The sequence below is a fragment of the Apus apus genome, chromosome 2 (assembly GCF_020740795.1).
Source record: "Apus apus isolate bApuApu2 chromosome 2, bApuApu2.pri.cur, whole genome shotgun sequence".
In the NCBI taxonomy this organism is placed as follows: Eukaryota; Metazoa; Chordata; class Aves; order Apodiformes; family Apodidae; genus Apus; species Apus apus.
The window spans coordinates 16,165,833-16,237,190 of NC_067283.1; the positions used below are offsets into that span (position 1 = coordinate 16,165,833).

The 71,358-nt window shown below is 43.4% G+C and overlaps 2 protein-coding genes across 3 annotated transcripts; one reads left to right on the forward strand and one right to left on the reverse strand.

Annotated features, from left to right (window-relative positions):
• Window positions 1–14,934: 14,934 nt before the first annotated feature.
• MTPAP (mitochondrial poly(A) polymerase) lies at window positions 14,935–28,768 on the reverse strand. The gene is made up of 9 exons (XM_051612610.1): window positions 28,575–28,768; window positions 26,153–26,325; window positions 25,386–25,619; window positions 24,832–25,056; window positions 21,049–21,260; window positions 18,856–19,082; window positions 17,572–17,664; window positions 17,392–17,465; window positions 14,935–15,805 (listed from the first exon to the last, which is right to left on the reverse strand). The coding sequence occupies exons 1-9, from the start codon at window positions 28,741–28,743 to the stop codon at window positions 15,467–15,469; spliced, it is 1,746 nt and encodes a 581-aa protein (XP_051468570.1). The 5' UTR covers window positions 28,744–28,768; the 3' UTR covers window positions 14,935–15,466.
• A 2,244-nt stretch (window positions 28,769–31,012) lies between these two features.
• MAP3K8 (mitogen-activated protein kinase kinase kinase 8) lies at window positions 31,013–50,020 on the forward strand. Of its 2 annotated transcripts, none has more exons than XM_051612194.1 (9): window positions 31,013–31,066; window positions 33,738–33,860; window positions 34,684–35,044; window positions 37,810–37,974; window positions 39,448–39,709; window positions 41,963–42,069; window positions 46,158–46,310; window positions 46,947–47,193; window positions 48,605–50,020. In XM_051612194.1, the coding sequence occupies exons 2-9, from the start codon at window positions 33,826–33,828 to the stop codon at window positions 48,736–48,738; spliced, it is 1,464 nt and encodes a 487-aa protein (XP_051468154.1). In that variant the 5' UTR covers window positions 31,013–31,066; window positions 33,738–33,825; the 3' UTR covers window positions 48,739–50,020. The 2 variants fall into 2 exon arrangements, with proteins under 2 accessions (XP_051468154.1, XP_051468153.1); XM_051612193.1 differs by lacking the exon at window positions 31,013–31,066 and adding an exon at window positions 31,897–32,410.
• Window positions 50,021–71,358: the final 21,338 nt, after the last annotated feature.

Consider the following 71,358-nt stretch of genomic DNA (forward strand, 5'->3'; position numbering starts at 1 on the left):
CCCTGCACCTGCCTGAGGCTCATGAGCAGCATGATCACCTCGTGCTGGGCTCACAGTGGTGGGACAGGTGGGCTCCCATGTGTGCCATGCCATCCCAAGCATGGGGCAGCCAGGGCCAGGCTCCCCAGCCAGGGCAGGGAGCAGCAGGGCAGGGGAGCAGCTCAGCATCCCGTGCCACCCTCTGATGGCCACACAGCTAAAAGCTGCTCTCGCCTGCCGTTAGTACTTTTCAACCTCATTAATCTTTCAGGAAAATCCTGCAGTATCCTAAAGCACAGTCTGGGTAGCAAGTTAAATTTGTGCGTTTAAACAACAGCATTTCACCTTTTCACGTGAAGATGTGGCCATGGTAACCCTTGCTGGGGGTCTGATGATGTCAGTGCTGGGGCTGGGATGAGGTTAATGGAAAATCTTCACCAGAGCTCTCCTCCTCTGCAAAATCAAGCTGAAATTTCCAAGTACACACCACAGGGGTTCACGTGTGCAACCCGTGTCCCTCACAGAGGGAAACGTGAGCCCACAGACATGCCACAAAGTCCACCTCCTTCCCTGAGGAAGAAGGAGGATTTAGAAATAAGGCACTGGAGGTGAGAGGAAAATGGAGGAAAGTAAGGTAGATATATAGAGATTATAATTACATGGAAACATTACTGCTGAGGCCATTCTTTTCTGGAGAATACTATAGACCTGGAAAAGGGAGGGGAAACAGTGTGCTGTGAGCACTGCAGAGAATTAACAGAAAATTCCATCCCTGCTGTAGGACGCTGTAGAATCCCCTGAGACCAGGGGAAAAATGTGGAGCAAGGAAGACCTGCCCTCAGTGGAAGTGGATCATGTTAGGTAATATTTAAACAAGTTGGACACACATAGGCCCATGGGACCTCATGGGATGAACCCAAAAGTGCTGAGGGGCTGGCTGATGTCATTGCCAGGCCACTCTCTATAATCTTTGAAAGGTCAGAGCAACAAGGAGAGATTCCTCATCCCCCTCTGCTCAGCACTGGTGAGGCCACACCTGGAATGCTGTGTCCAGTTCTGGGCTTTCCAGTACAAGAGAGACATGGACATACCAAAAAGAGTCCAGCAAAGGGCCATGAAGATGATTATGGGACTGAAACATCTCTTAAAGAAGAGGAAGCTGAGAAGTTGCAACTGTTCAGCCTGGAGAAGAGAAGGCTCAGGGAGGATCTCACCACTATGTATCAATATGTGATGGGAGGGCTTAAATGAGATGGAAACAAGCTCATTTCAGTGGTGCCCAGTGTTAGTACAAGGGGCAATGGGAACAAGATTAAATGCAGAAAATTCTATTTAAACACAAGAAAAAAATTCCATACTGTGGGGGTGGTCAAACACTGGAGCAGGCTTCCCAGAGAGGTAGTGCAGAGGCTCCATCTTTGGAGACAGTCAACATCAACTGGACATGGTCCTGGGTAACCTGCTCTATCTGGTACCCTGCTTTCAGCAGGAGGTTGGACTGGAAGATCTCCAGAAGTCCTTGCCAACCTCATCCAGCCTTATCAGTCTGTGATTCCAATGTTACCCAGCCTCAAATTGTTTTGAGTTTTATCTCTTCATTCAATCATTGATAGAAGGACTTATTTGGTGAATGACAGATGAGTTTTTCTTGCTAAGAAGCATCTGATACATCACACTCTATTAGCTCGCAGCCCAAAGAAGTCCTTAGTTCTTCACAGGAATTAAAGAGTGTAGCTACTACATGTACCTAACAGGGCTTGAAAGAATTACCCTGGAATAATGCAAATTTTGTTGGAAAATGCCACAGAACCAAATGAAATAATTATTCTGGTTCATGCTTACAGGAGTGTGAGCAAAACTTTTGGGAAGTCTCTTTTTCAAATTCAGTTTTAGATAAATCTGTGAGGGGTGGGAAGGGTTTCCCAGCTTGTTTGGGGCTTCAGCAAAGCCCTTTTTAATCCATGGCCTCCTGCTCCAGCCTTGGGATAAAAGGTCAGGCAGGGTGGTTCAGAGCTTGCAAGGAGTGCTTTGGTGCCTTTGATGTGTGCTCCTGCAGAAGCAGCTATTCCATGTTAAAAATATGTATTGTTTGCACAGCAGCTCAGAGCCTCCCACTGAGAGCAAAAGGCTGAGCAGAGGGAGTGAGGGCAGATACTATGAGGTCCATGGGAAGCAGAACAGATGCATAATTTCATCCTGAAAGAAATCACCTCCTTACACAAGCTGCCTCTGTTACCCCTCCCTCTACTATTGGTGGCACTTTCTTTTAGGGAAAGTGAGTCCATTGCACAGAAAAAGTAATTTATCTCCTCTTTTTAGGAGATGTTTTTACTGGCAGAGCCAGACACCTTTGCTTTTCAAAGTTTCCCAAGCACTGTGGTGGAACCTTTTTAAACATTCTCCAGTAAATCCCATCAACACAGGCATTGCTTGGCTGGGAACACTCATCCTGCCATGGAGATGTGCTTGGCTTCATCAGCTGCCTACACCTTGGCTGGTGCATTGACCTCTGACAGCAGGACAACCTGCACCCTGTGTGTACCTTCATGGAGAAGTGATGAGGTGGCTCAGCTGAGGTTCATCTAAGCAGTAAATGTTTTTTGACAGGGAACAGCAGTGTGAAGTTCAGTTTTCTGTGCCATGCTAAAGTACTCCAAAATTATGATCTACAGCATCTCCCCACCCACTGAGTTGGTTCCTACGAGCAAACGACCCAATCTGTCCTTCTCAGAGTACTGCAGGCTACTGCAAGGCCAAGTCCATGTGTCATCCCTACACACCATGGGATGGAGAGCTTTCCAACCCATTACATTTGCCATTATCAAAGGACTGGTTATGATTAAACTCCATTTGGGTTATTAGGTTTTTGTTTTTTTTTCTATTAATGCTGAAGATAAACTCAAAATCAAGACAGGAGATGGTGTTTTACTTTCCTCTGACTGTCAGGATCTGCCCATTTTCTGGGAGGCACCTTCTGCAGAGAAGGTCATAGCAGGATGCTCTGGCCCTGGCTGCAGAGGAAGCCACGGCTGCATCCGACCATTCTGCAGATCCCTTCCTCCTGGCCGCACACAGGCTGCAGGCTGGAGCCCCTCTACAGGATGACAGAACCATCCATCTGCCTTTGCTCACTGGTTTATGAAATACAAACGAAATGTCTTCAAGCTGTGTAAATGCCTTAAAAGGAAGAAAACAGAATTAGCACACTTTTCACACTGTCTGTGTAGGAAGGGACTTCCCTTTCCAATGTTATATCAAGAGATAAAATGCTTTGTGTTGTATCCCCTAACATGGTTGAGCAGCCCAGAAACACTCTTTTTTTTGCAGAGCAGATGGGCAAGGGAGGGAATCAAGCTCTTTCCATGTTAACAGATTTATTCACTTCCCTGGGCCTGAACTTCCATTTCCAGGGAGAAATGGAGCACTTCAGCCTGAGGTTCTGGTGTTGGCACAAACCTTGGAAGTATCACAGCAATCAGAGTCTCCTTTCTCCCTTATTGGAAAGCTGGGCGTGATTTTTCACTGCCAACAGACAGCAGAGCAGGCAGCTCTCCCATCCCTTGAGACTTTGGGTGACTTGGGGAATGCTGCTTCTGTGGGGTTTCCCTGGGGAGGATGCTGAGAAGCTCTCTGTGAAGCGCAGCACGTACCCTAAACTGCCTGATAGAGCACCAGACATTTCAACATTCCCCAACCAGAGCTGCAGCTTGTTCGGGCACTGAAGCAGAACTGCTCCCAGCTCCAAAGTCATGTTGGATGAAGATACAGCTTTCCACGTCACCTCTGCTACAGCTAGAGAAGCAAAAGCTCTAAGGTCCACCCGATGGCACAAGAAGGACTGGCTTGGGCAGGGGGTTTCCCACCAAGGAGCACATGTTGCTGAGCCCAGCCCTGCCAGCAGCTCTTTGCCTCACAGGGTGCTGTGTGAGCACCAGCTGTGGTGGTGGTGGTTGCCTTGGGAATAAAGTCCATGGCAGCCTTTTTCTGATTAAAACATGGAGAGAACATAAGTTACTAAAAACTGGTCTGATATTTACCACTGACAGGCTGCAAGAGCTCAGAAATCAAAAGAAAGCCAAGCTTGTAGCTTCCTGTGCTCATTCAACAGAGGAGCAGGGGAGCTGCAGGCTTCGGATCACTTTTTTGGCCCCACTTCCAGGGGTGATCACTGGGTGTGCAAAAGCGTGTGCCCGCAGCAGAGGGCAATGCAGGAACAGGAACAAGGGGAAGGAAGGGCAGGTCCCTCGGTGGCAGCTGCAACTGAAAGGTGCGCAAAACTCAGCTGAAAAGTGTGCAAACCCAGCTGAAGGGAGTGCAAAATTCAGCCAAACGATGTGCAAAACCCACCTGAAGAGCATGCAAAACTCAGCTGAAAGGGTGTGCAAAGCTGCTGCCTTGGAGCAGCTGCAGTCAGAACTCAGGAAGGGGCTGCACAAGCTTCTTTCCTGTGACAGGGAAAAGTTTTCACCATTTTCTTACCCTAGTCTGTGCTGAGCCACCAGAGCACGTCGGTATTTTGCTGTTGACAAGTTTTCACTAGAGGTTGAAGTCATGTGGCCACAGCCACTCCCTGGTATTGCTAGAATTGCATGGGGTTACACTGCTGCAGAATTTAATCCAAGTATTTTTACCGATTATGGGAAAATTTCCCTACTCTACCTCCATTGATTTTCTATGCTTGAAAAACAGAAAATGAATTTACCTTCTATCAGCTAAGGAAAAACACTAAAAAAAGACTTTTGATCAATTTACAGGACTATTGTCACAGCTGATGCACAGCAATGGTTTAACAGCCTTCAGCTTGCTCTTGATTCAACATCTGACCTCGCTGGGGAGGAAAGCACACTCCCCCCGAGTTGCACAGCTGCAAACAAAATCTCAACAAAAATTGAGTTTTTGCAAATTTCGGTGCATTTGGTTCATTATAAACAGGAGCTCTTTTCTGAAAACGGTGCTAGTAGGACAGGCTGCTTCATCCCACAAAAAGCTTTCACATAGATGTGCATAAAATGCCCTAGAACTGTGCGGGAGGAACTAGAAAACTTCCATGAACAACTGAGAAATCCAGTCTTGAACTCTGGGCGGTTCTGAGCATCTTGTTGGCTGCATCCTTAGTGCTAATGGAGAAAATTAAGAGGGACTGCTTTTCTCTGAATTTTTCTAGGAATCAGACCAAACTCAATACTTTAAAAAGTAGCTTTATTCAAATTAATGCATTAAATAGACATACATAAAAATAGCTTAAAGCAACAGTAATTATTGCACCATCCAAGTCGAAATACAATCTGTAAGTCTGACAGTCAACGTATGTGTGGTGAGGTCTTACCAGAAAGTGGTTTTTTATCATATTATGTTACTCCTGCTTCTGGTGTTAAATGGGAAGACCAAGCCAGACTGTCTCTCTCATGACCTATATTCCTTTTTCCCCCACTTCTTTCAGCAACAAACAGTAGTGACAATGTTAAACAAGGTTATAAAATCTTTTTAATTAAAAACATCATCATAATTTGAACATTCAAAATAGTTAGCTATGCTTTTATCACAGCATCAATTGAGCTATTTGTTGGATCAGTTGGATCAAGTTTCCCATTCTTCCAGATATACACTGGCTCATTTACAGAAACAAAGACCTGACTGGAAGGGGTGATGGGCTCACCAGACCAACTGGCTGTTCATCACAGCGTGATGCTTCAACAGAAGACAGGCTCCATTTCTTCTTCCCAGCATAAACTTCTGTGTAATTGATTATTTTCAGTGATTTTTTCCAAGATCCTGAAAAGACTGGGGACATTGGAGCCCTTTGAAAATTCAAGTTGCGTTTACATAGAGGTGCTTCTCTGTGTCAGAACATGGTGTTCTGCTCTGTGTTTGCATGCATTTCATGTCAGCAGAAATCAAAATCCCCTTACTTCATTATTCTTTATGCCTTTATTCATAAAATAATCAAGAACAAGCGAGATCCTCAGTTAGTGACTTTTGTTGAAAGCCATTAAGCTACAGATATAGACACACACTATCTAGAGCTTCAGCCCTGCTAGAACAGAAATCTGACCTTTATGCAGGTAGTCAGAATTTCCCTGGCTTTTTCTAAATTAAGCCTCACCAGCAAAAAAACCAACAACTTATAAAAGTGAATTCTCATGATGAGGCTGAAATAAAAATATCAAGAGTTATAACCTGCATCCCATCTGAATTGTGTTGCAACTTAAAAACTTGCTCACACATGTTATTATTTGAAATTATCACCTAACTTGGTCTCTTCCCTGTATGAGATAGGTTTTCATAAGATAATTAACTGAACCTTGGAGAAAAGAATTGCTATAAATGGTTAGGCCTGATAGAGGGATGAGAATAGTATCATAAAAATACACATTTTGCTAATAAACATGCCAAGAAGAAGTATGATCATTTAGACAACATTATGTCCAGCCACCAGGATTTATTTCCTTCTTTCCAGAGTTTAAAAAAAAAGAAACACATGATCTGTTCTTGGAACACTGCCTCCAACTGCTTCAAAAATCCATTCAGCTCTCAAGGTATGGGACAAAGAGCATAAATGTTTCCTTGAATGTGTGTGATGTAGAACCTAAAAAAGTACGGGTTTGGCTGTGATGTTTTCCATAACATATAACTGATTATTTAAGGCATTGCACCTTTCTCCCACTGGCATGAGAAGAAACTGACAGTCAGTTTCAAAGATATTCATCATCTGGGAAAAAGTTATTCTCCTCCAAAATAGGAAGGCACAATATGTGCCTCAGCTTCTCGTAGCTCTAGAGCGGTATTAGCTGTAGTGCTGCTCTTCATGTAGGTAATGATAGTGGAGCACTAAAGGGACAAAACTGGAAACTACAGCCTGAGGTGCTTTCACAGGCACATGCAGAGACACATTACACTCCAAAGTGTGTATGATACCACCCACACCTACCAAATAAAAGCAGTCTCATAGCCCTCCCTTGGAGCACTCATGTAAGGAGAGAGATAAAAGCTTGGTTCTTCATCTTCAATAACTAGAGGCTTTCCTGAGATGAAGAGCCATCAGGGGAGAGCCGGTAGGCTCCCACACGAAGACAAGTTGTCATGATGTGCAATGGGCTGTCCAATAAAATGTTGTAACGTGTTACACAACTTTATGTCCCCAACAACTTAATCTCCTGCCAATTTGCAAAGCCCATGTTGACGGAGAAGACGAAACCCAAAGTGACAGGTGAACAAGTTTCTGAAGCACTGTTATAGACATTAAAAGGCACAGGGCTGCAAGAAAAGTCCTGAACTAACCAAGTTACCTGCCAATTTCCCCTGACTCTTAAGTACATGGAATATCTACATGAACATAAACTGCTGTCGGGAACTCCTGCTGCAACAGCATGATTGAGTATTTCTAAGGACCTTCTCCTTGACATAGACCCAGACTTTAATCGCAGAGCTTGGGTAAATAGTGAATGAGCTGTTTAATCTGCAAAATTAAACCTCCTCATACAGACAGCATCCAGCTATGCCAGCTAGACAGCAAGCATTTGACAGCAAACTTTTTATAGCCTACCTCTGCCAGGGGAACAATTTAAGTAGTATCAGAATAGGGTTTTTCCTGTCATGCTTCCCATTCCCAGACTTCTTTGTAAAGTCTGCAAACAGAGATGCCAACATACCCCATTCTGACCTACATAGCAAACAATTGGACTTGTGTTCCTGCTGCATTATCACCAAAATGAATCATTGTCGTGTCTCCTCGATGGCCTGGCAAGATGGAGAGTTTTCTGCTGGGAAGTGTCAGTTGAATCCTGCACCTACTGCTCTCATGACACCAGCTGCATATTTTGTGTTTATCACAGGAAAGAAAAACACCCAGCAGAAAAAGGCTCAGCTTTAAATTTTGCTCTTTGCCAGGACAAACATGGGAGCAAGTGAAGTACAACTCTGAAACCTCTAGCTTATTAAACTCCAGGGAAAAAAATTAAATTGCCTCATCAATCGTTTTTGAAAAACAGAGTAATGATGCTAGATAAAAACGTCCGCCCTGCACAACAACATAAATTGCACAAATCTTGGGAAGAGGAATGGCCATTATCCACTCTTTCTGTATCTGAGAAGAATTTTAGGGTTGTGTCCTACTCTTACTGGAGTTAGAAGGAAAAAAAAAGTTGCCAGGAATGGGGCATGGGGATGACAAACCATTCTTTGCCTTCTCAGGCTTCAGAAGTCCCTGGGTTGGCTTGGCAACGATAGGTCCCCACTGAATCAGAAAGATTAACTTTAGGGGAAGGCATCCCTACTGGGAGCAAGCAGCTGGCAGCAGTTAATATTTATAGTCTTCTGCTGCCATGGTGGATGGGGTCTAAACAAGTGTAGATTTGGACTTGGTGTCTTTGAATCAAGCCTGCATCAGCCTATGTGCTTTGAAGCTTCTCTCTTACCAGCATTTGGAGCATAAAATCCTATCACTTATGCCTAACTGCCACATACTGGTGACTCTATACATGTGGGATAAAATTAAATCAAGACAAGCTGAGATGTCTGGATTCCCTCTTTATAATATATAAGGATAAAAGACTATTTTTTTTTTGCCAGGGTAGGCTTCAGGAACTTTAGATATCCTACTAGAAAAAAATTCTTCTCTCCCATTAAGAGCTATCTTTTCAGAGTTTGTCAGACATCCAAAATATTATTTCTGCTCTCTCCATTAGAAACCATGTTTTGTAAGCAACAGAGATGCACTCTTCACAGACCACCATTTACTTCAACAAATTATTAATCATAATGTGATGCTGGAATGCAAGAAATGCTACATCTCCAACCATGACTCAACAGCAGTTGGTTTGACCTTTGTTTTGTTTGGAAGATCCCCAAAGTTAAAAACCCCTGTCGGGTGAATCGAAGCTGGCTGACTATCAGGTTGGCTTTCTCAGGGTTTTGTTTTCTTGCTTTTTTTGGTGAGCTCTTCAAACACAGTTCCCTGAACACTGACGGGTTCCGAGATCAGCAGTTCAGAACCATCACTCTACGAAATGCATCCTGGAAGAAGTATGAATCACCTAAAGATCCACAGAACAATTCTCTATATTGTTTTTCTGGAGTCACAAAATCTTTGAATCTCAGTTCATGATGAAGTCAGTAATGCTTCTTCTTTGTTTACTGCAGTGGCTAAATGTTCACCCTCCCCTGTACTGGATATTGTCATTTCCATTCAGTATGGTCCCCAAATGTTATCCTTTTATAAAAGTAGTGCAGCACTGGGAGGACTAGAGAAAATTAAGGAAGGAAAATTGGTTCAAAGAGATAAGGCAGATGTTCCTTGTTATTGCTGGATGGTTACACCTTGTACTTCCCACTATGTAATTATTTTTTTATAATTAATCTAATGACTTGAAATATGAAAGCTTTATGTGTTCTTCCAGTTTTCTCATCCTGGAGATCTCTAGCAATAGCTCCTAAAGTCAGACTTTAGAAAACCCAACTCAAGATGTAAATATTCAGAAAGAATTTAAAGAATGCTACTCTTCAACCTAGCAACCCAACTTCTAACATATGTACCTCTTCTCTGCAGAAAAGCAGAGTTTTTCCTGTCTCCAACATGAGAAAAAGCAATATAGAATTATGCGAATTGTTCCATTCCTTGGAGTCAGCAACACAAATGGAAGGCTATGCCTTAGTAATTTGTGGGGCTTTTATCTCCCCTGTCAGGCTGTGAGGATAATACCTAGAAGACATATTCTGGGAGTTGTTCCATGCAAGATTCCTGTAGAGGGCTGCACTGTTTACATTGACTACAAATCTGTATGCACAAGAGAACTCAGCATGGGAAGGAAAACCTATCTCTGAAGTCTTTCTGTGAAACAAATTGAACATAGTTTTCCCCATAACAACAGGGGAAAACAGAAATAATTTTGAAGGCTAAAGCATCTCTCAAAAAATATGCAGGGAACTTCTGCTTTCTAATACTACAGTTAAACAAGTCTGCTAAATGAACAACTTCCTACACATGCTGAGGCCCATCAAGTGCAGCTAAATTGATCTCTGCATGTGCCACGGAAAGTCAATATGGAGACTCCAATTAAGCAGTTGAAGAAAGTTACATTGCATTGTGAGAAAGACATTTTAAAACCCATCAATTTCTTGAATGCAGCTGTATTCACTATTGAGGGAGGTTCTCTTCCCCCTCTACTCAGCCCTGGTGAGACCTCACTTGGAGTACTGTGTCCAGTTCTGGGCTCCCCAGTTCAAGAGGGACAGGGATCTACTTGAGAGTCCAATGGAGGGCTACAAGCATAATTAAGGGACTGGAACACCTGCTTTACAAGGAAAGGCTATGAGACCTGGGGCTTTTCTGTCTGGAGAGGAGAAGACCGAGGGGGGATCTAATTAATGTCTATAAATACATGAGGGCTGGACATCAAGAAGGCAGGGACAACCTCTCTTCACTTGTGGCCTGTGATAGGACGAGGGGCAATGGACTCAAACTTGAGCACAGAAAGTTCCACCTTAACATGAGGAAGAACTTTACTGTGAGGGTTACAGAGCACTGGAACAGGCTCCCCAGAGAGGTTGTGGAGTCTCCTCCTCTGGAGACTTTCAAGACATGTCTGGATGCCTTTCTGCCCTAGTTGTGTGTGTGTGTTGGTCCTGCTCCGGCAGGGGGGTTAGGCTCGATGATCTTCGAAGGTCCCTTCCAACCCCTAATATTCTGTGGTTCTTTGATTCACTATTGAATGCAGCTGTATTCACTATTGCTCCACAAGATACTATGAGCCAAATTAAATATTACTTTTACAGATCAGATCGGATAAGATATGATAAAAACAGAATGAGGAGAGGGAAAAGATTCAGGAAGGTTCTGCAAAAGGAAGCAAAGCAACCCTCTACTTAAAGAAAGTATGAGAAACAGGTCTGCAAAAGCAGTGGATCAAGACTTTCAACTGAGGATTTATGGAGCAAGAGATTTTATCTCCAGGCAGAGGTTAGTCTTGTATAAATCCTAACCATTGTTTTAAACAAACTGACCCCAAATTACCCATGACGTTTAGAAGAATCTTGCACTAGAAGAGAACCTTGGTGGTAATTTTGTGATAAGCAAAACATTTAGAAGCAAGACCTTTCCAGCGAACAGGATGATTTTTCTTTGAAAAACTTCCTAACTGTTGATTAATCAGATCTCCAAAGCAGCCCAGGCTGGAAATCCTGAACTTGCTTCAGTTGAACTTGGCATGGACCTTTAACTAGCTTGTTGGCAAAATTATTTAAAGAAAGGTTCTTTGTCTATCTTTCCCTTTTCCAAACGTACAAAATTGTGTCAAGTAAAAACATAGTGCGTGCTCCCCTGAGAGTATAAACTCAATTGAACTTAGAACTAAATGTGCAAGAACGAAGACATGCTGTTACAAGAACAACTTTCCTCAATGACCACAGACCCAGCATGAGCACAGAGCACAGCTACATTGCAGCTGAGAGCCTGACTGCTCTGGACCCAGAAGTAACGGAGCATCAGCAACATGACCAGTCCAAGCTGACAAGCTGTGCCGGGCAGCAGAGTCCTCTTCTACACCTGCACGAGTCTCTGCATGGTGTTATCTTATGGGACCTCAAAAATAATTACAATGATGAACAGATACCCACCTCAAATACACAGATACAAATCTGTGCAGCCTGGGGAACAAGTAGGAGGAACTAGAGCTCCTCACGCTGTTACTACAGCACTGTTGAAATAACAGATGTGGTGGGAGCACTTGGATGGATGGATACAAACTCCTCATAAAGACAGGGAAGGAAGAAGGAAAGACTGGGGAGCTCTTTACATGAAAGAGCAGCTTGAACATTCATGGTGGATGGCAGTCTGACTGAGAGTGTGGGTCAGGATCAGAAGAGAAGCCAGTAAGAGTGACAAGGATGTGGCAATGTATTACAGACTAGACCATCAGGGTGATGAGGACAGTCTAGTATGGAAACAGGTTGTCCAGAGAGGTTGTGCAGATACCATCTTTGGAGATTTTCAAGGCGTGACTAGATAAAGCCGTGAGGAACCTGGTCTAATCTCACAGCTGATCCCCCTTGAGGAGGAGACTGGACTAGGTCCAGAGAGGTCTCTTCCAATCTGAACTATACTGTGATCCAAAGTCTAAAGGACAGAATCTCAGGCAGAAACTGTGGTTTTGAAATTAAGGCAGAGGAATACAGCATCTCTTAGAGCCAACAAGTCTCAGTTTTGTGACTTAGCCATGAGAATCACACATAGATGCTCACCCAGCAGCTAACTATAGAAATCAAAACTGCAGATTCCCAGGAAGCTATGAAGAAATGATGGAGCAGTGGTAGTTGTAGCAGAACCCATTCCTTCAACTTGTGAGCATCAAACATTTATGAAAAAAAAAAGCAACCAAACAACCCTGGCAACAAAGGTTAACTTGAAGTTAATGTCCCAAAGACCATTTTCTCAGGGCAAGAATTTTCCCTAGCCAGTTAAAAGCCAAGAAATGTGACACTGCACTAAAAAGTATTCCCAGCGAGAAGGGGCAGAGGGGCAAAAATGTGTTTAATTCACTGATATTCCTGACATGTGTCCCCCCCAACAGTCCTACCCCACAATATAGCATCAGTGCCAAGTTTGAGAAGCAGCTAGAACTTACTGCCTCCCTCTTGCCGAGACATTGTTTATGTTTTTGGACCATAACAACGAGCTCTCTAATCGAGACTGTCACCACAGTCCTTTCTTAAGAAATGCCCAGCCCTTGTTTTTACTGACAGAATCACGATGATGGCTTCTAACCATCTTCAGTGTGATAAGGCTGCTCTTCTTAGGAAATTATAACTACACCACCTCCCTTGATTTGCTAAACACACTCCCTCAAATCTTGGTCCTCTGCTTCTCTGTCTGGTTCTCTTCGTACAGGTGGCTTCAGTTCCACCAGTGTCACACAGCTCTTCTCCCATACACAGCTCATGCTCTTGGGAAGCTCACAGTCAGCTCTCCAACCCCACCCACAGCCTCGTCTATGAAAGCTGCAAATTGGGCTTACTTGTATCATTAGTAATAGCTGCCCCTCAGAGTCTCTAGGCTTTGCCCAGCAGCTGGCCTCCAGCTCTGTGGACTTACAGACATCTGAAACAACCACCCATGCATTTCCACTGCTACAACACTGCTTTTGGCTTCTTTCCTTTGTTTTCAGAATTGGCCTACAGCCATGACAAGGGTTCAGAACTATTCCCAAAAGGGACAGACAGTCTAAACAGAAAAGTGATGCTGAAAGGTGCTGGATGTGCAGTCAACATATTCTGCTCTGCCTTTTAAGGAACACCAAGCATCTCAAACAAAGCACGTGCTTCAGTGTGGCTTAACTGTGTAACCAACTTACAAAGTTTATTGGTATTTGACTACAAGTGTCCTGTGTCTCTGTATCAAAAGTCTCTTAAAAATCTTTCCTACCTATGTCAGTGAATCACTGCGAATATGATCCAAGTGGGGTTCTCCTGTCCCTGGTAAGGAATTTTTTAATTATTGCACTGCAGTATTACCCACTTTGCTTAGGTGAAAAAAGAAAACTTGCAAGTATTTGAGTACTGTCTTAAACAAAAAGCCTCAAAAACCTTCAAAATCTTCAGAGTCTATTCCTGGGCAAACAGCAGAAAATGTACCTCTCGATTCTGTAAAGATGAAGGTAGCAAACTACTCCTTACAGCACCAGTGCCAAACTTGCTATGAAAGGCTTTGGGTTCAAGTTACAATAAACCTCCTATCAGTCTCCAAAAAGAAGCTCACACACTTGCACCAGGATTTCAAGCCAAGTTTGAAATTCAAGGCTGAATCTTGAAGTTAATACCAAAATTAATTCCTGTGACCAAAGCAATGACTATTGGAGTCATTACTCGAGAAAACATTCATTAATCAGAAATAGATACACATGAATATTATTTTAAACTTCAATTAAACTAATATGGAGCTGATCTGGAAGAGGGTCTTCCTGCCACTCAAGGTCTAACTCTTTAGTCTGCTAACTGCTGGAAAGTAATTTTCCTTGCCCAGTTTTTACAAGCACATTGGAAGTATGCATTACCACCCACAGTATTTCCAACAAATAATATCTCAGGGAAAAGAGAAAAAACACTTTTTAACTGTTCAGACTACATCATTAGAAGGCAAGGTTGCACAAAATCATATACCACTGCAACATGAAAGAATATAAAAATAATAAAAATGAAACTATAACCATAGACATCAATATTGCATCTTTATGATAATTGCTGAGTTACAGCAATTTCTTGTACAAAATTTCTGTTAAGAATAATTAGAACAATCCGTAGAAGGCAATGTTATCATCACTGCCATTTAGTTTTAATGCATGAGTGACTCTGAAACTGGACAGGTAAAACACTCACAAATGTACCTGGAAAAGCAGTCTGACATTTGCCTGTCTCCATTTCCTTTTGACTTCCCTTCTTCCCTCCCCTCTCCCCCTTCCTCTGAAAATACCCTCTTTTGTGGTACAGACAGAAAACTCAATGCTTTACCTCAGTGAGAAGCACTGATTCTCACTGGCTCCTGATCTGGAAGTGAGGCAGTCACTGTTCTGAATACCTGAAAAACAGGGCAAGAACAGGAAAACAAGACTCCACGGTGATACATGATTCTCTATGGATCCCTCTGCACAGGATAATGAGAGGAAGGTTTTGGTGTCAGCTAGTAGGCAGTAACTTTGAGGAGACTGATGAGGCACGAAGGGCATGCAAAAGCCCTGCCTTAACCTGAAATACAAGTTGAAAGTGAAGTTGAAGGAAAAATGAGAAACATGAGTGTATAAACAAGTGTGGGTGGGAACCAAGCCTATGGGCACAGCAAACAAAATAAAGAGAGCTGACTGAAGAAATCTGAGATCAGGTGGTAAACACAAGAGCAAAACCACTTTTCCAACACATAAAAGTTTCACTACCCTTGGAGAGCAATGCTTTATGAAACTGCAAACCCTACTGTCTAATTCCATTCTCTTTATTTTGTCTTGGCACTGTCTACATGAATGGAAAACAATTGCAAAAATAGATACATGCACTTTGGTTTTACTGGCTTCCAGAACATGACTGGAATGGAAGCAACAGTTCTAACACATTCATCTTCTTTCAAGCTGTGGTTTCACTGAAAGGTGGTTGTTTCTTGAGCTTTTACTTACAGTATCATTTATATGTTAGCCAACAGAATTCCCAAAGGCTTTTTCCCATGCTGGTCCTGTCAGTCTTTTTTAGTGCCCAGCTGAAGGCTGCTTCCAAAATTTATCTGTGAAAACTTGCATTTGAATGCTCTTCATTCGTAAGACAAATGGAAAAATGAAGAGTAAGGAGAAAAATGTACAGAAAGAAAACAGACCTATACAAAAACCATCACAATGGAAAACAGAGGTAATTTGATTCTCCATTTCACAATAATAAAAATATTAAAAGTCTTGTTCTTCGGACTATGTGTCACGTTCAGTTCCTAGGACTATCAGCTACAGTATTTTTGTGCTGGAATTCACTTTCCCACTGCTTTCTGTAGACTGTTTGCACTATTTAACTTTAAAGAGTCCAATAGGCTTCTGATTGTTTCACTTCCCATTCCTTTCACCCTATTTTTCATCTTGCTGGGGTTACTTTTTCCAAATGGTATCAGTAGGGCTGCCAGTCCCCACGGCTCTTTATTGATCATTCGCTGAGTTTTATCTTCCTTCTGTAAAATCCAGGCACTTTCTCTGGCCATAGCTATAAATTTCTCCAGCTGTGGCTGATTAACATTCTTGCTGATATTAAGGTCTTGTTCAAAGGGATTCCAGATATAAAGAGGAGACGACTCAGGTTTATTTACTTCCTTTCCCTGCAGACAGTATAAAGAAAAAGCCAAAGTTGCATATATGCATTATAGGCTGAGCAAATAACAAATCACTTGAGTTATTACATTAGCATTAAAACTATTCTGACCTAGTAGAGGAAAAAAAAAAAAAAAAGTAATTATTAATCAAGTTAATTCTCCTGTGAACCTCACTGCATGACTTGTGTTCTCTGAATCCTCTCAGTGGCTGCTTTCCTTGCCACATTCAGCTTGGATTTCCTTCAAGGCGAAGAACACACAGCTACAGCTTTTTGGCCATTCTCCCATTTGCTTTTCCATAAACCTCAGACCTCACTCATTGCAACCTCCTGCTCCTATCTCCATTTGTGTACGGACAGCATGAGTGTGTCTGTCATATTAACCTGCATAGCCCAGTCTGACAAACTACTACAAGCACTTAAACTGTTCAAACCATACCTCTCATGGTGCTCATTACAAGCTGGTATAACAAAACAAGATTACTGCCTTGGCTGAAATTCCTCCCAGTTCAGTCTGTCTTTTAAGTCCAGAGCTATTCAGGTCATGGTCCACTTTTGGGCACTTAGTACAGTACAACACTAGCTGTTGACAACAATGTAGTTTGCTATTTAAATGCACTTTCATCTCGGAGCTTATGAGTGCTACCTAGCTGACCTGCTGTGTTTTACAGAACCTCTTCAAGCCTTCCACTGCAAGCTCTAGCAGGAACTTACCAGCTACTGCTAGTCCAGAAGTGTCCACATACATGCAACATACTCTTGCCCCAGGGCCAAGAGTACTAACTAGTGAAACAGAAAAGCATCAGCAGCACAGACATTCCCCCTGACTAGCTCAGACTCCAACATGTATGGGGCTTTGCTTGCCTTTTTAAAGGCTTAATGGCAAATGAAAGTTCTCCAGATTAACAAATTAGTTTCTAGGATCAGCATGCAGTGGCAAAAAGAGCTCTCATGCCAGTAACCCATAATGCCCAAGGAGGAAACAGAACACCCACTAGAGTGTCCACATAGCACTGAAATCCCCCATCCTGCAAGCAGCCCAGCAGGAACAGGTGCCAGTTAAAGTAGCTACATTTGTATAAATTTCTGTTACACTTGCATACACACAGACACACAGGTATCAATAAACAGCATGACTTAGTGCCAAAAGCAAATTTCAGAACTTGGTTGTAAGTTTTCATGCAAACACCGTTTGGGTCTGGACTCCCAGCTCTAGATGCAAAGACTTTTGCTATGATACACATGACATTTTAGAAGCTTTCCTCTCTCAGAAGCAAAATAGCTTCTACTTTTAAAAACTGCCACTTTTATTACAGGGCTGTCAAGAAAAATTGTACAGGCTTAGCATTAGAATTTGTACTTTCCAACAACTCCAAGTAATGGCACTGTAATGTTCTTAATGGTGCTGTAAGCAATTAGGCTCCAAGAGGAAAACTCTCTCCCTTCACAGAAAGGACTCAGTTTCTGCATATAACCAATTTAAATGTACTTTGTGTATAAAAATAAAAATTACATCAATTCTTGCTCAGCACATGTAATTTGTCAAATGGCAGAAGTACAATTGATAATGATGAAAGATTAAAATTGATTTACCTTTCGAAGATTTATAGAATTTTTTCTGAAATCAAAGTTTCCAAAATATTCAAAAAATTCTCCCAACAATACATCTAAGGGAAGGAAAACCAAGAGCCATCAGTAACGTTAAGGAAAAGTTTATTCTCAACATGGTCTTAAAAATTATTTGGAAAAAAAAGTTTATGAACATTTACCTACCAAGTGTTTCTGTATTTTTTGTAGGTTTAATCCTGCTGAAATCACTAACAAATGAGCAATCATAGCCTCCAATGACATGCTTGTCTTTTTCATCTGAAACAAAAATCACAGGCATATTTGAAGTGACAAACAATAAAAGCCATTGCATTTAGTAACATTCAGATAACATTTAATTGAGACTGAATTAAATGAATGCCATCATATGAAGTAAGTCAAATTAGGAGTTCACAAGTGAACTTTCAGGGTAAGAATCAATTTAAGTGGTTAAAAATTTATAAGAAAACAATCAGTGGGCAGGCAAAAGAAAAGAAGCATGGGTAAATGGCGCATTTTCAAAACCCTACAGGCATAAAGTGTATGACATCTTTGTGTCTCTGAAGTTACTACTTCTAAGTTAACAAACCTGTTATCTCTGCATACAGAGCTTTATTATTTCCTAAACACCACAAATCTTTGATGTTAATACCTATATAAAGGTTTTACAAAAATCAGACGCAAAGTGCCCACTGTCTTTTTCTGAAAAACTTTAGAGAATCAGGAATATTCTTGCAAAGTTTCAGGACAGGTGTTTTACGTTTAAAATGTCTATAGAATTATAATGGAAATGCTTAAACTGATTTTAAAGCAACTGAACACAAGACATTTTCTCCATTTAAAGTACTCAAAGCTTCCAAGGGGTATGTCAACAAGCAGAAGGCATAAGTGAGGAATCAAGAACTTGGGGTGTCATCTTGTATGCTTTCATTGATTTACTGAAGATAATACACCCTAAAAGCTATGTATGAAACAGCCAGAACAGCTTGTTTGTGAAGATATAAGAATTATTTGCAGATGGTCTGAGCAGTCTCAAGGATATTACAAATGCTGCGAGAAAAATTTAGCCTTTCTTTTAAACATTTGGTTTCTATAAAACAATAGGCATAATATCAATCTGCACAAAATCCTTAACTGCACAGACATTTGAGACCTTACAAGTTTTCTAAAAACCAAAATATAAAATAAACAAAAGGCAGCCAGCATGGGGTCACTTAGCAAATAAATGACTTGTAATTATCTCTAAGTGGAATCTAGTATTGCATTGAAAATGGATTTATTTTGCCTTTAAAAGTGCATTATTTTCACACACACACAAAAAAGTAAAACTTGCATATTCCCTCAAACTTAAGGCATACATAATATGCATTGGTATTTGAGGGGCTGAACACTTTTCCTGGGTTTATTAATCACTTTAGGGGAAACAAATGTGAAAGTCACTTCAATAAACACATGAACAGCTGTCCTTACCTGCCAGTCCTTTGAGTTGGTCTAGTGTTGGAATGATAGGTGGTGATCTCTTTTGCAGAAAAAACATGACCATCATGGTCAGAGAGAAGTTTGTAATCCAGTTACCAGGAACACTATTGGTAAGTCCATGAACACGGGCCCAACACCGTATGCTGAACACCAGCGCTCTCACCCGAGAATCCAGAGAGCCATAGATATACAGGAGTTCTGAGCTTCTTATAGCAATGCTGAAGGAGAAATGAAAAGTAAAAGACATGGAAATAACGAGAGAACCATCAAGTTCCAGATGCAGTGTTCATTATTCAGCCCGAGAGCATCAACTATAATGGAAGTAGGTATCCATTAAAAAATAAATAAATCAACTTTTATGCATTCAAAAACATACAAGTGAATGCCTGAAATTGTCCAGGATTAAGTATCTGGCAGTTTTTCATAGTAAGGAGACAGTTATGGGTAAATAATAATACTGCGTTTGCACTGTTTCCCTCCTTGTTCCACATCACAGTGGGAGGAAAAAAAAACAAAATAACCCCCCAAAAATCCACCATCAACTACTCAGAAGTGAAACTATGCAGAATCAAGGTGAAAAACACAATGTAGCCACAATTGCCTTTGAAGTACCTTGGCTAATATCTGTATCCTGCAATAAAATAAAATAAAATACAACTATAACTTCTTTTACAGCTTTAATCTCAAAAGTAATAAAATAATGCACTGAAAAAATACATGAAGTGCAGAGACACAATGAATCTGGAAAACAAATCAATTTGGTAATTTTCAAATGACTCATGTTTGGTCCTGCTGAAAAAACAACTAATCTGGAAGGATAAAGGTTTTCAGATGGATTAGTTTTTGATCCTCTTTGTCATACTGCTGTACAAACATTCATGTACTGTACCAATGAAAGGGGGAGAAAGCAGAAAAAAAAGCCCAGAAGCAGACTGTGAGAGCAAAAATTACTTGGGGATCAGTTTTATTTTTAAAGTGCTTGTTGAACTACAGTTGCAGGAGTTTTTACTCCCAAGCTTGCACTGAACTCTTCTAAAAATCCACCATGGAATTTTGGGGAAGTTTAGCATGTTAAAATTTTTTAACTTCAGAAATTTCAACAGTGAAGTGCCTCCTTGCATCCACAGAGGTTTGTTATTACTTCAAATTATAACAAGGCACAACACATACAGTCCCAACCAGCCAAACCATCAGAAGAATATTACAGGTTTGCATAGAACTGCATGTTACTTTCACTGTGGCTGCACATACAAAAGCAATTTTACTGTATGACACTTGCTCAGCTGCCTTAACAACTCCTGCACAGAATTTTGTGTAATTCAGAAAATTCAAGTCTAGGATCTCATTATATCTAACGTAGACAAATAACAAAATCTGCACTGAAAGTTGGATCAAAAGTATTGTGAAATAAAATCACTCGTATTTTACTATTCCCTTGCCATAACAAAGAGGGTTAGTAACTCGTTTACAATGATGTACACTTATGCAAAGGCTATGGATATATACTGGATTTAGGTGGCTATTTCTTAATAAAATAAGTGACAGCAAAACAAATTATATGCTTTACTATCCACCAAGGAAGAGCAAACTCGAAGAGTAAAAACAGACTCGAAGAGTAAAAACAGACACGAAGAGGCATTTGAAAGAAGCCTGCTCCCTCTGTTGGGCACTGCTGTGAAAGGTCCTAAATGACAGTAACACTTCAGATTCTGTTTTCTGAAGCAGTGTGTTAATTCAGCATTCAAGATACCTTGCCAGCAACCAGGTGTATGCAGGCCTTTAAGAAGGAAAAAAGGACATCAAAATAACTAGAAGCTCAGTCTATGAAAATTAACACAACGGAGCTGCTTAATCTGAAAAGCAATCAAAAGAAGGCTGTGCATACACCCATACACACGAAGGGAAGTAATGACTAAGGAACATTCCCTTCTTCCAATTCCTTATAAGCCAACCTCATTATATAGAATGGTTTTCAAGTCTTCAGTTTCAGCTAGCAAGTATTTCCTATGCTGGAGAAAGGTATTTTAAGCACATTAAAACCTAAGCTCTAGAAGTCAAATATAACCTTTTACATTCAGAGCCAACACTTAGATTTGTTAAGAACACAAAAAGGAGTAGACTAAACAGTTTTCAGAACATAAGCGCATTAGTATTCTTCCTGAACTTTTTAAAACCACTTCTCACCTGTTACTCACTGACAGATCACACTGGAATCCTGTTGGTTGGTGGGAAAACTTCACGAGCGGGCAGCGAGCATTAAGTATCTTCTGTACGCTCGTGCATCCAGGACCAAAATTATCAAGGCAGTCACCAATCACAGAAAGAATTTTCTGAGTTGCTAATCTTTCAGATGGCAATCTTTTCATCTGATACTCCATTTCGAAGGGACCTTTTCTCTAATGTAAAATTTTTAAAGTAAACTGTTAGTTCTGGAACCAAAGAAACATTCGAGAATACTTCTGAAAGATGACACCAATTTGCAAAGGAGTCTGCACAACGAGAGATTGAAAGACAAGAATGATTCAAAGCAGCCCACAGAACTTTAAGAAGGTAAAAATCTATTACTTTGTCTCTTATATTCTTTTTTAGTGATTCAATTTTTCCTGGTTAATAATGATCAACTTACTGTGAAGTTACTTGTTCAGAGGAGAATATATCACTACATCTCACTATTGCCTAAAACAAGTAATTCTGGAATTCCTGAGAGCATATAAGTGCTGACTGAAAAGAGAAGCATACTGTTAAATTAAGAGGAGCAAAACACAACCAAACCACCATTAATTTCAAATCACCATTAATTCCATTTCAAATCCTCAAAAAACAACGTGTTATTACTGAATCAAGTACCAGAGTAAAAGAAAATGTCTTTTTCATTAAAAAACATTAAGCAAATTGCTTAATCCTTCAAAACTAAGGTAAGTTTCTGTAACATTTAAAATAATCACTTCAGATCAGACACATTTCTGACAAATAAAAAAAAAAGGTGGAGATTTATTTTGTTCTCTTGATAGTCTCTATTTTTTTTAGCCTTAGCTAACACTGCTTGTGAATCCAATACTTGACACTGACTTATCCTCCCTTTTGGAAGATGTCATGGGTGAACGCATACTATGGAAACAGTCACCTAACTACTCCTGTGAGACACAGAGGAAGTTACTTTTGCTGTCACCAGGTTACTGCAAAGAAAACATGCACTCACAAGACACGTGAAACAATTGAGGAGTTACAGACATTGCAACCTTTTTCACAAACTCACTTCAGGTGCTGAATTTCTGAGTTCCTCTGGCAATAAGTGAGGTGACCGTTCCTGCTCTCCTCTTGCCAACAGTTTTCCAGCCAGCATGTGTGTTTGAATGTACTAGGACAGAGGTCCCTAATCCCATTTGTCTGTGTAGCTGCAAGTTACAGCAGGCTTGAAGGGAAAGAAGCCTGTAACTATCAACACTGTGGTAACAGGAAAGAAAAAGATGGGGACTCTGCTGCCATGTAGGTGTGATGGTGTTCAGACCTTTATGTTTGTGACAAAGATGACAATGTGCTTTCTCAGCAGCTCAGTAACTCTCAAACGCTGGAAGAAGTCTTTTTTGTAATGATAAAACTGACATTCTTAAGAATTGATAAGACCTCAGCAAGAAGCACAACAGTTTTAATACAAAAACTTTTGCTCTAAGAATATCACGTAAGTATTTTAAGTCATTAACTAATCTCCCAAACTGCCCTTGCCAGATTGATGTGGCAAGATTTTCAGGGGGTGGGGGAAGGACTGCAGGGGTGGCTTCTGTGAGAAGACACCAGAAACAGCTGTTTCAGGGCATATAATGGTAGGACAAGGGTAATGGCTTCAAGCTAGAGAAGAGTAGATTCAGGCTGGACATCAGGAAAAAGTTCTTTAACATGAGAGTGGTGGATCACTGGAACAGGTGGCCTAGAGAGGTGGCTGAGGCCCTATCCCTGGAGACATTAAAGATCAGGTTTGATGGGGCTCTGAGCAAACTGTTCTAGTTGGGGATGTCCCTTTATTGTAGGGGGTTGGACTAGATGACCTTTAGAGGTCCCTTCCAACTCAGTATGGTTCTATGATTTTAAGTCTGTCAACCATCCACAACTAATCACAACTGCTAATAAGACCATTTATCACTGAAGAACTCTAAACTTTACAGTAGAATTTCTATTCTGCAGAGGATGAACACTACAAAAAAGAGCTAGTTACAAAATACTGAAATATTTTTCCCTCAAAATTTAAGAGAGAACTTTACTGTTTAAATGTAAAGGGTTCCCATATTTTAACACTTCCTACACAGGCACAATAACCCTACTCTTCAGCTGATAAATTTGCTTTCACTGTTTTATCACTGCAATACTACTAAAAACTGTATATGTTGGAAGGCATATTTCTTTTAAAATAAAGTATGTGACAATATACGAATTTTACAGACAAGCAGAGGGAATTTTCCATCTTCAAAAGCTCAAGACCATTGCCAATGTTTTGTTTTTTTTTTAAGGAAAACAAAGCTAGTATTTCCCACACTATTTGTCACCATACAAATAAATGGAATGTTTTCAAAATGCCAGAATAACTTGCTTAATTACCCATTCAGAATCCATAAAGAATTCCAAATTCTCCACAGGGCACTTCTGGTCAAATTTTCCCTTTTTCCTATCCCAATTCTGATCACTTTCAAATTTTGTTCTCAAATCCAAAAGGACATTTAAACTGTCCACAGTCAAAAATCAACAGGAAGATCTAAGAGCCTTCTAAAAATGCCTTGTCCAGCCCTTTCCCACTCTTAATGCCTACATACACAAGGACTGAGACACAATCTACTTTAAATAGCCATTACAATTTGAACTCCAACACTAAACATGAACTTGACTACATAGTGCAGATATCCAAATCAAAGTATGTGGTAAGACGTTTAGATGAAATTCAGTATGTACATTAAAAAAGAAAATTCTGTTGACTGAATATTGCTTACTGGAAGTCTTGTAACCCTCCAACTTCTTGAGGAATCGATGCAAATTCTGTACTTTGGTTAGAAAAGTCAAGTGAGTGCATTTAACTTTCAAGCCTCTACACTTGCTCAGTGATCACCACTTTCCTTGGTGCTTACTGTGGTATTAGCAATGAGGCATTTGAATGATTCCGAAGAATCTTGTGGAAAATCTGACAAACTGAAATACCTGCATTACTGATCTGGCTCAGTTCTTGTTGTGCTCCTGTGATCTGGTCTCCAAAACATCTACAGTTTTTATCCACCAGCTTATCCTGATGCTCTTTTCAGGAGGAAACCAACCAATTCCCTTCACAATGAAAATCATGCGCTGTTAACACTGTAATTTTTTCTGGACAGACATTACAAACAAGAACCTGTGTGTTCTACGTGCAGCTATTCACCAATACTGTCCCAGGAGGTCTTAAACTTTCACACCTCTGCACACTCTTACTTGTGTGCGCATATATGCACCCCAGTACATAATTCAGTAACTTCTGTAGCATAAAATCAACTCTTTTAATTTAAAGGAAAAGAACCTGACAACCCTCCCTAAATGCACGTGTATAGACATGTTCAAAATTATTACACTTCAGAGCATGGGGGATCCTAAAAATCAAAGCCAAGCTTTAAAAAAGCATAGACTAAGCCAAACAGCTCCAGAGAAGAAAACCCAACAGTAGGATGGGAAGGTCTGACACTGCCAAATCAGTTTTGGAGGATGAGGCATTTTTTTTCAACAGCGAAATTCATCTTGATAGTACAAAGTCCATGTAAACACCAAATAATTTTCTTCCTATTGCAAGGAAGATCTCTTCCATGTCACATCCAGCTTTTCAAAGTCTTAAAGTCCAAACATTCCAATAAACTTGTTCAGAGTCTATAGCATGAACATGTAATTCCTGATTGTGAAACAGCAAATGAGCTGCTCTGTTGAAGAAATCCAACAGACTGAAGGTACACAGCATTATCTTACCATTTTTGTAGCATGCTTTTGTGTATCATGGAAGTCCAGAAACATGTCCACATCACATCCCAATTTGCCAAAGGTGTTGACTGAAGAGCCAAATGGCTTTACTGTGCTGTCTGGAAAATATGCACGTGCAAAATCCCGAACCAGAGAACAGGCCAGAAATCGAAGCTTGATATTTTCTTCTGTAAGCTGATATTCATTCAATAGAATGTACATCTGGCTGCTTATCTAGTTATGAAAATAAACACTGTAAAAATACAATGACCCATCTTTTATCTATTAACATATATTTTAAGCTACTTAATATAATGGCGATTAGAAGATATTTTTTGTAGTACCAAACAAGTTTATTTCATACAGAAAAAAATTATTTTGATAATTAAAATTACTAATTAAATCTAATTTTTTCAAGGTAGGAGAACCGTCACACAAAATTCTAATAGGTTACTTCTTAAAAATAGAAATAAAGTGCTTTATAAGTGACACATCACCACTTGCAAATCTGAAATGGACATGGTTCATTTTTAATCAAGAGAAATCTAGAAACCTCTACTTACACTCTCTGCATGATGAAGCTTTTGAATAAGGTCTTTCACTGGAATGTGAGACTGAGGAGAGAGGTGAACTGGTGTCTCTTCAGCACCTTGACTCACTGGGTTTTTCAGTGAGAAAGTAAAAAGTCTAGATTTATATGGGACAACATGATGCTCTGCAGCACTTGGGATTCCAATAGCATCCTGCAATGAGGCTATACTGCTCTTATCCAAAAATTCTATTAAAGCATGGATACCCTAAAACATGAAGCATGGAAATAGACCTGGTTAGATAAATACAAACAAGCCTTGAACTGATTGTACTGATATTACTTAGATGTTCCTGGAAGTGCTGAAAGCTAAGTTCTGTAGCTCAACACTTTTTAGACACTTCTTCATAATAAGTCAAAAATACTGAAAGCATGCTAATATTGGCAGTAAGCACTAAACATAAAAGTTGTAAAATCTATTTATCTTTGTAACTGTAATGCTCAAGAAACACCTAAAAACCAGTTAGCTCTACTGTTGAAACAATGAATAGTGCTATGTAACAGTTTCAAAGTTTTAGTGCAACACAGGCTGCTAGCTATCCCTTTGAAAGGGTGTTGCTTAGCTGACTTATGAATAAAAACCTGTTTCTCAGCAACTTGTAGCCATTAACGAAGATAAAAACTAATTTAATATACTAATTGGATACAACTTGCTTAACTTGCACATGTGCGGCCATGACCAAATGCTAGTATTTATTTTTTTCTAAGTCTAGTAATTAGTTCACATTATTAATTACTTACACGATTTTCAAAAAAGAAATGACTCTTAATGTTTCCATGACTAGATAAATACTGCAATAATTGTTTTTCATTAAGTTTTGGTGGGCACTTAATTAAAACAGTCCGTTCTGCTTGCTCCGATCGTTCTGTTTGAACCTCAGTGAATGACTTCTTTCTGGCACTGACTTCAGCATCTGTAGGAAGAAGAGAGCATCACGGCTTTTCTATATATACAGAAAGTTTTTAAATGTATTTTAGTACACTTAATCTCTTCCTCTGGATTGAACAACTGAACTGAGGTTTGTGCTGGCTCTCTAAGAGGGTTACAGCAAAAGAGAAAACAATGAAGAATGAATGAAAGACACAAATGTGTGTTTCTCTCACAAATGCATACTTCTGTAAGTACAAGGAATATGAAATGCAGGAAAAAAAACCCCAATACTGACTTCCCTTGATGCCACAAGAAGATTAATTGATAAAAGGAATTTTTGCTCTTCTTTGATTTGCTATTCACCATTAAAAAACTCAAGAGCACACAGCTGGACTCTCCATATGAGTCTGGAAATACCAAGCTGCACTGAAAAGATCATCTCCCTTAGCTACAAGAAAACCAGCACTTTCACCTTTGGAACAACTCAAGACCTATTTTTACAACTCACTGCCTTCTTTTACAGTAAACTCCTACTCAAAATTTTCATTCAATACTATACTTTCATCTACTCCACTACAATAAAACCACAGATCAGTCACATCTCACACTACTGACAATCTATACTGCTGCTGACACCTAGAGAATGACCATGGAAATGAGACGTGCTGGAACATCGAATAACATGAGAACTTGTTCTTGATCGCATGCAGTCAAAGGGGAATGTCCCAAATGTGAAACCAGGCACTTCCCTGCCTAAGTCTCAAACTAATCCATTGACCACATCACATTACCAGAGCCCGTGAAGCTGATCCCTGTTAACACTGCCTTTCATAACTCAGACTGATAAACTAGAGGACATGCAGTTATTTCCCTGCAGCTACTACTTGCTACAGGAAGATTCAACAAGAACTCTTAGATTTTATGGTTTTGATTTTGAGGAATCCATGGGATACTGTGGCCTCAAGAAAAATCTTAACTACCTTCTAATGACACTTGTATTTAATGTTATTTCTTTAAAAATCTTTTATTTTACAAGTTTATTGTGCTCTCACACAAGTTTGTAAACAATAAAGATCCAAAATGGTTGTTTCAATAGCTTAGTTTTATATATCAGTTTTCATCAGAAGACCAAAGAAGCACTTTATGAAGATGATAAATACCCTATTTTCTGTGGGGGCAGAGAAGCATGACGGAGATGCAAAAAGGACAAGTCTCATGGATAAGTGACACACTCAGGAGATGAACCTGGATCTTCACACTCCCACAGGTCTCTACATTAAGCCAGTGTGACTATGTGATTCTTGCCTGATTTACTACCTGCATGTGCTTAGTTACTATAGTAGAGGGTGTGCTCTGACATCTTTTCCTGGCTCTGCTGTCTTTGGCACAGTCTGAACAGAGCACAGATGCAGATAATGACATCCAAATAGTGGTTTAAGCATTTAAAATGCATGAGAGGCAGTCCACTTTGTTTTCTTCCCCTGTTCCATACATTTCCAGCTAGTGCCAGAGTTTCACCATCATTCAAGCACACACCAGCACTGCTGCTGGAAGAAACAGCCCCATCCCACCTCAGGGTGCTTGTACATATTCTAACACTGCTCTGCATGTTGATGCTAATGTAAGCATTCACATAGTCATGTGGCAAACAAGGTGAGACTAATGGTTAAATTTATACACCAAAACAAGAATTAATAACTTAAGTCAGGATTTGCTCCTTAATCAAATTTGCTGCATCTTTGTTCAGACAAGGATATGAACAGCAAAAGACTGATGGTTTTGTCAAGCTGTGATAAGACAGCCTGATGTCTTCAAGAAAACGTTGCTAGCTAATGTTTTTCAAGCTCTGAAACGCCAACACCAGAAGCAGCACAGGCCTAAGGCTCACAGGTGCATTAACTGTAAGCTACATGGGGCACCCCAGCTGACATGGACACTCCTCCCTAGTTCTTGGCTTGTGCAACAATTAAACGTTTCCGATGTCTTTTTAAGGGAACAACCACTGTCACTTGATTCACCTTTAGCTGGTATCTACGTCCTACAGAACGATTCCGGCCCCTGGGCTGCAGCCCGACGCTAGGGCCGGGTCAGCACAGACCAGGCTGCGGGCCGGGGCGCCGGGGGGAGCCTCTCCCGGAGCCCAGCCGCGCTCCACACCCCCAACAGCGGGCTGCTCCGCTCCCTAGGCCCTCGCTCGACCTCATCACCTCCCCGGAGAGACCCCCCGCGCCGCTCCCTTCCCCCGCGGCAGCCAGGCCCTGCGGGAAAGGCGGCCGGGCCCAACCACCCTACCTTCACCCGCCTCCTCGGCGCCGGCTGCCTGCGGGGCGCTCTGCGCGGCGGCGCCGGAGGAGCCGAGGCGGGCCTGCCCGGGGCCTGGCCCGCAGCCGCCCGCCGGGCCGGGGAGGCGGAGGCGGCCCCGCAGCAGGGCCAGCGCCCGCCCGCCCGCCCGCTGCGCCATCGCCGGGCCCGACCGCCGCGCCCCCGCCGCCTCTGCGCAGGCGCCCGGCCTGGCGTCCGACGGCGGCCGGCGAGGCTCAGGATTCCTCCGCCGGGCGCGGATTCGATCCCGGCGGGCAGGATGATTCCCAGGCGGGAAGGGCTGTTCTTGCCGCCCGGGCGTGTGAGGGCAGCAGCTGCCTGCTCTGGCGTGAGGGAGCAAGGCTGGCCGGCCGCCCAGGGCAGGCTTGAGGCGTGTGGGTGCGGGCAGCTGCAAGCCCCGTCGGCGGGGCGGGGGATAGAGGTGGGCACGGGCACGGCCCTGAAGGGGAAACGAAGCGTTAGTGGGGTGCCGTGGCATGGGTGCCGTGGCAGGGGTGCCAGGGCAGGGGTGCCAGGGCAGGGGTACGGGGTTGGCAGTGTGCCCGGCCTGGGGGGCTGGAAAGGCACAGAGCTGCAGGGCACCCAGGAAGCTGTCGTTGGCCTGCGTTGGGGCTCCCTAGACGTGGAATGGAAAAGACGGAGTTTTCTTTGGTGTTAAAAGCAGTAATTTATGTAAATTTTGTGGGTACATCTGTAGTGTACAGGGCCACGTGTCTTCCTCTGTGTGCTAGCCAGTCCCGCTGCTGAGCTGCGCGTGTTGGGAGCCTCCAGGTAACACAGGGTCTGTAGGTAATGGCAATGACCTTACTAGCTTTGTTCCGTACCCCAGGATAATCCAAAAAGACAGGGTAGATTGCTTTTAAAATACTGCATTTCAAATTACAGCCTTTGTACACATGCCGTGGAGCCGAATCTTGTGCCTCCATCTCTCTCCATGGTATGCATGGAAGTTTCCCCTGGAATTCTATGACTTGTCCTTCCTAAATTCATTGATGTGGAGAGAGAGAAACTCCTCCTCTTTTTCCCTTTGAAGCTGGCCTAAAAAAAGAAAAATGGTTTCATTAAAATTGATGGTGGGGTTAGGAAAACTAATAACCCAAGCAAGTTCCTGAAAGGATACCTGAGGTATCCTAGCGTGAGAGCTGCTGCGTGTTAAGGATGTTACTCAGCTTTAACCTCCTGCTTCCAAGGTGCTGCCAGTTCCACACTTTTCTAGGCCTGGCCTCTCTCCTTTTTAGCTCTCCTGTACCATGTTCTTAAATCCCCTTAATTTCCTCTCTCTGTTTTTTCTTCCTTTTGTCATTTTCAACTTTCTTGTGTTTTATTTTCACAGACGTTTCTTAGTGAATGCACTGAGCAGTGCAACTGAACAAGATCAAACTTGACAAAGGAGATACATATTCCTTTATGGAGGTTTGCTAATGTATTGATCATCTGCATATTTTGGAAAATAGTGAACAGAGGTTAAACCCTGCTAACATAGTTCCACGTACGAAATGGTGATGCTAAGGAAAACAGAATCAGGTAGTGAGTCTGGCTGGATCCCTGCATGTTTCAAAATGTCCCTTGTGCCATACTTTGGGCAATATTCAACAACGCAGGGTAGGTAGCAAACACGTAATCTTCAAATGAAGGAGTCAGTGTGTCCAGATAATACAAACAAAATTATTTGTATGTACTGATAAAACACAGAAGCCTAAGGTGAGTGTTTGTCCTGAAGCTTCATTGACTTCAATAAGCAAATAATCATTAGAGTGCAGATAACAGAAAATGCAGCTTGTGTCTCATGAAACCTGGAGGTCAACAGCTCCTAGTGCCGTGGCAACTAGTTCTGGTGATCAAGAGGTGCTGCTTCCCTCCCTAAGAACCCAATTCAGTGATGAGCAGTTGGGCAGCACAGTCCTGCAAGAGTTACTGCCTTTTGGATGAGAAATAAAATGTAGTCCTGCACGGTTCTAACCATTACCAAAGTACCGCTGCCGTCTCCCGGAGTATTTTAATCCTCTTGCTGCTAAGAAATCCTTCGCATTGTCGTCCTAAATTCCACCAGAGTTTCAGCTGAAGTTTTCATCAGACAATGCTTAAACTGAGGGCATGTGGGGAGCTGGCGGGATCCCCTCCAGATGCGCACGGGAACTCTGGAGGCCCCAGGAAAGGCTTCCCCCGATACCAGCAGTGACACGCAACCCGCCCTCAGGCACCGCCAGCCCAGGGCAGGCAGGACGAGCCCGGCGCCGGGGCCGCCCCCGCTGCCTGCGGGGCAGGGCGCCGCTCGCTCCCGCCTTCCAGGAAACCGAAATAGAAACCCCGGCCGGAGCCGCCCCGCTCCCCCGCCCCCGCCCAGGGACGGGCGGCGCTACCTGCGCCCTTCCCCGCCCCCGCGGCCCCGCGGGTCCCGGCCGAGCAGCTCCGGCGCTGGCTGCGTGCGGACGGGCGGTGCGGGATCTGCCGGCGCCCCGCGGGTGAGCGGGGGGGAGCGGGGCCCGGGGGGCTGCAGCAGCTGCTGCTGCCCGGGCGGGGAGCGAAGGGGACAGCGCGGGGGAGAGACGCCGGGAGAGCCCCGACGGGACGGGGCTGTGGGGGCGGCTCGGCTGCCGCCCCGCGGGCCCTCCAGCTGGGGCGGCTCGCAGCGGGGGATGGAGGGGCAGGGGATGGAGGGGCAGGGGGGTGGCTGGGCAGTTCTGGCTGCCCGGGGCCTCCCGAGCAGCCGCGGGAGCCGTTCGGTGTGCAGCACCTGTGCTGTCCCCAGGGGCGCGCCGGGGGAGGGGGCCCTGAGCACCCCCCGGCTGTCAGCGCGGTGGGGGTTGTTTTCTTCCCAAGTGACTGTCTGCAATTTCTGCATCATTTCAGTGGTTCGTGTTTTGCCCCTTAAGAGCAGAACTTTTTTTTTTTTCCAAAGGGTTGTGTTTTTCAAGGTCTGTAGATAAGTTATTTTAAAAGCAAATAGGGACTTTTTTTTCATCACGGGTGGACAATTCCTTACCGCTTAGGCCAGAAAATTATTCCCTAAAAGCAGCACAAGAAATCTTTACTGTGAATGTGTGATTGTGTAGAGTTATTCGAAGCACCTTTTGGTTGTTTGGGGAGGAGGGCTGGATTTTTTGGTGGTTGGTTGTTTTGGGGTTTTTTTGTGGTATTGATTTTTGTTTGTAGGGGTTTTTTTGAGTGTGTTTTTTTTTGTGTTTTTTTTTGTTTGTTTGTTTGTTTTAGTTTTTGTTTGATTTTGTGTTTTCTTGATCCTTGACCCAGGGGCTTAGAAGTCTGGTATCTAGTTACTCTTGATATGATGGATATGAGGATGCTCTCAAGCAGCACACCTCTCAGAAAAAAAAAAGGAGTTTAAGAAAAACCTAGTTGTGATAGAGGAATAAACTCTTGGCTTGCAAATTACTCATGTGGTGGTGATGAAATAATGGCAAATCTGGTGAAAGAGTCTTGTGCTTTAGCAACTGACTGAAGTGCTTACATTTAGTTTTATTTTTCCACTGTGGGTAAGACAATTTTTTAACTGAAAACCTAAGTAAAGCATACTTAGTCATGTTTTGGTTTTTTTCATGTACCTGGGTTGTATATAATGATACAGAACATGACTTGAGTGCCCACCACAGCTACTAGTACAGGATTTTGGGGATAAAAGGAAAAATTAATTCCCTGTTGGCAGATTGTCCCAACGATGGAAATACAATAAATGAATTGCAGAAAGGAACAGAGCAGAGCTGGCACTGATGGAAAGCTGCATTTGGTCTGTGCTGTACAGATGCCTTATGCCTGAAAGAATTGTCAGAGAGTGAATTAGTTAAATTTTGGTATGTATTTGTCTTTATCCACGAAAGACTAGAGCATCTAGAGCCTCATGTTCTTCTTCAGGAAGTTCCTCAGGATTAGTTTCTAACTGTGCCTGACTTTATACATGCTGTCTCTCTGTTCTTTTTATGACCTGGAGTGTTTCTTTTTTTCTGCACCCCCATAAAACCAAAAAAAGAGCGATGAATAAAAGTCAATGCTGTGGGAGAAAATAGAAACCCCTTTATAATAAAGAGTAAACACTTTCAGGCTTTGTTGGCAGCCTTTAGCTTGAGCATAGAGGCAGAAGATGGGATGCTAGGGGTTAGAAAACACCCCTGGCAACTTTCATTTCTTGTGAAGGTGGAAAATCCTGACCTCTCTCAGCAGCCTGGATGCTCACAGCTTGAGCAGTGCTGGTGACAGCAAGGTTTCCTACCTGACTGCCCTGGTGCTTAGGTGCTGTCAGGTCGACTTGAGGCTGGGTGAACTGGTGTAGAGTGCTGGTGAAAGTTGCTGTGTCTGTCTTGGGAGGTTGAGGGGCTATGGAGCTGCTCTGCCACCATCACCCCGGGGATTTGAAAAGGGGCGCGCAGCACCACAGGCACTCCCCTTGCCTTTCCCTGAGCTGCACCTGCTGATCTCTGCCGTCCTGCCTTTCAGCTCCAAACACGTGGTCTCAGTTTATTTGCCAAGGCAGCCGCGTCATTTTGCTCGGTTTTCTTCAACGTTAGAGCTGACGTAAATGCTCTAACCCATGAGAAATATGTGCCACAAAGGTTCCACGTCCTTGCGGGGAGGGTAAGACAGATAACGATCATAACCAGAAACTGTACCTGGGCATTGCTTCGTGGCCTCAGGGGACCGAGTCTGCTGCTTGGCCTTGAGATAAACAGGTTGTGCTTGCTGCTTTTGGTTTTTTTTCTTTTTTTAAGTATCTTTTTGTCTGGTTGTTATCTTTTGTGGAGAATAGATGGTTGCAGTGGATTATGAAAAAAGGGAAATGAAAACTAAATAGGGCACGCTCTACTCGGTTCTGCTAGAGGAAATGGAGTTCCTTCTCTTTTTTGCTATTAGCAAGCATGAGGCAGAGAGAATAAAAATGCGGGTCCTAACCATGGAAAAGTTATTTTTCACTACTACTTGGAAATCTGGATGATCGTAGTTTGTTTCTTTTTTTGAGCTGTCATGTTTTTTTCTTTCTGAAAAAAATCCCCTGTTATCTCAGCCTTGTGATTACTAGTTTTTCTTTCCATGAAGCCTGTGAAGCAAATGATCATATGAGTATAAACCAGTCCTCCTGCTTGGGCTGGTCTGCCATGGCTTTATTTGTTTTGCTTTTTTTAATAGACTGCTAGAGAACACTGAAATTATCATCGTTGGTAAATACGGGATCAAGAACCATGACGACTATAGGGATTATATTGAGACACTTTTGATGGTTTTGTGTGATGTAACCAGGATAAATACAAGGTAAGTGCTTCTAGACATTTATGTGTTGAAAACTAGTTGTGTAAGTATGTTAATAACTGACCATGCATATGTTTTTGCCTTGAACAGAGTAACTCTCTCTGGCTTAAAGTAGTAACCTGGGGTTGAGAAGGGATTTGTTGGGATATTGAACCTGGTTTCTTGTAGTGAAAGTTCACTTCAGCAAAATGGTAAAGATATATCTGTAAAAGTTATTGTTAGGGCTAGTGAGGACAGAAGAAACTGCTGAAAATGGCTTCAAAAGCTCATTACTTGTGTGATAACTCAGTTTCTGACTTTTTTCTGAAGCTGGTGAAAATTTCAGTTCAAGTTAAGTTCTGGCCAGTTATTTGCAAAAAAGAAGGATTGTGTATCTTGTGACTTACTTGTGCTTTATGCAACGATGCTAACGGATGCTTATTACTAATAGAATGATCTTGCTTCATGGCCTTCTCTTCTGGACAGATTGCATAAGTTGCACACTGGGGACAAACTAATGCAGTATGTTTATATCTCTCTGTGTCATTCATTTCCAAATAATGAATTCCTTCATCTGTTCTGAGAGTGCTCCTTCATTTCTGCATATCCAGCAAAATATTACTAGTTTGTGCTTCCTTGCTGTTCCTCTAACAAAAAGCTTTATCAAAGTAAATTCCAAGAATTTACAGGGGAGGTTCACTCTAAACAAAATTTCACTAGCAAAGTACTTTTAAATCTAACTCTATAATGATGAGCTGTCTACCACCCTAATCACTGCTTTCTCTGCTTTGCTTAGACAAATGTAGGTGATAAGTGTTTTCAGGTTTGTTTGTTTCTTTTTTTTCAGGAGTGATTTTGCAAAGTGGACAGTAATGGAGTATATGAGCACGGGTAGTGATAGTAAAGAGGAGATTGACTTGTTGCTAACTAATTTAAATATGTCTGAGGTGATAGACATCATGGAAAACCTTTATCCAGGTGGAGACCTTGCAGTCTATGAAGACGGCTTAATTACAATGTGTGAAGAGGCAAATCAAAATGAAGAACGTGCGGAATCTTTACTCTTTTGTGAAAGGGACGTCTCTTTGACGTCCTCTGTCAAATATGGGACTGTGGAAGATCTGCTTGCTTTTGCAAACCAGGTGTCTAACACTGCAAAACAGTGTAAAGGATGCAGACAGCAAGAATCTGGAATCCTCTTGAATATGGTATGTCTCTCTTTTGCTTGGAAATTAGTAGACCTTAGAAGTTAGAAGTTAATCTAAATAAAGATCACCCCCCAGTCCCAGGAGTAACAGTCAGGCTCTAGTTCCTTGTGCAACCTGGGACTTGAGGGGATGGATCTCTGAAGTCATCAAGTCTAGCCCCTGCAGTCTCAGGCAGCTGTGAAGAAAGATCTTTTGTTCAGAAAGATTCACCCTATGTTGCCTCCTGGTATCCCTGGAGATTAGAAAACATTTCCCAACATTGAATACAAACGTAAGACACGCAATAAGAAAGCAAAAGCCACATGTATGGTGGCTTATAGATCTGTGAGACTGCAAGGGTTTTCCAGTGCCTTGTGTTCACACAGTAAAAAAGAGTTAATTATGCAAAACTCTTAAATAAAGGTCCAGGATCTATTTTGGTATAGTTACTGAATTCATTGCACAAAATGTAAAAAGTGGTAACGTAAAGAGAAGTGTATAGTATCAAATGTGTCTTTCAGAATTGCTATATTATGTAATATCACATACTGCAAAATTCAATGATAGATGAGTTGTTTTGAAGTATATTCATTTTTTCCCAAAGATGATTTGTGTTTTTCAAGCATCTGCAGATGCTAGTGTCATGGGACTTCTATTTAAAATCAGTTGCTCTTGGAACAATCGATCATGGAATGGAAGTTTATTCATATATGTTTATTCTGCTGCTTTATTTCGATATGATGTCCTACGTCTATCATCTTAAATATCTTGCATGTAATATGTTTTATATGTGAACATGGTTTGTGGTTACTTATATGTGAAATAGCACAGGGTACTGCTGTATTCTGATTTGGAGGGAACATTGCAGTATTGCAAAAGTCACTTTTTAAACTCTGTGACATTGAAATGACACTTACTAATATTAAATGTTCCCTGTACTTAGTATAGACACCATACTACATACTCGTGGTTGTTTTGCTTGCATGCTGTTTCTATAGATGCATACAATTGGTATGAACCAATTATTATTAGGCACACGTGATCCCATTAAGCAACTGAGGTGGAGGCAGGGCATTACCTGGACATGCATTTCAGCAGGTGCATCTACGTTGTAAATATCTACAGCATTTAGTTAGGATGAGGAGTGTTTCTGGTTGTCTGGAGACCCTCACTGACTGCACCATGCGTTGAGTCACAAAAGGTCTTGGAGTGCACAAGCTGAATTTCTTTCAGTTGAAACTAAACTGGTGGATGTGTTACAACCACAAACCAGCATTTACTCCACAGAACCAGGCCAGGAACTAGTCCTGAAAGGCTCCTGAAAATGTGAATAGTGTGGTGGTTCTTGCTCGACCAATCCATTCCACTCAGTCTATGTTACTTCCCAGGGTAGGTGTAACCCGTGTGCATTAGCTAGTCTTAACCCAAAGCAAGCTGATGAGGTGTGGGTTGTTAGTCTTTACCTTGGCTGTGATAAGTATGGGAGGCTCAATCTGTGTATCCTAAGCAAAATACTTGTTACTGAAAGACACACGGTCCCCAACAGTTAAGAATTTATTCTACTCAAAATTAAGAACTTTAAAGGATTGACTTCATGTAGATACTAGCCACAAATGACAGTTTTGGCAGTCAAGAAGATACTTTCCTAATTGAGAAACATGAAAGTAGTTTAAAGCACAGAAAGATTATGTGCATTACATCTTGAAAAGAAATCTGAACCAAACAGTATTCCTCATATGCTCTTAGCTTACAAAGGGTAGCTCAAGGGCTGGGTATGTGAGATCATGTGACAGGCATAAAATGATAAGTGTCCTTTGTCTGCTTTTGTGTATCTTTAAGAGTCTCAATAAAGTAGCAGTAAACAGGTTAATGATATTGCAGTTCCTGATAATACTGTATATCATTGGACAAATTAGAAGCATAATCACAGGAAACATTACTAATTCTTCAGCTGAGAGAATACTGAGAAACTGAAGAAATAGCATTAAACCTCAAGCAGTACTCACATGGCTGTAGTTTGAGAGAGTTACCTCTCTTTGAGTTAAAAGAGTTTGGTCTCTCTCACCTGCAGAGGTAGGGAGCTGTTTCAGGGGCAGATTTAGAGCAAGATACTGACTTAGATGCTCTGAATTGGTTCCTGGAGGAGCCCTGCTTGCCCTGTTGACAGTATAGAGAACCAAAGCTCCCAGCATACCCACCTAGAGCACTGTGACTCTTTTTTTCTTCTTTTGAACTACAGTATAACACTAGAAAGTGGCTGGTAAAATCATGACAGATTCTTTGACCTTTTAATAAGCAGCAGAAACTCTGATACAAGATGGAAAATTAAAATGGGTTTTCCTAGCAATACATGTGATATTAGGAAATGCTGAAACTCTTGCTCACATTGTATAAGATAGCCTGTGAGTAACAGGTATGTGGCATAACAAGTTAGCAGATTACAGGAAGGACAAACGTGCAGGTAAATCTAATAACAAGAGGTGGGTAATTTCATTAACCCAGCTGCTGTTGTTGTTGTTTCAAGATGATTAATTGCAACTTACACTTTGTAAGTTAGTCACTGGAGAGAAACATGGATGCCTGAGCTGTGAATGAATGCCACACCTCACATACTGTTCCCGTTTGGTGTTTCTAAATAAAGACTGCTGAACAGATTGTGTGTGTCATGCACATATATGAGTTATATATTATTTTATTTCCACTACATGTATAAAATTAATTAGAGTTGAAGTAGTTTTCACTTCATTGGTTTTTTTTGTTGTCTTTTTGTTAATTTAACTCTCAAGATCACACCCAAGAACGGGCGCTATCAAATCGACTCGGATGTTCTCCTGTTTCCGTGGAAGCTGACTTACAGGAACATTGGCTCTGATTTTATTCCTCGGGGAGCTTTTGGGAAGGTGTACTTAGCCCAAGATAGAGAAACAAAGAAAAGAATGGCATGCAAACTGGTATGTTAGTTCAGTAGTTTTATCTCTGAGCAAATATTGTACAACATAGTGCATACAGTATATTTTCAAATGTGTCAGCATCAGTTTTCACTGTTAGGCTGATGATCATCTCAGTTTTACTTTTGTTGGCCTACACAAGGTAGGAAAAATGCATGTTTTTAACTGTTAACTTCTTTAAATTTTTTGGCTCTGAGACTGCAAAAGTTTCAGCATCTTTTAAGTATCTGGAAGTATATGTAATTGCCACATGGGCAGGCCTGCTGCCATGCGAGGGTAGAAGAATTTCTGCTTATCCTGCTGTACTCAGGATTTTAAAATACCAGCATGAGATCAAACCCTGTTCCTACAGGTGGTTTTAGGATCTCATCCTTCAACTGGAGTCTTCAGATAAGTTTTCTTTACTCCACTGCCATTAATATCTCTGAGAGCTCAGCTTATGTGCAACTCTGCTTGTGTTATGGGCACCAAGCATAAGGTCATGAGAGGTCTCAAGAACTTAACTACTGAGCACCCCTCTATTTTTATGCAAGCCAATGTTTTCTTTCAGCTTTACTTTTCAACATATGATTCTGAATTGAACAGTAAATATTTAGGAGCAATAAAAGTTCAACTGGGATACTGATCTGTAGGACTTCTGTGTGTGAATGAGTTGGGGGGGGTGAGCAGTTATATGGCCTTCCCTTGCAGTCAGTGTAGCTTCATGGGGACAAATATAATTTGTCACTTTTGCATAACCCACTGCAGAATTAAAGTGTCCTAATGTTTATGAAAATACAAACAGTGTTTCTCATTGCAATCAAAATATTAGCCTCTTATTTGGTTCATAGCCCCCAGCCTGCAAGGAGAGTAAAAAGAGCAGTAGTAGCCTTTCTGTGTGTAAGCAAACACTGTATTTTTTGTCTTGGCAATCTGCTGTCAGTGCCTTTGAAAGAAATGCAGTGCTGCCAGATGCTCTCTTTAAAGCAGGTTCCGTTCCTTGTAAGCCATAAACCAGTGCTGATAAGGACTGAATTGAGGTCACTAACGGTCCTGAGCATGGTTAGTCTGTAGACTGCACTGAGGGCTGCAAGCACAGATCCATGTGTCAGGCAGGTGTGTTGCTCTGGTAGAGCAGATGGGGCTGCACAAAGCTAATGGAAAAAGCAGTGGGATTTTTATCTCCTTCACCAGGAAGTTTGCCTAGAGCTTTTGCGTAACCACCAGATTTTGACGGGAATAACTCTTGCTACATCACTTTTTCTGGAAGATTACATTTCTTATTTGGGCATGATTCCAAAACCTCTCAACTTTAAACAAAATTAATCTCAACTGGAAAGAAAGAACAAGCCACAGGATCAAAATAAAGCTCTGTATTTTAACAAGTGGATAGGAGTGTTTTTCTTCCATCTTCCATTTTAATCTCAGATCACTAATGTTGGTATGGATAAGTTGGTTTTTGAGCTGCTTTTCTGTGGTTTTGTTTCAATGTCCTAGGTCCCAGTGGAACAGTTCAAGCCATCAGATGTTGAAATACAGGCTTGTTTCCGTCACGAAAACATTGCTGAATTGTACGGTGCTATTCTGTGGGATGAGACGATCCATCTCTTCATGGAAGCTGGAGAGGGAGGATCTGTCATGGAAAAACTGGAGAGTTGTGGTCCCATGAGAGAATTTGAAATCATTTGGGTGACAAAACATATTCTGAAAGGACTTGACTTTCTCCACTCCAAGAGGATTATCCACCATGATATCAAACGTATGTATATGTGATTCCTTGGGGTGCTTTCTGGTCTAGGCTGGGCTGGGGTCTCTGGTGGAGACCCTGGGGTGTGTAAGTGTTGCTTCTCTGGGAGGGAGGGATGGATAACCATCAGAACATGGCAAGGTCAGGTTCTGGAGGTAACAGTTATTTATACTATCTATTAATTCACTTCAGTGGAGAGGATGATTTAGAAGTCATAGTTCCTTTGCCTTTCTTGAGCAACGCAATTTGAAATAAAAACCTAAAGAAAATTAGTGAAACTGCAAGTCTGTATTAAGCCAGAAGTTTTGGTTTTTTCCATGTAAATTCATCCTGAGTGCTTGAATGCCCCACCTTCTGCTTGCACCTCCTTTTAGGTTTTATGTTTCTGCATGGCTGTTCCTCAATTTGAGCCACTTTGGAACTAAATACAGAATTTGTGTTTTCTTCTTTCAACATTTGCTGCAAATTTTAGTATATATTTAATTTTTTTAAGTTCTGAGTATTAACATGTATGAATAATCAAAATGTATTAATATTAAACCTCAATGCAATACATTAATAGTAAATTGCTTTTAAATTTCATTCCAATGCATCACATTTAATATTAAATACTGTTTCTCCCAGCACCTTCTCCCCCTGCAAACAGATAAATTTTGCCTTTCTAGTAACAGTGCTTCTAATGATGATGTTTATCTTCTATGAGTTAATTTTTGCTAAACTTGAGGTTTTAAAATAGAAATATTCAAATAGTAGTGTTACAGTAAATAGTTGACAGAAGATGGTTATCAAGAATTGCAAAATTTTTATCTCGGTTTTGCATGGGGTTTTTTTATTTAATCTGGGTCAGTATTCAGATGTAAGCCTTTGAGATTCTGACAACTATAAACCTGCTTTATTTTTCCTTAGTTCTTCTTTTTCGCTTGTAGTTAAGAGTCTTTCCTGTGGGTTTATTCTAATTGGCAGTAACAATGACATTAATAATAAGGTTTAAAAACCAAGCCAGCCAAAAACCAACCCACCACATCTAGACTGAAAGAGATGGGGATTTCAGTGAGAGAAAGACTACCCTGAGCCAGGACGGGAAGAAGGACTTTCAGTTGGCTCTAAGGAGCAGTTTGGTGCTGCCACTCTTTTTAATCCTTGATTGGAAAGTGGTTAAATCTAAGGTTATTTGGTTGGGGGAACTTTAGACCAAAACCAGCTGGGGCTGGGTGCACTCCCAAACAAGCAGCAGAGGTTGCTGTGCTGTGGCAGTGTGGTCCTCCCTCTGCACTGCCCTTTATGTGGTGCTTAAAACCCATTTCTGCAAAGATCTCTCTAAAATTACAAATTTACTTACGTAGTTGTGTAGCACGTGTAAGGAGTCAGGTCTGTGAAGGATTGCTTCAGGCACCAATACTACTGAAATCAAAGCCTGCATCTTGCCACTGAATGGCCACTGTCAAGATGGAGAATGACCCACAGTTTCCTCTGGAGAAAATGTGTTTCTGTTGTATTACTTGGAGACTTAATTTGTCCATGTCTTCTGAAACAAGAATTTCCCAAGGCTTACACAGAGGACTACCTTAATAAATACTTGATCAGAAATACAACTGCAAAGAAAGCCTCTGAGTTTAAAATTGTGCCATAGGCAGAGTTTTATGAAGGAAAGGGAATTGAGCTCCTAGATATTGCTGCAATTCTGTGGGAGGTTGGAACTTTTCCATCATTTCCATAGTCTCTCCTCTGTTGCTAGGCTGAGCTGCTGTCCCTGACTTGTGCAGGAGACCCTGACTTGGCTGCTGTGGAGGGGCCTTGGTTCCTCTCTGCTTCTGTCTTAATTTAAATCTTCAGTGTAGAGAAACCTCGTGGTGACCAAAAATGATGTTTATAGCTGTACTGCATGCTCTCCACTTTGGAGACCGTTGAACATTTTCAGAGCAAGCCTTGCTGTGCTGAGCTGCCTAACAGCCTTCCATCTTACTCCCTTACCCTCAGACATTTTCTCTTTCTGTCTCTCTTATTTTTTAAGCTAGGAAAAGGACCAAATGTTGATTCTTCTTTTATGTAAACTAGTCCAGTTTGATTTCTGAGATCTGATTTAAAATTGGAGTCCATCACTAACAGAGCCATTTTGGCTAGGAGAAGGGCTCCATACGTGGGCTCTAGAGACTGGTTGTGTTAATCTCCTTTTTCAGGCTAACCTTCAAATGCAACAGGCATGTTGTAGAGTAAGTGCTCAGCATGCTAGAAACTTAAATGTTGTCTTTTTTTTTTTTCTTTTAGCAAGCAACATTGTATTTATGTCCACTAAGGCTGTTTTGGTGGATTTTGGCCTAAGTGTTCAAATGACTGAAGACATTTACTATCCCAAAGATCTTAGAGGAACAGAGGTAAGAACCTGGAGGGACAACAGTTATGTTGTATGACTCCCGTGATTGTGGTGCTTAGGCTCACATTTGGAGTTTAAGGATAGAAGCTTGGGCAAAAGAGCCCAAGCTCTTTATTATTTATAATAATTTATAAAAAGTTACAAACGTTAGTGTAATCTCGATTATATTTTTATTTTCAACTTGCTGAATGGGGATTCAGGTTTTACACTTTGAAAGTATCACCTTCTCTGCAGTCCCATCTGTTAGTGATTAGGAAGTCTGAAGTCAAAGAGAAATCAAGGTTCACCAAAGGCAAATGAATGAACAATACTGTGAGGAGGGTTATTTGCAGTTAATCAGCTGCTGGTCAGAGATGCTTCAGACAGGAATTTGTCCTTTGCTCTAGCAAGATTTCTTCTGAGATACTGGCTGTGGACTGGGGTGACCTGCTCAACACAGTAGTTTGACTCCTCCTGTGAAACCACAGAAATGACAGACCTCTGGGTTTCATACCATAGCATTTCTAAGCTCTGTTCCCCAACTACATGTAACCTTCTTGTCCTTAGGGAGTTACGTATGGCACAGTCGATGATTATCTGTGGTGAACTGCTGAGGCATACAGGGTTGGAGGTGAGGGCCTTTTAAATGTGCTCAGTGACTATGAACATCCTGCACACCACTTGGGCTGCTCTTGTTCTGAAGTGTTTCCAGGGCTAGAGCTTTAGCAAACAACCAAGCAGCAACAATTAGCTTGGACAGCTGCTGCAAATGTGGCTTTGCTTGCTCTCTGGTGCTGGAGGAGGCTGTTTACAGGAAACTCTTCAGCTGAAATATTGATGCTTATTTATTTGATAAGTCTTCTACAGTATAAGCATATGTTTCAAGGAGATACTTGTATAGCTGACAAAGAGCATTTCACTCCTTGAAAGGATAGGATAAACCAAGATTTCACAGAATGTCAGTCCTGTTTATTGGTTTTGAGATATGTGAGAAAATACTTCAGCATTTGTTTTCACTGTCATTCTAGTCAGGGAAGTTAAGAGCTTAATATGCTTACTGTGCTGGAAGCAACATGCTTTCTGGCATTTAATATATATGCTTTGTGGGGGTTTTATTCTGGTTTGGTTTCTTTCTTTCTTTGTTTGTGGGGCTTTTGTGTGCTGTTAATGAGAATAAGAAAAATTGTGGAAATTAGTTGGAAGCCACCGTAGGGTATCTCCCAAGGATGGTGATACATGTAAACAGGAAATTTCCACATTTTGGAGTGGACTGGTGATTATCCTCTCCTGGCTGCTGGAGCAGATTCCAAGTTCATATTGGTAGGAACAACTGCGAAAAACACTTAGTTCTTCACTCAGTAGGAAGAAAATTATTCTGCACTGTTGAACACCTGCAGTCTTGTCCTCAGAGAGCAGATAATTCCCACAACCCTAAAACACAGCTGTGTCTGGTGTTTGCTGTGTCAGAGGAGAGGTAGCCAGTGCTCAGCACCAACAATCCTGCTTTTCTGCCACAGCGTTGCAGGCCAGAAGTAATGTTGTAAGGAGGATGCTGGGAAAGGAGGTTTTGAAATACCAGTCAAAGACTTGCAGGAACATCATGAATCCTGGTCAATAATCTTCCTCTCCACATAGTGCCTGTGTTCAGCTGTGTGGGGTGCCTAATCCAGTTACCCACAAATGCCTCTGTAGTTTTTGATGGCACTGGCTTTCTTGATTTTTTTCAAAGTAATACCTTGGCTCTCCAAAGTCCTCATAAATTATGCAGCCTTAAGAAGTGGTGCAGTTGTCCAGGACTGCTGTTTCTGTATGTGGTTGTGCAAGCCCTCGTTAGGGCTCAGTCGCTGCTAGGCAGTGTCATGCCTGTGAACTTGCTGGTTTCTCTTACTTCTGGTGTTGGCAGAGACTGATGTTCATGAAGGAAGCGACAGTTGGAGTTATCTTTTTCCTGTGGATGTTCTCCTCTGGGGGTTTAGAGTTTTTTATTTGCTGCAATAGCATGGACAGGCTGAATGTAGTGAATCTTCTTTGTGTTTATGGAAATGAATAGTTGCAATTCTGGGTGGAATGATTGAAAGATAGTGAAGTTTTGTTTAGTTGGTGTAGCATGAAAACCCTGGGTTTTCTGTACAGTGTGTGTACAACACATGCAGCACAATATATCGAGTTTGTGTTGAAACTACTCTGCAGGAAATATTTTTTCTAGGCATTTGCCACATTTCCTATTGTGTTTCTGTCACATTGCTAAAATACGTAAACTTCAATGACAGCCATTTGACGGGAGGAAAAGTTACCTACTAAGGTTTGCTGATTCTGGAAGGTAATTAATTTGCAGAAATGCTAAACCAAAACTGGCACAGCATGAAGAAAAGGACTGGTTTTTAGCTGCATTGTGTCTCCGGTCTGACTGGCAGATAAATGCCAGCCCAGCAGTAGGGAGGAGTGGGAATGGGAAGGTACCTGGGCTTGATGGCAGCAGAGTCTTAGGCCAGTCTAAATCGGACTGAGATCACAGCTTTGGTGCACTTCTTGTTTTTGCTTTTTGTCCCTGTGCAATCAAGGTGCATTTTGGCCATTTTCACACTTTGTCTATAGCTCCAGCATTCTTTTTTCCTCAAGAAGGCAGTTGCTTTTATTGTGTTTGCTAATGACATATTTTACAAAAGCAGAAATTCTGTTATTTGCTCCTTGTGAGATTTAAAGGTGGCAGTTGTAGATGCACTTATTCTACCTTAGTCCCAAGAAGAGCCATGGATATGAGTAAGTAGCAGCTGTAGAGGCCTGCTGAACTTTTGCACATGCTTCTGATCTGAAGCTGTTTGCAGATATGGTATGTGATTTACTGGGAAATATTTCTTGGAATTTGCCTGAGCTCTACAGCCTTTCTCCGTCAGTGGTGATAAGCAGTCAAACCACGTGGTGATGACTTAACTTCCTGCTCTTGTGTCAGTTAATGGCTTTTAACGTGATTCTTTGTGACAGGATGACTTGAACTAATTAAAGTTCTGTCTGGCTCCTTAGAGGGAAATTGGGTGAAGGAAAAGTAGAAACCAGAAGCAAATAGGGTGGCTTGCTAAGTTAGCCTATTGTGGGCTGTGCCCACGTTGTGTTGAAACCTTCTCCCTTGGCCAGTGGTAGTGGCAGAGCTGTGCAGGCAGCTCCTGCCAGCTGCTGGGTGTGCCTCCTCCATCCTGCCCATCTGGTTCTCCTCCAGATGCACTCCGAGCTGCCTGGGGCTGGCAGGAGCTTCCCACTGGGTCCTTCTTCAGGGTCTTGACAAATCCAAACATTTCGCTGAAAAGTTTGGATAGAAACTGAATTTTGGTTTAGACAAGATTAGAAATTTTGGTTTAAAAGTTGGAAGAGGGATGCTTTCCTTGATGGCTGCTCTCGGGTAACCCAGTGGAATGGCCATGGAGCAGGACTTAGGAGATCTGGCTTTTAATTTGTGTGTTGCCTTAGACCTGGCTTGCTCCTCACCACCTCCTTTCTTAGGATAATGCCCCAACATGCAGGTTATTGGATAAGGGGAGGAGAGGAGAAGGGTAAGGAAGACAGGAAGGTGTCTGTTCTGTCCAGAAGAGTTGTGTAGTAACCTGTAGTAACATGGATTTGAGGAGTGGACTCCTACCTTCAGCCGGGTGGCTAGCAGTGGCATCACTCTCTCTTTAGCCTAGTGTATGCTCATGTTGTTAAAGCAGAATGGAGCAGTCCCAGCAGTGCCACAAAATAAACTGGCAATTCAGGCACCTCCTTTTGCTCTGGAGGGATGAGGTTCCTGCTACCCAGCTGAACAAAGAAGAGCAGCGTCTTGAACCTCAGCCCCTCACAGCTCAGCTGAGCCCCATAGCCACTGAGCTGTGGCCTGTCTGGAGATGGCAAACCTGGAATATGAGTTTGTCCAGGTGCTAGATCAGAAAATCTCTGTGATACTGGTAATGTACAGAGCAGAAAAATCTTATTCCCCAGGTGTTGCATTGTCTTTAGGCTTCAGGTACTAGTGGGATACATCCCTTCAGAGGGATGTTTCCCTGGTCGCAAAACATCACAATTCATCTTTGTTGCTTTTCAAAACCTGTTGATTAATCTTTTCTTGATCATTCTTCACAGATTTACATGAGCCCTGAAGTTATCCTCTGCAGAGGCCACACAACAAAAGCAGACATCTACAGCATGGGAGCTACTATTATTCATATGCAGACTGGCATCCCACCCTGGGTGAACAGATACCCTCGTTCTGCATATCCATCATACCTCTACATTGTAAGTGTCCTCAGCAAAGCCTCAGCACAGTTTCAGTTGAAGGGTTGATTCCCTGTACTCTGGTTGTGAAAGCTCCAGTCATACAAAAACTATCAAAATATTCGTTGGGGAGATGATACCATCTTTTTGCTTCGAGAGAAGGAGAGAAGAAGTTGGTTTTGGTAATTTAGGGGAAGAGAGAGGCTGAGCTGGATTAATCTCTTTTGTTTTGTGTTACAATTTACAGGCCTTGAGTTTACTGCGTGGACAGGGCTAGAACAGTGTGAAACTTGATTGAAACAAGCCCATCTATCTTCTACTTGTCTGTTTTGCTTAGAAATTGCAGATAAAAACTGAAGCCTAGCAAATTTGATTCTCTGGTTCTTCCAGTGTAGTACAGAAATCTAGTCAATTTGCATTGCACTAGATTTTATGCTTGCTTGGAGTTGCTTTGAATTTTTAAATTTCTGATAAAACCTGATATAAAAAAAAGTGCATTTTGTGCAGTTACATGTTCAGTTCTAATTGATCAGCCCAGCTCAGGGGGAGGATGAGTTGTACGTGGGGAATTCCCAGACCACTCATGGGTTTGTCTGTGACTTCCTCTTTCATTGTTTTTGGAATAACTGTTTCAATGGTCTCTCTTAATTCCAACAGATACACAAGCAGGCTCCCCCCTTAGAAGACATTGCTGAAGACTGCAGCGCTTCCATGAGAGAGTTACTAGAAGCAGCTCTAGAAAGGAATCCTAATCATAGGCTGTCTGCAGCAGACTTACTGAAACACGAAGCCTTACACCCACCCCCAGAAGAGCAACCCCGGTGCCAGAGTCTGGACTCAGCATTGTTTGAAAGGAAAAGACTACTAGCAAGGAAGGAGCTGCAGTTGCCAGAGAACATTACAGGTAATTAAAGCAGGCTGGCTTACCTTGCACTTTGTAGATTTTAGTTTGTGTCAGTGTTTGGAAACAAACAAAACTCAAAAAGCTTCTGGAAGGAGAAGGGTAAAAATCCCAATTAGATGAGGTCAGACCCAGAGCTCATTAAGTGTTATGTAAAACGCCCATTGACTTCAACAGGGGAAGGACTTAATCTGCAGCTCAGGAAGGGCTGTCTCAGGAAAAAGCCCTGGCAGTTATTCAGGGCATTTCTTTACAGTACAGGCTGCTGTTCACAACAAAAAGTAGAGGTGCACCGAAACCAACACTTTTTGCTTCCTTAAAGACACACACAAACCTGTAACTGAGTGTTACTGATTGTCAGCAGTACAGGCCCTTTGTTTCAAACCCAAAAATAACTGTAGGATAAAACACAGTTTCCTTGTGCATAAATAAGTGCTTTGTGAAGGATAATACATGAACTAGTTATGAAACTCAATGTGTCCTCAGGTAATACTGAGACCAAGGGAGTTTTGGTGCCAGCAACCTGCCAGCAGGCTTCAAAATAAGTGCTAAAATATGTTTGGAGGGTCCTCAAAAAAAGCTCTTAAAAACTGACCCCAGACAAGTGGTTTATTTGATTGTGTTAAGTGCTTGAAAAGGTACCCATGCAAAGTTTTGGGTGCTGTAATACATAATTGTTGCAATGAATCCACTTAACATTTAAATCAGTCACAGCCTTTGCATCTAGAATGGCATTGCTCTGTCTGAATTTTGCCTTGTGGGTGCATAACCCTTTGGCCAGCTCAGGCCATCTGAATCAGTTCTTTTGAAGATTAAAAAATATTCAGCATTTAAACTGGAACTTTAGTTCAGGTGCTTGAAATTCCAGGACATTCATTACACAAATATTCAGGGGAGTTCTGCCGTTGCAAAGGTTTCTTCAGACCTTGATTTAAAAGAAAAAAAATAATTGGACTTGTGGTCCCAAATTTGTTCTGTGTTGTCATGCCCTGTGACACAAAGAGAACATCATGTTTAGATGAAAATTCCCCTGTAATGGAGGGGAATTCTCAACTGACAGAAAGCTAGCAGAGTTTTTTCTTGCACCAAACTCTCCTTTAACACTGTGGCTCAAAGGATAAGGAAGCTCTGTCTAGAGGTTCCAGCTGAGGGGAGATTTTTTTCCAGTAGTTAAATACACCCTGTTTTCAGTAGAAAACTGTTTACCTTTCTTTGCCCTAGAGTTGTGGGTTGATTTGGTATATTTTGGTTTTTAGGAGGTTTATGTTATATTGTCCTTAAGAGTGAAGCTTTCTAAACCACAGATAAATTAAAACATATTAGCCCAATTATTCCAGTAATGTCTGCAACCATGGAACTGAATCATTGTAGCTATTTGAGCAATAAGGATGTGCTTTGTCTCTTTCCATTTTAGATTCCTCTTTGTGTACTGGGAGCATGGAAGAGTCAGACCTGCTAAGGAGGCAAAGATCACTCTACATAGATCTTGGAGCTCTAGCTGGTTACTTCAATATTGTTAGGGGACCACCAGCCTTAGAATATGACTGACTCAGTAATGCTGTATGTCAGCATGTCAGAAGTGGACCTCTACCTCTTAAAACTTGATTTTAGGACTTGATTTTCAAATTTGTACATAAAAATATTGCCATTGTAGGCTGTAAAATGTGAATAGTGTTTAATTGCACAGATGATTAAGCTAAACCCCTAGGGGCTTTGATAAGCTGATCCCAAGCAACGATATTTGTGTGTCTGCTGGTTGACCAACAAGAAGATGTCAAAAAGAACATTGCTGGGAATGTCTTAATCCAAATGTCTCATCTTCCTGTGCTGGGCCTTGCACTTTTATAAAACTTGTAATATATGCTTGCCAGTACTGTCATCACAAAAAAAGAAAAAAAAAAAAAAAGCAATCAAAAAACACGGAGCATGTGGGCTGTAAGATTCAGTCTATCTGAGCTGTCCTTGGAGAAAACCTTCCAAAAAAAAAGTCCTTGATTTAACCAGTCAGAGACTGGTTCAGTCTTGCTCTGTCTTTGAGACTTGGCCAGTCTCTGGTCATTCTAAATGGGAATCAGGGCCTCCCTTAAGCAGAGGTAATTTCTCTCGGCTGTCTCTGGAGTCCAAACATCACTTGGTTACCAGTGTGGTTTAACTTTGCATCTTCCCTGGGGTGTCAGAGCTAAGCAGGCCACTGTTCCCCTTCTCCATGGGTGTAGGGAATCCTTCACTGGCTATGTCAGTTAGCTTTGGGAACAGCACAGCAAGCTGGCCCTGACAAACCACAGCAGTAACTCTTACCTGCTTCCTGTGTTACAACTACTGCAAGTATATCTTGGGTAGTTTTCAAGGGTCTAGTAAATGTTATTCCCTGTTGGTAACAGTGGGCAGGCTCCAGACTCTTGCTTTTAAGTACTTTAAAATTGTACATGTGTATGTTTGCCGTGAGTGCTATGGTTTGGAAAGCGTGTCATTAGTGACAAGCTGTGTTTATGTTCCTATGGAAATGGAATTGTTCTTGCTGTGCCTCATACATTTGAAACATGATGTTTTGGATGATAGTAAAACTATGTAAACTGCATAGTTCTGTACATCCCATGGGATGAGAACGTAAACTTTTATAAAACTCTCTCTGATGCTTAGGATGACTAAAGAGCATTTGTGTTTAAATGGCATACTATGTATGTGGTACCCTGAATCTTTTCTGAAGCACAGTCTCTTTTTCATATGTCTGTTATTTAATGCTGCTCCTATCTAACACATGATCTTAAACTAATGATTTCTAGTTTGATACTGGTATGGTCAAATGAATAAATCCAGCTCAGTGCCTTAAGACATGGTCATTCTGTTCTTTTGTCTTTGAAAACAATATAGGGCTGTGACCCATATCTGGGCCAACCTCCCCTACCATGGCCCAGGTACACTACACACATCATTACACTTACTGGAGAGCTGGGTGAAGGTTGTTAATGGATTTTGGGCTGTGGTAACAGATGATGAGTGTTTCTGGCAAAATCTCATTCTCAGACCCAAACACTACATCTCAACTGCATGGATGTTCCACAGCTGTTGTGTACAACATGCAGTGCTTCAGTCAGTCCTGATGTTAATTGCTGCAAAAAATCCTGCTGGGAATAACCCACCTGCTCTAGTATTGTGTAAAATCTCTCAATGACTATCTGCTTTGAGGAGAGCTGCCTGGAGGAGCTCTCTTCATATTTGTCCTTGCTGTAGGGATCAGGATAGTCAAGGATCAGAATTTCAGTGTAGCTTACTTACAGAAAACATGACCTAATGGTCTGGGTGTTCACCTTTACCTTGAGAGAGACCTGGGATCAATTTTCTGGTCTTTTGCTGATGACTTTTGATCTTTAATAAGATTCACAGAGTTAGTAGGAAGCGGCTTTTAGGGTAGCTGGGGTTGGGCTTAAAATCTCTTCCCCAGTTTCCCTTCTGTAAAATTAAGTTGTTTATCCCCATGAAATAGTGGCTAGATGCTATGCAAATGCTTATCAAATGCCTAGATACTTCAGCAATGAGATCCATGTTGGAATTACAGGCTGCTAGGAGGATTGCTTGAAAATTGTTACACTGATTTTTCTTTTTTAATTATGTCCTCTTCTCTCCCACCCAGTTAAGTGATTTAGCATGGAAATCTACATCTGGGGACAGGCTCACTATTTAATATTTGTTCTTAGTATACAGCTGTTACATATCTTCACACTATGCAAGTAATGAGTGACCAGATTATCCAAAGTCATTATAGTTTATGTATTGCCACACGTAGGTGCTAAGGTTTGGCTGAGTGAACCATAGCTCTGTATAGGCACATCCACAGGTTTCAACAGTATGAGGTTTCATGACAAATGCCACTTCAGAGGACTGGTACACAGTCATCAAATAGCTGTTCAGGTACACCCAACCCAAGCATTGCTACCAGCACTGTGAGCTTTCTAACAGCTGAGGACTGTTTTTCAGGTGAGCCTCAGGCTGCAGCTAAGCAGGGGTTTCTCTCTGGAGCAATATATTATATCCTAGGCATATCACATCCCTAAAGTGTATCCCACAGTGGTTGACTGCTGATCACTGTGTTGTGTAGGTTCACCTGTTTGTGCCACTGCCTGGGGAGGGAGGTCAGGGAAATCAGCTGGGTTAGAAATAACCTGGGAGGGGGAAGATTAGATTGTTTCTGTAATCTGGATGCCTAAGGCGCAAGTCTGAATGGGGTGAGAAATGAAAAGGGATGGTGGGACAACCCTGCCAGAATAAGCCCCAGGGGGATGGCTGGTCTGCACTGGGCTGTGGGATTCTGCAAAAGGTTTGCCTCTCTTTGTGTTGATTGCTGGTGTGTAGTTTCATTTTCTCTTGTGGGAATACTGAGACTGATTCTACCTGTGAAAGAAAATGTGTGTGGAGAAACCCACTGTTTGCAATAATTAATGAAATTGGAGAGCCAGAGGTAGCTTTTCTCCTCCTGGGTTTAACAGGTTTCTTGTGCTCAGATCAGCCTGTGACACCAAGACTGAACCCACCACTGTGCTCCTCCACAGGGCTTCCTGGTGTGAGCAGTCTACAGTGGGTTTGGAAATCATTAGAACATGTGATGAGCTCCCCACTCTGTGAAGGAAGATCATGGCTTTGAAACAACATGGAGGAAGAGAGAGCAGTGAAAACCCTTTTCTCCCATTGTCTTGTAGCTGCGGGTTTTTTGCATTCCGCTCCTGCTCCCCTATACCTCCTGCAAGTGACAAGGTTTCTGCAGGTTTCTTAACTCCTAAAATCAAAGCCCTTGTTTTCCTAATCCTGAAAAAAATATGAGTGGGTAGAAAAGACCTGGAGGACAAATTGGAAGAAGCAGAAATAAGGGTTTTCTTGCCTAGAAGTTAAATGAGCTTCCCTGTTAACCCAAATGGAGGTTTGAGAGAAGCTGCAGCAGAAGTATGGAGTTGTTTGCCATGCTCCCTGCATGCTGTGCTGGCAGGGATGGGGAGGGAGGCCCTTGGCTACATGCTAGCAGCTTTGTTGGGACCTTGTGGAAACCAGGGTGTTGCTCTTCAGGCTAAATGGCAGAAGCAAAGAGGCATCTGGGGAAGGGACACTGGAGGTGTGACAGAGCAGCTGGGAAGACCAAACAGGTTGGTTGGGAAGGGCTGGGGTGTAGTGAGCTGCATGGTGCTGTGCATGGCCAAAACAAGGAAGGTCTGTACAGCTGGTAACAGGTTCTCTTGGGGCTGTACCAGCTGCTTCTGGTGCAGGATTGGGCACTGCAGGCAAGGACTTGGCTCCCCAAGCTTTGCTTTGCATCCTGTGCCCAGGGGAGGACTTTGCACATTGCCAGTAAGGGAGCAGCAAAGCACTATTTGTAGCCTGAGCATCCTTTTGTTTTCCTTACAGGGAAGGCCTAGCAAGGTCCATGTCTAAAACTGTCATCATCCAAAGGTAATAATTTAGGCAATGGGAAAACAAGTCCTTTATGAACAGCACGTGTTGCCCAAACTCAGCAACGCCCCAAAAAAATCCAGCCAGACCTTGGGAGTGGCTCATTACAGTCCCATGGACGCACTTATGCTGCTTTGGGCAGAAATAGCCCTGTAGACTGATACTGGGACACTGTGACTCATGGGGAGGAGCCAAGCTGCCACCACAGCCATGAGCCTTTACTCACCTGCAGCCCATGTGTCCTGCATGAGAGGCAGCACCATGTGCCACCTCAGCAGTGGGGTGGCATGGCCACAGGGTCCATCTGAACTGTGCCCAGGAGAAGATGGGTATGTCTGGAGAGAGGCTGTACAAGGGAGGAGAGATGCTGCAGAGCAGAGGTGGGCAAGAGAAAATAGCTGTGCATAGGTGATCCTCATCAAAGCTACATGCAACAGCAGTGTCACGGTCACCTATAATTCTGGTCTCAAGTGTAGACCTTGTTCCAGTACGAGCCTGCTTCAGAGGACGAGTGCTGCTGTGGTCTTCATGCACAGCAGGGAAACACCCCACTTTCAGGCCTATGACACTAGACTTCGCTTTGCCAATATGAAAAACTCAAATAAATGATGGTGTTTGAAAAGTTTAAAATCCCTCCTGGTGCTGATAGGAAGCCATGTGCTGAAGCAGGATGCAGCTGAAGAAGGGTGAGGGATGGAAATGAGAGACAGGCTGGGAGTGACTTGGTGAGGTACATGCAGAGCCCAAGAGTAGGTGGCAGCAGGAAAGCATCCATCAGAGTTGAAGCTCCATGAAGCCAGTGTGCAGCCTGGGGCCTGTCCAGGCCAGGGGACAGGGTAAAGGCTTGCCTTCTTCTGTAACTCTCACTGTAAGCTAAGGTCAACTTTTCTTCTACCCCTTCTCCCCCCTCAAAAAAAAAAAAAGAAAATATAAACATGATTTGCCCAAAGAGGAAGCCTTCAAAACTGGCATATGAATTTCCAATGTAAGTCTTTTCCCTTTGTCAGCTCTTGTCTTGCCTCTGGAAACTGCAAGTGAGCCAGAGCTGCTGCCTATGGTCCTGGTATACTTAAGCTCAAGGCAGGGCTGACTCTGAGCAGAGCCTGTGCCTGTATCACGCCACCACTATGGATGCTGCTTTAGGAGCCTTTATTCACCAGCAGTATGATGACCCCCTCCAGCCACTAAGCTGCTGTGTCTTATTTTCATGCCAAAAAATCATCTTTGTTTCCAAGTGGAACTTGGTGTCCCCATCACCTGTGCCAGCTGCTCTCCAGTCCTGCAGCAGTCGGTCTCCCACTGCAATGCTGTTTGGTCAGAACATCCTGCAGTGCAGCCAGCCTGGTGGCCCTCTGAATGTAGGTGGCTTTGAAAGAGCAGAAAATCAGGGTTCACTGTCTCAGGCAGTTAGCCAAATGTCATTTTTATGTATGCGCTAGGTAACTGTCAGGGAAAACGGAACCATTTTCTGTGTAAGAAAAGATCTTTTCAAGCCAACAAGGAAGTACACTTTGAAGTTAACTTGGCTCTTCCATGGAAATATGAAAAGATCTTTGACTGCAACACATCAATAACATATCTTGCCAAAAGAGCAACATCTTAGGGAAGGGAAATTACCTAAATAATGTTAAAAATGTTCAGGGAGCTCTGGCTCCCTTTCTGCACTGATATATGCAACTACTACCCCAGTTGGGGTTTTTTCCAGCCTTGCAGCAAGACTCTGATGTTAACTCTGGCACCTTCTCTTAGCCTTCCCTGTAGTGCGCATGAACAAGAGCAGATGTGATGACCGTGAAGGAGGAGGCCTCAACGTGTGTCTCTGAGCTGAATGAGCAAAACTTAAAGAGAGGCATGGTATTTCCTCCTGCACTCCATGAGACTGGTAAATGGGGCCAGAAGGATTCCTTTTTCCATGATGAAAGGGGGTGAATTTGAGTGCTGGTTTATCGGGTGGGAGCTTGGGCAGCACTGCACATGCAGACAACTAAAGCCAGAATTAGCGTGTGTGCCTGGAACCCCCGCACACTTCTTGTTCTAGTATGACAGAGGACAGGAGGGACCACCCAGCAAACCCCTCTGTAAGCAGGTCTGTGGGCAGGAGCCCACTTGCACACATACCTCCAGACCACTTGTTAGGGCACATAAGAGATGAAATCAGCATGGTAGGAAGGTCTGCTGAAGATGGTCAGTATTAGAGGCCTTTAATCCTTCAGCTGCCTGGGGAAAGGAGGAAAATTCTGGATTTAGGCAAGGAAATGTGGATCTCCTTGCAAATCTCAGTTGTAAACTGGAATTTGCTTTTTCTTAGACTTGAATATTTTGCATGTCCAGCCTTCATATTTCAGTACATACTATTCTAGATTTTGCAATAGTGATGAATACAGTACTGCATTGTGTCCTTTTAATCAGAAAAAGTCTTATTTATATTTAGGAAACAATTTTAGTGAACTGGATAGTGCTGCTGTGTGAAAAGCCATCATGACAGAGTCAAATTTCTCTCAGGACCAAATAGTACCAGAAGCCATGAAGACAGATCATCTTCTCCAAAGTGATATTATCAGTGCTGTATTGGCAAATGTTGTCTCAGGCAACATCACCTCTGCCCCTGAAAGATTATGAAGTGAGGCAGAGGTTAGACACCAGGGAAATATGTCCAGCTATTAACTATTGGTCTGTTGAGCATGACTCATCTCTGTAACCCTCCCTGCTGAGTGCTCCTCTTCCAAGTCCCAAGAGGCTGTAGCTATTAAGCTGAATTCACACGCTTGCTACAACATAACCATTTCAGACCAGAGTTTTCAAAATGCAAGCAACCAACTAAGTGCATGACATTGCACACATAGTTTCAGGTCTAATTTATAAGGTCAGTTGCATTAAGTTTGTAAATTGGTATTTTTACAGATATAGAGACACATTTTGAAAGCTTGAATGGGACAACCCAAATATCAGAGTGTGACTTTGCAGTCCGCCCTGTGTGGAGCAGGGATTGGACTAGAGATACCTCCTGCTCGGTGGGGACCTGAGCCTTGCAGAGTGGCAGGAGACAGCTGAGCCACGGTGCATTCCATTGCCTGCTGACCCAAGTTTTGAATGGAGAGCGGAGGCTGGTGCACAAATGGCAGTCACAAAAAGGCAAACCTTGTCACTCTTCAGCATCTGCCTGTACCCTCACCTCCACCTGGTGTCCCAGAGCAATGGGACCCTTCATCCTCCTCTGCTTGCTTACTCACCTTCCTTCCCAGTCTTGCGAGTCACAGGAATGGCTTCTATAATTTCCACCTCCTCATCACAGTGTCTTTTATGCCGTGTTCCTGCAGCCCTCTCAGGCTCTTGTGCCTAGGAGAAGCTACAGAAGGAAGCCTTTTCCCCCCACCTAGGCAACTTTTTATGTGCTGTGGGGCAGGGATATGCCTGCCATCTGTGGGGCACTGTCCCCCCATGCTTCATCCCTGCCTGACTCAGTCATCTTCTGTCCCACTCCTCCTAGGATCCCTGGGAGAGGGGCTACCAGGGGCTCAGTGACTTTCTGAGCAGAAAAGTCCAACTAAGCACTAGCATTGTGATACGAAGGTTATGCTCCTCTCTCCTGCCACCCCCTGCGAGGGAAGGTTTTGCTGGGAGAGGAGCCAAACAGAAAGCCTTTAGCAGAGGACAAGACTTGGTGTAGCTGCACTGCCACCAAAATGTGCTAAAGAGCAGAGGTGGCCTACACACTGTGCTTGCCCTGACAGCATTCTGGCAGTGCTGGACTGGCTCAGATGTCAGGTACTTTGAGAAGCTGATGGCTGTGGAAATGGGTCCTGTGCTACCCACCAGCCGGTGCTGAGCCTTGTGTCTGCCCAAGTCCCACGCAGTGTATACGGAGCTATCTAGGTAGCAAAACAGGAACATTGCCTGCATTCAGCAAGCCTGCTCCTGCCCCAGCCCCAGCCACACAGCTCTGTCACTCAGACACTTGAGCTCTGAGCTACTCATTTATGGCACGGTCCTTCTAGTTATCGCAACCGCCTCCTCCTCAGCACCTTGTAGTGTAGTCCTAGGCATGCACTTCAGAAACCATATATTGGAGCACGTCTCTTCTGCATCTGCTGGGACAACAGGCAATCACATATATAAGGATCTATGTTACTGCTAGTGATGAGCTTCACACAGCTTTCCATCCTGGGGAAGTGCACACAGGATTATTCCCAACCTCCACAGCTCCCACAGACCCACTCCTGGCATGTAGCTGACTCCCAGCGTCACGTCACTGACTGTATGGGCATGTTGCCAGGGACAGATCTTCCTGCATTTGTCTGGTTAGTAAATACTTTCTCAGCCATGTGAACTGGAGCCCTCAGCTTATTTCCTTGCTGTTGAGAGCCAGGCATGGCATCATGTTTATTTATTTGTTCCTCAAAATTTATTTGTCACAGGGTGTGGGAAGGTGTCCGGAGATCAGTGTGTCCACATGCCCCATGCAAGGCAGAGCTGGCAGTCTGCCTCACTGCTCAAGAGGAAAGCTGTGGAGGGAATGCAGCTGCCCCTGGTCCAGGCTGGACATTTTGGCAATGCCATGCTCTCTGTCTTATGCTTTACTCCACCGTGGTTCCCCTGGCCTTGAGGTGCTTTCCACAGTGAGGTTTTGTGGAGTCCCTGTGGGGACGGTGGAGGTGCCTCAGAAATGAGACCTTGCTGCAGACCAGCTCAAGCAGAAGGCAAAGCTCTAGTGTGGGGCAAAATGAACAGAGCAGACGCTTGAGATAAGAGAGAGGAAATGGTTCAGAAACCTTAAAACTGAAAGAGGTAATAAACATCTTGTCTGACTTTTTGCATAACGCAAGTTAAGGGACATCTCACAGGAACTCCCCCAGCTCCTGTGCCCTGCCCTGCTCCCTGGAGCAGAAGGGATGGATGGAGAGCAGTGAATGAGGAATCACTTGAGAAATACGAGAAGACCCAAATGCCACGGCTGAGTGATACCAGCTGTGAAAACTGACCTCATGGACGTGAGTTATGTGGATTTCTGCTGCAAGCAGAGGAGTGCAGCAGGACTGCTGAACAGGGCTGGGCAGTGTGGGCTCCGTGATCACCCCTGGGGCTGGGGCATCTGCAGCAGTGGGTCCTCTCCTGTCTCTGCTGGTGGCAGTGGGCACTGCTACAACAGCAGGACAGAAGCTGGCTACCATCCCAGGTCCATCCCATGCCCCAGCTTGGTGGTAATCTCACCCATTGTATTCACACCTTTGCAATTCCAGAACCGCTCAGCTCTCATGTTTATGCACACCAGCAAGCCCCTGGCTTTGCTCCTTCCCTCACAGGCTCCTTCTTGGTGTCCCAAAGGTTTTTTATTCCCTCCTGGCAGCTGGAGGGTGCTAACTTTGCTCGCTGTTGGGTGAATCCCCCCATGACCACCCGTGGGCACCGAGGCATTGGTATTCCCCTGCCCCGTGACTCGCCACCCCAACCCTCTTTCAGCACCATGAGCCCGGGTAAAGGGAAAAGGGGAGGTGATCCTCCAGTGGGGGCTGCTGCCATTTCGCACCCTCTTGACAACTTTCTTGGAAAAGTCTGTCTCAGGCTGATGTTTCCTTATGCATGAGATTGGTACAGAAATGAGCTGGCAGTGGGGAAAGTTTACTTTAAAAACCACTTTCAGGCTTCACCTGAATGCAGAGAAAAGCTCTCTTTCTGTTACATTTTCAGGTACTTTTCTGTACTCTGGTAAGTCTAAGCTAGTTTTATTTCTAGCTTGGGGATTTCCTGAGAGCTTAAAGGAGGAAGGTGTCTGGAGCCATATCCTAAAAAGGACATAGGAATTGAAGTCCAGCACCTGGTCAGCTGATGCCAGCCCTGATCATGTCTAAATGCTATTTATTTATGCACAGACTTCCCTAGAAACCAGAGGAAAACTAGAACTAAGGAGAAACTAAGAGTAAAAATACAGTCAGGGAAAAAATCTTGTACCATCAGGATGGTTTTCGCAACTCCCCAGGCACTGCTGCATCATAGAGAAGACCTTGCACAAAAGAGGAAGAGTTCCTGTGGTGAGTTCTTTCTCCACTTCATTTAACCCCTACTGTGATCTTTGTTTTAACATCATTTGACCGATTTGGCTTGCCTCATGGTAGTTCTTACTTTCCCCTTGGACTCTGAGATGTCCAAGGCATGACCTCAGCTGCTCAAGTCCCTTTATCAGCCTCTGTAAGCAGCTGATTACACCTGAAACCTTTACTTAGCTACTAACTCATGTCTTTCCAAACCTTCTTTATCTTGAGGGGTGTTTCTCCTAGCAAATCCTGCATCTTCTGCTTGGTGGAGGTTTGGATAACATAGAACCCATAAGTTTGTAACACTTATACCTGGGCAGGGAATTGCCCTACCAGCCCACGGCCCATTTCCTGCTGCTGTGGCTACCAAGGGTTCTGGTTTTTTTCCCTCCTGTGTGGCCTGTGTGCATCTGTCATGCAACCAGAGACCTCTTAGGCTACCCATCCATACACCTGGAAGACAGGGACAAGCATGCCATGGTCGGGTGGCAGGCATGTTTGTTTCTGCAGCAGCAGGGACATCACATGCTGGCCCCACACCTTGGCACATCAAGTCCATGAGAGTAAACCTCCTGGCCTCCAAAAGCGTCATTGTTACACCCTCCACTATTTGGAGAGTGCTATCACTATACAAATTTGACCTCAAGGAATTTACAACAGATTTCTAAAGCTTCCCAGCTAGCACTTTTTATGACCAGTACAACAAATTCACTTTTACACTGATCCAAATTGTTTTCTTTCCCATTGCTGAAGTGAAGAAAGCTTTCCATCACCTCCCCTGGTACTATTCTCTTTCTTGCTTGCTATCAACCCTACAACCCCATATGACATTCCCACTGCTGTTATCTCTGTACTAGCTGACTTCATGTCTTTCACTGGTATATCAAGATACTCCTCCATTTTATGACCTGGGCTGCCTGCATTTATGTATGATCCTCTTGATTTCCTGGGTTTTTTTTTATCTTTCTTTCTGTCTGACATCACTATATCTCTTAGTGGAAACCAGCACAGTTCTCTCATTTACTGTAATGTTTCCTTAATAACTGTCCTTATCAGCACCATGACTTCCTTTCTCCTTGATGCATATTCTCCTGCCCTCAAGACTTCTTGTATCTCCTACTCTATCTTACTTTCCTCTTCCTCTCTAGTAAGATTAGGCACAGTAAGCAAATTTTTTTTGACTGCTGGAACTTTTCACAGGCTGCAAGAACAATTCCCTGCTCAGACCTATGTTGTTGGTTTTTTTCCTCACTTGAAGTATCAACTAGGATCAACTAGGCCAGATTAAGCCCCCAAAGGTCAGCCTTTCAGACTCACAGATTTCATGCTGTGAATGTCTCACTAAAGGTCTCACATCCCCAAATTGTCCTTAGAGTACAAAGTCTTGAAACATCGCTTTGTTTTGTGTAGCCAGGACTTTGCTCTCCTTTTCTGTGGCCAGAAAACTCCACTGCACATTACCTAAATCTTCTTTAGTTTAAGCATCTTCCATCACCTGATGTAGCTGTGCTGACTTATTCCAGTAGGAATTACTCAGGCATTTGGTCTCACAAAGAAAAACCCACAGGCTTTCCCATATGATCTTTGCCATTTCAAATCTTCACTTGGTGTCACTGCTCTTGGCAAACATGTTTGCTCTCCAGAGAAGCTTATTATCTTCCCTCCTAAGAAGTGTACAGGTAGATAAACAAATCCAGATCTCATCTTCCCATCCTGAACAGATATCTTTTTCTGACATCTTTTCATTTTTCTTTAGTTTCTGGGTCAAGGCCATCTCCATTACACAGCAGCATTGTACACTCTCAGTGCTGATTAAAAGCAAAAAAACACAGTCTTTTTGTTGGTCCTTATTCCAACACTTCTCGTGACATCTGAGTGACTGAAGAAATCAGTGGCCACAGCAAGGCCTGATCCTCCCCATGCATCCTTGGTCCTGGGAAAGGAGAGTGAACTGCTGAAGAATGGCTGCACCTCAGGTTAAGGGACACCAGCACCATTCTCAGCTCCGCTGCTGCCTCTCTGGGTGGCTAACACCAAATCTGTACAAAAGAGTTAATAGGAAAAAGAGACAGTTACTACCTATATCAACATATGGCCACCTTCCAAATGAAAACATGAAGAAATATTACTTAAGGAAACTGGATAGCTGAGTTCTATCTCAGAAACAGAGCATAAGCTTGGGGAAGTAAGGTAAAGCCTCACCTTCAGAAAATCTGTTGTTTCTCAGCTCCTACTTTGGCAAAATTACAATTTTGCTATTACTTTGAGACCTCCAGGCAGGAATTCTGACTGAGCAATGAAACATTATTACTTGGAAGCATTTTCTGCCAGGCAAAACTGGAACTAAGCTGTGGATGTTGATACCAAGTGGGTATTTCAGAAGGAGGAGAAAGTATGCAGGCAGTTCACAAGAATAGACAAGTGTCAAAATTTGATTTTCCTTTAGCTAAGCACAAACTAAATTATCTCATAATGCCCCTGTTTTGTTTCTAAAACCTCCTGACTTTGTCTGAACCTAAAATACCCTGAGAACAGCTTTTCTTGCTGCTTTTCATTTCTGCTTTCGGTGGTAACTGGAAACCAGAAGCTTCAGCACACATGCAACAATGGTGCTGAGAGAAAGAGAATTGTATTTACTCCTTTGAACCACCAGTGGACAAACATAAAATAAAATAAAGCAAGCTAAAACTTCCCAGACCGGTCTGAGCTTTTGGTGGAATGTGAAGGGAGGAGGCTGGTGTGACTGCAGTTACTTCTTCCAGAGCATGGGGTGAGAGCCAGGTTATCTGACTCCAGCCTGGCTCGGGGCTGCCCATCCGGATGCAGGATTTAAATATGAATCACTGGCATTGACTACGAAGGGCTAAAACACAGCTTTGGAGCTTGTGGGAATTTCCTTTTCCCTTTTTCCAAGTACACATGCCCTTCAGGGAGGAATTACTAGGGAAATACCCCCACCAGAACCTTGCCCTGGCTGCAGAGATGGGAGCATTTGATCCCAGCCTCCTTGTTTTTGCGGAACACTGCTTGCTAGCTCAGCCTGAAGCTTGTCAGGGTAAGCAGCAGCGTTTGTGAGCAGTTTCCACTGGTTGGAGAAGCAGATGGTGAAATCTCCACCTTCCCTCAAACAACCTTCTGCAACCACGGGGAGTGCCCGGCAGCATCCTTGGCTACGGCAGGAGCCAAAGTCCAGCCTGTGGTGAATTTCCAGTGCACCAGCTCCTGCCTTTCCAGGTAGTCCTCTGCCCTTCCAGCCACACCAGATGTGCCCCAAGGGCTTTGCCCTCATCTCCTCAATACTCCTTCCACCAATGGCTGCTGTTCCACACACAGCCCTTTGAGCTGCCCAGCCGTGCTTCTTCCCATCTCCTTCCTGGATTACTCCTGCCTTTCCATTCCCCTTACTAGTCTAAATGATGCATCAGGAAGGACACAATGATTTATTTCATCTTTCTCTAACACCACCTTAGAAACCATGTAAATGTGCTTTAAATGGCTTCTGTGATGTTCCAGGATTTCTAACCCTTAACCACGTCACTTTTGGATGTTTGGTGGGTGCTAACACACCTGAATTGCTGAGAGAAACGGTACCAGAAAACCCCATACAACTCTCTCAAACAATCCAACAGCATATTTTCTGAAGGACACCTGCCTTGTGAAGAGTGACGGAGGGCAGCAGGAGGGATGTGGTTTGGGTTTCCATTTCTGGGGAAAAACAGAGCGACTATTGGGGCTGTCCCCTGCCAGCACCAGCCTTACCCAAAACCGTGCTTGTACCAACCTGGTAATAACAGCACATGCCATCCTGTCTGCCCTGGCACCGCAGATGCTCATGGATGCCTTTCCCCAGGGTGCTGCAGGGCAGTGTCCCACCTACTGAGCCCTGAGTTGAGCAGTGTTTGCAGGGCACAATGAACCTTCTCTGCTCTCAGCTCCACTGAGAGATGCTTTTTCCTGAAAATGACCCAATCATGACTAAAAGGGTGACTCAGTGGCTGGGGTGAGGGTGCAGCCCTAGTGCAACTCCCCTCTCTGCTGCAGGTTTCCAGGGCACTGGCAGGTCGCTCCAGTGCCCATCTGCACTTTCCTGAACACAAAGCCATTGAGAAGATGAAAACTTGGAAGGCTGTGCAGACAGACCCTCTGTTTTTGGATGAGTTAATATTTAGAAACCAAAGGACCTTCATCGAGACCAAGGCCTCTTCTTTTCTCATCTCACAGGGTCCAATTTCATCAAGACCCTCACTCTGTGATGTAAGGCTGCAGTCTATATATAAAAAAATAGGGCCTTAAGAGGGTGGCATGAGAATGTGAAGTTCATGGCAGATTGCTTTTGACTTTGGTTTCACCCTGGTACTGGGAAGATCAAATTTAATGCTACAGAGGCCACCAGACCCTGCCTGTGCTTCCATTAATCCCTGAGTCCCAGGATCAGACAACCTGCCATTAGTGAGGTGTATAGTTTCCTGAGTCATCTGGGTCATGGGCACATGTAAAGGCCATCAAAATGTGTCCCTACAAGCCCATGAAGATGATGTTGAAGATGGTGTACTATAGGAACTGGAGGAGCAGGGGACAAGTTTTACTGCCCAAACAGATCCTGCTGTTCCTGCTTTGAAGCAGACAGGTGTCATCACTTTTGTGATACCAACTCTGCTCCTGTGGCAGAGCAGAGCAAGTAGCAGAGGAAGCAGAGGGCAAACAGAAAGACAGAAGAAACAGACTTTCTTGGCCTTGGAAACTTCAGTACTCCAATGTAGTTTTCTTAATTAACCCTTTTGTGACTTTACAATTTTGCAACATGGGCCAGAAAACAGTAACAATTTGCTTGACTCCTTTTTTAAATTCTTCTGGAACTGAAACTGTGCAGGTTGCCTGATGACAATGAATCACAGAAGTCACTTATACAGAAAAACAACTTAATCACATTTGCAGCATATAGTAAGAAGATACACCTCCCACAGCTTCCCTGGGGAGTAGCTTAACACCCAGAATGGCAAGCAAATTCCTTGCAGAGGACTTTCATTCAATGTGAAGTTAAATTTAATTTTTCTTAGCCTGTCCTCTTTTGACCTACTTTGTTTTTTCCTCCTTTTTTTTGCACAGAATGTAACTAAACCTGAGCCTGAGTGCAGATGGAGATATGCCAGGGCAGTGGGGTAGGGGTGGCTGACTGGTGAGAAGGCAGCGTGCTGCAGCCTGGGAGTGAGCACAAACACTTTTATCCCTGATTGATGAGGCAAACCCCTCCCTGGGCACCCCAGTCATTATTCTCAGCCACGCTCAGGAGCTGCAGCAGGTGCAATGGGATGTGATTAGATGCATTGCCCCTGCAGCTGCTCAACCTGTCTCTCTGCAGCACAGCACACTGGATTCTTGCCTTGAAACAGAAGTAAGTATAATATAATGTGGCTTATTGCCTCTCCAGGAGGGAAAGGGCATGCTGGCTGGAGCTGAAGAGGCCCAAGCTATAGTTTGCACCCCATGGGGTTATGTATAGGCTGGAGAAGTTAGACTATCATTCTGGCACTGTGCAGGGTACCCTTTTAAGCTCTTTCCTGCTCTCTATGGCTGACGCTTTTGCAGATCAAGTGGACCGCAGGAGCAGCCTCATTCCTCCTGGTGCCGAGAGAGCTTTTGAGAGTTAAAGCCTGAACCGCATCCCTTACTCCTTGTGCAAATCCTCGGAGACTCCATCTCGGTTTGAAAACTTCTATCGCCATCTAGTGATGTCACTGAGGGAGCCACATTTTCGGAAGCTGAAACGGAGCTGGCACCCAAAACCAGATAGGGAAGAAAGAGCAGCGGGAAGCAGGGCACTGGCAACTGCTTCCCCCGCAGGGGGTGACAGGTTTTGGGGTGGGTTTTTTGCATTATACCAGCTCCCTGCTTTCCTCTGGGAATATCATGTGTCCAAAATGTGGCTGAGCCTGAACAGGTGTCTGGGAGGGCCCAGGGGACACACTGGGTGCAGTGCCTGGACCCCGCAGATAGTGCCTGCCACCTTGTCACCCTTTGTTCTGCTGGCAGCCACCAGCTGCCCTGTGGGCTCAATAGCCAGGGAGCACTGCCCAGTGTTTGCCTACCAAGGAACTGGATTCCAGCAGTGCCCAGTTTCAATCCCCAAGCACAGTGTGAGCTCCTTTGTGTTTCACAGGTTAAATTAGGAATATAAATGTCCTGGTAATTTGATGTTACAAGCATTTTATAGGCAGTCCAGTTTTACTGCTAGAAAATATAGGATAAGCCTTTAAAGTCATCACATGCAAGTATTAATGTGATACAGAGAAGAAACATGAACCATAGAGCACATAAATGTTCTCTAGGCAAAAATAAACTCATTAAGTTGTTCATTAGAAAATGGCAAGCACTTGTTTATTCACCAGTGATGTAAAGTTAATCCACTGTAGCTGAATTTTCTTTAACAGAAAACTTTCAAGAGGTGTCCCAAGATGCAGCAGGAGCATCCAGATTCACAAGATGAAAAATAAAACACATAAGTTAAAAAGTTCAATAACAAACAAAAAAGTTCCATTGTTGGGTCCCTGGCTCCGTCCCTCCACGCAGCCATGCAGCAGCCACCAGTTGTCACCTCACCTGGTGCAGTTTGTACACACGGGGTCACACGAGCAGGTCTCTGCTGCAGAGCTGGTACAAGGAGCTCTTCGCCCTGACCCAGCCACTTGTTCCCGTCCTTGTGCAGAGTATGTCCCCCTCTCACTCCTTCTTGGGGCTCGATCTGACTTTAAAACAATCTCACAATAAAACTGAATACATTTGGGAGCAAGGAGGTAGGGATGGGGAACTGGAGATCTGATCTCATACTTGTGGTCTCAAGTGTGCTGTGGAAAGACACCCTGACAACTGTGCCTTGCTTTCCTTTCCATTTTAGAGCCCAGTTCCATTTTCTTTTAATTCTACTCTTTTTCTATTCCAGACTCATTCTTCTTCTGCTTCCCCAGTATCCAAGTGCAGCTGTTGGTACTCGCTTGTGCTGGTGACCAGGTGGCACCAAGAGGACTCCAGGCTTGCTGGGCACATCCACTCTGCTGATTCACCACCCTGCTGTGCAAATGCCACCAGTACCTTCTCTCTGTGTTTCTGCTGATATACAATATTTCTACTTCTCCCTTCGGTTCTTGGTCTCGTTTTCATCCAAATTACTTTTTTGCTTTAGTAACACCACCCAGAATTTCACCAGGCATGACACAACCCCGGCTGGTTGACTGTCTGCGTGGCACTGGAGGAAGCAGATATTTTTGCTCATGCAGGCTGAGATCAGAGCAGCTGAAGCATGTTTCTGGTGTTTGGAGGCCCTCAGGACTGCACAGGCTTCATGTCAGTGGCCTCAGTGGTCTGGCTGCAGAGCTCAGGGCTGGCCTTTGTGCTGTGTTGGACTGCCCTGCTTTTGCCCATTTTACAGCTCTCCAGACTGCACCCGCCTGTTTGCCTGCATCTCTGCCCTCTTCCCTGCCCACCTCACCTCCAGGGGGTTCCCACCTCCTCCAACCTTATACCATGTCCAGACTCTGACAGTTTTTCCTCTGCAGCAATGGCCTGGCTTTCTCCTCCACAGTCCACAGCGCTTGTTTCAATACAATTTGCTCTGACCAGCCTTCTTATCACCCAAGGATTTTGTTATTTTATCAAGGTTACCTCCCTGACATCTGACTGCCTCACAGTTTCTGGAGCGCAGAGACAGACTCAATCAACATAAATCCATGAAACCACCGAGGGAAGAGACATTTTACATTTGCTAGGCTTGTTATATGACTTTCACATAGGAAACTGCCAGTTTTTCTAAGAGTACACAAGGTTGGCAAACCAATGCAATTAATGATACACACTAAATTCTGGGAGGAGGAAAATATAAAATGCAATCAACATTTTGTTTAATGGCTGAACCTTGGAGGATGTTTACAGGCACTTTACCCCAGAGCTGGAGTAGTTGCTCTTTCCAAATAGTATCAGCAGTGGAAAGAACATATATGAAACTACATTTTATAACCAAATGGGAAGTAATGGGGGTTTTTTCTTGCTTTGGGAGAATTCACAAACTTTATGTTGCGGCTTTCTTGGACTTTCCGGTGAGGTCACTTGTGGTGGAAGGCAAGGCACAAAAACATAAAAACTTGGATAAATAAAAATAAACGGAGGGAAATAACCTTTGAAAACAAGGAGAGGTGCAAAGAGATATTAAAAAAAAAAAAAAAAAAAAAAGATTATTCACTGTTACCAGAGCTGAACTGGTTTTATTTATTTGTTTTAATCTTGGTCAGAATTTTAAAACAAGGTCTTTTGGATTCTTCTTATCTTCTGCATCTCTTTTAAGCAGGATTTTAGAAAAAACTAGCTGACAGCCAAAAAATGCCCAGCAAGGGCAGGGGATTTCCAGTGCATTTGAAGCCAGTCGTGCAGAGGGGTTGTGAGGTGGTAGCTCCACACCCAAAACCCACAACCCATTTATCACTGAAATCTCCTTCTGAAATCTCTCAAAACAAAAATGTTGACCGTCACTGTTTTGCCTAAAGAGATCAAGAGTTTGGACATGTATTCTTCCTGAAACATGCGAGAAAAAACCCTGCAGATGAAACATTATCCAGAATCCCTCCCCCAACATTTGGCAAATAACCTCAAAATAAGAGAAAACACCGTTTCTCCACCAATAAGCTGCTTCTGGATAATTTTTAATCAGAAAAAAAAAAACCCAAAACTTTTGGAGTCCTTCTTGAGTATTGATGAAGTTCTTGTTGGTAAGGAGATGAGCGGGCTGTCCCTGGCTCTTCCCCTCCTGGCCCTGAGAAGTAGTCTAACTATTCCTTCTGCTTGCAGAAAGCCTGTGTTGTGCAGGCATCTCACAGGGTTGCAGTGCTTTCCTGTGCTGTGATGTATTTAAATTAGAGCATATGCCCTGTGAGGGGATGGAAAGGCTGAAAAACAGCATAGGAAGTAAGTCTGACTTCTCTCACTAATGGCCCACACTATGATCTCTGCTCTGCATCCATCCTGCAGCAGGACCATGATGTGCAGTGTGGGCCACCTGATCTACTCATGGGGACTGGGAGGGTGGGCACCACCTGGAGACCATCTCTGTAGGCCCCCTGCCAAAACCCTGCTGCAGTCAAGTGGTTCTTCACAGGCAGAGAACAGGAAGAAAAACATTGCATCACTTGGGACTTCCAAGATTTCAAAGACTTCTCAGGCATTTAGTAAGGAGAGGATTTTAAACACAGCACTTGTTCTCAAACTCCAAATTCCTTATGAATGAAAAGTTGTGTACAGTAGATTTTGAGCAAACATGAAGATGTACAAACTTCTACAAATGGAACTTGCTGAATTAATTGGTGTTCTGTAATGACAGCATGCCAGTGAGGATAAATTAAGTCAAATCCTGTGCTTACAGCTGAGAAGGAAAGATAATATGCCCAGAAGAAATCAGAACTTATCCCATCCAGTTTTTCTTATCACTATCCAGCCATTTAAACATCACCCTGCTTGCACAGCCAGATACAGTCTGCACAACACTGTTAACCTGTTGACAAATTAAGGAGGAACTACGGACTTCCTAGAAGCTCATATCACTTCCTTGACAACGGTGCAAGGACTTAAATATATACGCAACATATCCTGCTACCTCCTGCCTTCATCTGCAGACAGGATGGTGAAGGCTGAGCAGAGCCATTTTCTGCAACCAGCTTTGCTTTTGTTGGCAAAGGGTTCCTGTTCCAGGTGAAAAGAAATCAAGCAATAAGAAGATTAGCTGCCTTCTCTCAAAAAACTTTATTAGTTTATAAAAAATGGCCAGGAAGTTCCTTCCTGCCTGGCTATCATACAGTTTCCTTTAGCCTGCAAATTAAAAACTGCTCTTTGGCTGCTCTGTACGTGCTTATTAAATAACATTTGACTGAAAAGGATCTGGAAAATCAAATAGAGTTTGCAACTAGTTGATAGAGGAAACTACATAAAGATAAGCGCTTTCATGTTTCAATAGCAACAACAATACCTATAAAAATAATCATCAGTATACAATGTCATTTCCTTGAAATGTAAACCACTGGTCCTGTCTTCTACAAGCCTGGAACTTGTATCTCAATAAAAGTCATACATAAACTACTTACTTACCAACAGCACCTTAGCAAAAGCTTTAGCTCACAGTTGTTGCTGATGAAAACAATCCTCATTCACTTGTAGTTTTCTCAGTTTTTTCACTATTAGTATTTGTTGTAACTATATTGGTTTATGAGCCTCTAAGTCTGTCATTAGTAGCCAGTTCTAGAAGCAGCTTCTACATCTGTGTCAGCTTTTACAGACATTACCTTGCTGAATCTTTCAGATCAATATTACCTGGTGTTTTGGGGAAAGTGTTCAGGTTTTTTCATTATTTGAGCGGAAATTTAGGACCAAGTAAAAATCATATTTCTCATTAAGATTTTTGTTTGGAATTGAGGTGGGGATAATCTGGCACTGGGAAGACTGAAAGCTCTCCAGCGGTTTTTGTGCTGGGTCTTGTGGGAACAGTGTAGGGACATTTTCTGAGTAGGTGAGCTCACCCTTCAGGCAATCTGGGTTTGGGAACTGGTTTTGTGAGGATTCTTGTGTGTTAGTTCTACAGATATGCATTTACAAACCTAAACACTGCTAAAGCCTTCATTAAATGTGGCCAGGGATGTCAAGGGCAATAAGAAATGCTTCTATAGGTATGTCAGTGGTAAAAGGAAGACTAAGGAAAAATGTGGGCTCTTTCTGGAAGGAAATGGGAGACCCCGTTACCTGAGTTTCGGAAAGGCTGAAGCACTTAATGACTTTTTTGCCTCAGTCCTCACTAGAAAATACTCAAGCCACACTACCTGACACAGAAGGCAAAGGCAGGGACTGGGAGAACGAAGAACAGCTCACTGCAGGGTAAGAGGCAGTTCAAGGCCGTCTAAGGAACAAGAAGGTGCACAAGTCCGTGGGATCTGATGAGATGCATCCATGGGTCCTGACGGAACTGGCAGATTAAGTTGCTAAGCCACAACGTATTTGAGAAGTTGTGGCAGTCTGGTGAAGTTTCCACTTCCTGGGATGGGGCAGCCAAGTTGGAACTATGTGATCTTTAAGGTCCCTTCCAACCAAAACCATTCTATGATTTTTAGGACTATTTATGTTGTAGCAATGCTAAAGCTTGCAACTCACCCCACATTCTGCAAAAACTTGTTTTTTTCCACTGTTTAACTCCTGGGGTCAGCAAATATCTATGAAAATGTTGCTTTTCATTAAAAATAGTCTAGTTCAAACAACTGCAAGGTAGGACCAATGCACTGAAGTCTGTGTGTCTGAAGTCATCAGAGGCCAGAAAAAAACCCCAGCATCATCCCCATACTTGTATTGGTCTCTAAGGTAGTGTCAGGCACTGCAGGGAGGGTGGCCTGACTCCTGCTTTAGCAGCAGCTCAGCACTGGCCAGACTGATTTCTCCCTGCCCAGCTCCCTGCTTCCCCCTGCGTTTGTGGATGCCACCATGTTTTCCCCATATTAGGGGTTGTCCTCCCTCTTCACTTTCTAGTTGAGGATTTCTCAACATCACTCCTCTCACACTGGGCACCATCTCCCTGCCCTTGTCTAAGCACTGGTTTTTGGAGGGCAAGAGAGCTCTTCCCACCTGACTCCCAGGTTTGGCGGGGAGGGAGTCTCTCTTGCTGGGGTGGATTTGGGAGCAGTGCCAGCCTGTGGCCCCCAGCAATGGTGCCGTGCTGTGCTGGTGGGAGCAACCCACGAGCCCTTTCATCTCGTGTGAGGTGCAGAGCTAAAGAAGAACCAGGTTTTACAGAGAAACTGGAGGGTCTGTTTCCCTCTGCCAGGGATGTTTCATGTGGCTGGAGTGAGTGAGGTGCAGAGCCATGGTGCTGGCTGACCTGTGCCAGCTGGGCCCAGCACAAGGGACCTGCAAGTCCTGCAGCACCACCCGGCTGGGGCCCCCGGGCCCCCTTCCTGGCCAGGTGGGGGCCAGGACACGCAGCCCAGTCCAGCCATGCCCATTCCAGCCATGCCCATTCCAGCCATGTCCATCTCAGCCTTGCCCATCCCAGCCATGTCCATCCCAGCCATGTCCATTCCAGCCATGTCCATCCCAGCCACGTCCATCCCAGCCATGTCCATTCCAGACATGTCCAGCCCAGCCATGCCCAGCCCAGCCATGCCTGCCCTCCCGCGCCGTGCCGCGCCCTCCCGCGCCCTCCCGCGCCGTGCCGCGCTCCCCGCGCCCTCCCGCGCAGTGCCGCGCTCCCCGCGCCCTCCCGCGCCCTCCCGCGCAGTGCCGCGCTCCCTGCGCCCTCCCGCGCAGTGCCGCGCTCCCCGCGCAGCGGTCGGCAGGTGGCAGCGGCTCCCCTGCCTTGGGAAGAGCCCCGCCGGGCCCTCCCCGCTGTGCTCCAGCCCGTGAGCCGCCCCCCGGGAGGGTGCGGGGGAGGGACTGTCCTGGCAGGGGGGCGGCTCGGCTCTGGCTGGGTTTCTTGCATGCGTGAGCGGACGGTCTGGGTAGGGAGGGGAGGCATCGAAAATACACGGCTGGCCAAACAGAGGAGTATTTGATGTGCCGTCTGAAAGGGGACAAGAGAGATAAGTGACGTATCTGAGAGAGATACGTATCTGAGAGAGAGCATCGCACAGCACCCGCCCTTCTTTTTATGAGCTGCGTTTGCGTGACAGGAGATAGGCATCACGGGCTA

Coding starts and splice junctions, on each gene's coding strand:
- MTPAP (XM_051612610.1), bottom strand. CDS start 28,743: ATGGCGCAGCGGGCGGGCGGGCGGGCGCTGGCCCTGCTGCGGGGCCGC. Junction 25,620..26,152: donor ATTTCTTTTTTGAAAATCGT/GTAAGTAATTAA, acceptor TTCATGTTTTAG/GGTATCCATGCTTTAATAGA. Junction 19,083..21,048: donor GATCTGTCAGTGAGTAACAG/GTGAGAAGTGGT, acceptor TTTCTCCTTCAG/CATTGCTATAAGAAGCTCAG.
- MAP3K8 (XM_051612194.1), top strand. CDS start 33,826: ATGGTTTTGTGTGATGTAACCAGGATAAATACAAG. Junction 35,045..37,809: donor CTGGAATCCTCTTGAATATG/GTATGTCTCTCT, acceptor TTAACTCTCAAG/ATCACACCCAAGAACGGGCG. Junction 46,311..46,946: donor ATCCATCATACCTCTACATT/GTAAGTGTCCTC, acceptor TAATTCCAACAG/ATACACAAGCAGGCTCCCCC.